General features: G+C 44.5%; 1 protein-coding gene and 1 long non-coding RNA gene across 2 annotated transcripts; both read right to left on the minus strand.

Annotated features, from left to right (window-relative positions):
• Nucleotides 1–17,363: 17,363 nt before the first annotated feature.
• LOC114693769 lies at nucleotides 17,364–36,566 on the minus strand. The gene is made up of 3 exons (XR_003734600.2): nucleotides 35,699–36,566; nucleotides 28,352–28,476; nucleotides 17,364–18,558 (listed from the first exon to the last, which is right to left on the minus strand). It is a non-coding gene; the product is annotated as an uncharacterized LOC114693769 (long non-coding RNA).
• Nucleotides 33,207–36,405, minus strand: Jun (Jun proto-oncogene, AP-1 transcription factor subunit). Its single transcript, XM_028870303.2, has one exon. It carries the CDS (start codon nucleotides 35,425–35,427, stop codon nucleotides 34,423–34,425), a length of 1,005 nt encoding a protein of 334 aa, XP_028726136.1. The 5' UTR covers nucleotides 35,428–36,405; the 3' UTR covers nucleotides 33,207–34,422.
• Nucleotides 36,567–72,089: the final 35,523 nt, after the last annotated feature.

Raw genomic sequence — 72,089 nt, forward strand, 5'->3', positions numbered from 1 at the left:
GATGACAATGGACTAAACCTCTCGATTGTAAGCAAACCCTAATTAAATGCTTTCCTTTATAAAAGTTGCCATGATCATGGTGTATCTTCCCAGAAATAAAACACTGACTGAGAAAAGTTGCTTCCTTCACACCTTCCTTGTATGGTCACCCTGGGCAGGCTAATAGGTCAGACCTACCACTATTCCTTTTGGGGTGACCTTCTGTCACACGACTGTCTCTCTCCCAACTCTAGTTCTCTTAACCAAGCCACTCCTTATTCTTTGGAACCTAGAAGTGGTAACAGCCCTAAATGCTGTTAGCCCTGGGTTAGCCCACACTCCTGATGAGTCTCTCTCACCAACATCCTTGTAGTTACCCGCGCCCCCCCCCTGCCTTCTTGTAAAGAAACCGTCTTTGAATGATTCAGTTTAGGTGTCTCATCTGCTTCCTATTACGGCTCATGTCCACTAAGATTCTGTAAGTAGAATCACATTTCTCACTGTTAGCATTAGAAAGCTACATCATCTTCAGTTCTAAATGATCTTTTGCTGGCTTTGGATTGTAACTCTAGCTAAAGGCTGGAGGCAAAAGATTTTTTATCCTGTTTATTGAGAGTTTAAAAAAGTCTTACTACAATTTTTTCCCACTAGGACTTGGGTCTTTTTGGAAGACCCCCAAAAGTGATATATGTGTCCCCATTAAACTATTCACACCTTGAGGCAAGAACTATTGCTTTGAAATTTATCCCTAAAGCCCAGCCTTGAGCCTAGAGTGCAGTAGACATACGGTAAATGTTTACTTTGTGAAAAGAGACCCACTTAGAAGTCTTTAAAAATAGCTGTGACATAAATGACTAGATGAATGGGGAAACACTGATGTTCTGACAGTCTTAACAGCTATCAATGAGGCCTCCTTTACTGTAGCCGAAGGGTGAATACTGGAGAAGGGAGGGACTGATGCAGATTTGGTAATACCCTGAAAGGAATCAGTATCTTTCACATCCAAAGCACCTTCAGACCACATCCTCAGGGGAAGGACACTGCCAGAGGAGGAACAGCAGCTCAGTTCCCACTCCGACGTGTCTCTGTCCCCCTTCTGAGGTCCCTTCGATCTGTCAGCTCTGTAGGAAACCAATTTTCTGTTAACTACAAGGGAGGTTTATTTACTCTGTTGAAATAATTGAAAAGCAGTCATTTTTTATTAGTGCCACAGCTGGTTCTTCCATCATGGAAGGAATACAATTATGTGTCTTCCTATGGCTGAATGCAGACAGCTACAACCTCATTATTTATTTGGGTAGCAAGTGAATCTTTATAATGAACAAGGGGAAAATGCATCCAAGCCTCATTTGTAAAAAGGACAAAACTAAGTTTTTGGAATGACATTCCCCTTGTCACCATGGGGGGCGGGAAATGCTTTCTTCTTGTGTTGTTACACAGTAGGGCATGGTAGCTTTAGAAACAGAACCAAAAATTCAGTCATTGTGACACAGTGAAGAGTATGGGCCTTGGCATCAAGCCAACTTGGGTTCAAATCCTAGCTCTGCTTCTAACTGCAGTGGATAGGAGCATCTCAGTTCTTCTGAGCTTTTGATTATTTGTTTGTTGCTTATTTATTTGTCTATTGATTGATTGACTTCCAGTGAGGTCTCACGAGGTTTTTCTGGTTGACTCCAAATGCCTAGGCCTCGAGAAATATTCCCACCTTGGCTCTTGAGTAGCTGGGGTCATGGGTACACATTTCTTCTATATGTTTTATAATACAAATTTTAATTCGCTGTGGTCACCCTGCCGTTCCTCCTGTACCACTCTAACTCACTACTCACCGGCTTACTTTCCTTATCCGTCTCTACCTCCTAGTTTCCCTACCTCTGGTAACCACTACTTCATTTTCTTCTTTTTTTCAGATTCCATGTGTTGAGTCACATGGCATTTGTCTCTCTCTGACTGGCTTATTTCACTTGATATGATGCCTGTTCCCCTGTTTCAGCCCTGCTGTTGAAAAGAGCAGGAATCCATCCTTTCTTAAACTGAATAGGATTCCACTGTATGTTCACGGCCTACTCTTCATTCGCTTATCCTGTCATGGGCAACCAGTGAGCCCCTGTTGTGTAATGTGGAACTAATAATAGAACAGTTTCCAGGGTGACAGCAGGGTTGGAGACTATGTCCTTGTTGTGACATGGCCTAACCACTCTTGGGCCGTCTTCCACCCTTTAAAGCTGGCCAGCCTGAGCATTGAGAAGTCCTTCAAACTGGATCCACTTCTTTGCTCCCTCACTTTGTATACATTGGCCTCTCTGCCTGAATTGTATGCCCTCCCTGCTTCCCTTATTCATCAGGCATTTCTTAAAACTAATGAGTCCTCTGTAAAGCCTGTCCCCCAGCCCTTTCCTGGACAGTCTCTGGTACTCTTCTCTGTTTTCATCTCCCTCTGAACATACCCAGTATATGAAGGAAGTGGCCCCGAATCACAACAGTTTTCTGATTATGTGTATTTGCATGCAAGTGTCAGGCTATAAGCTTTCACATCTCTATGCCTTGTGTGGCCCAGTGCCAAGCAGAATGCCATGACCGTCAGTAACTGATTTACTTAATGGGATGGAAACTTAGGTGAAGCACCTATGGCCCTGAATGAATAGTTATTGATTAGTTAAGTCAAACCATTCTTAACTGAAATTCTTCTTGCAGCTGTTACACAGTTGGGGCCAGATATAAAGTCTATTAAGGGCATACCTAGACTTCTTTGACTTGCCTCAGACATCCTACCTGGGTTTTAGTACAGAGAAGTCAACTCAAAAGGCTGATGTGCCTTCAGACAGACTCATCCCTTGATACAATGTAGCTCACATTTAACCTTCACCATGTTGATTCCTCTAAGAGGAGGCTTGTCTCTTGGAGTCACACTCTTCTAGGATCAGGTACTGACTTTGTTTTGAAGTTATTGGACCTTGCAGGGTTTTTTGAAGTTATCCAGCCTTGCAAGGTTTTTTGTTTCTTGAACAGCACACTCAGTAGTACTAGTACCTGTCTCTTAGAGCTAATGATAATGGATATAAAGCTCTTAGAATACAGTCTGGTTCCTGGTTAGCGCTGTAGGAGTGTCAGCACTATTATTAAGACTAGTTGCATAACCAGAGCAATTTCAAATGAACTCTGGATTTTGTTGACACATCCATGAAACGAAAGTTAGAATGCTTATTTGGCAGGACTGGTTTGAGAATTCAAACTCAGAGAAGTAGGGTAACTGGAACAACTACAAATGTGCAGAGCATACATGGAAGACCACTGAATATGGACGTATTTGGACAGATGGGTCCTCATCCTCTGTCCTTATTTATTCTCCCCCTCTTGTTGTGACAGATAGAGGTCGCTCCTCTTGGGGAGGCTGTTTGCTCCCCTGAGCTCTAGACCCATCTTCTCTTGCCTTGTCAGGGACCTGAGGCTATTGAACCAGCTTGACTGATTTGATTTTTTCATTTTCACAGATATCTCCCCTGAAAGCATGTAAGTACTCTGGTCTCTTCTACCTTAGAACAAGCATCATGTCTCTGTTTTAAAAAGAAAGACTCTTGGATTCCATCTCTTATTTGGTCTTGTGCCCCCCCCCACCACCTTTCTCCGTTCACAAGCAAGCTTAACACAGATGTGTCTCTGAAACCTGTTTCTACTTCCTCACCTCCCACTCGATTCTCCTGATGTGACGGTAAAATCTTCTCAAAGTATACTGAAACTTGGAGTCTCGAAGAAGGAGCAAAGGGCAAGGTTAGTTTCTATCCTGGAAACTTGTCAGTGGAAAGTGTTAGTCCTCCCAATGGTGAGACTCTGGTCACTCAACATGGACCCTCCTTGATTCCTTTAAGCAGATGTAATTTAATATGTAATCCAAGTCTGTGCTATATTGTGCGAACTTCCCAGTTCTTCAGGCTCCTGACACTGGGGCATGCAGTCCTTTCCCAGATCACAAGCCCTTCACCTGGAAGCATCTGCCTTCCGATCAAACCTATTCTAGCTAGTGTCAGTCCTTCTGTATCCTTCTAATCAATATCTGTCCTTAGAATACAGAGAGGTCTGAGCCTTCAGCAAGGTCCAAAGTATACCTGGAATAAAAGAGGTTAAAAAGGTAAACAAACAAACAAATAAAAAACCCCCACAGATGTGATTTCCCCCTCCCCATGTTCTCTCTGTTCATTATGTTTCTTCATTCTCCTGTTTCAAATCTCTGTAATGAAGAGAGCCAGAGGCAGAAGAGGCTGTGACCTCATCCAGACATTGTTCACCTGGAAAAATCACCTGGGAACATCTGAAATGCCATACCTGACTATCTCAGATAATTAAAGGTAGTGTTTGTGGCAACAAAACAAAACAAAACCAAAAAAAAAAAAAAAAAAAAAAAAAAAACTCCACTACATCCAAGAACTTATTTGATTTTCTTAATAGTCATATAAAGCAAGGGCTATTATTACTCAGTCTATTGAAACGCAAAGACCGAATTTCATGGGATAGGGGTAGGGATAGTGATACAGGTTAGGGTAGGGGTCAGCAAGCAGCATCTGCTATGTGAGGAACTTATCACATGTCAGGGTGAGCACCATAAAGACATTATCTCATTTATCCTTCATAGCCACAGATGTAGAAGCAGGTGTTATTGCCTGTCATCTCTCTCTCTCTGTCTTTCTTTCTTTCTTTCTTTCTTTCTTTCTTTCTTTCTTTCTTTCTTTCTTTCTCCCTCTCTTAAAAAAATAAGATGTCACATTAGATAAGGCTGAATCTTGTTCTTAATGAGTAAATAGGCAACCTTCTGAAGATATCTTTGTTTCAGCTTGCTATGTATAATATGAAGGCTAGACTAAACAAGCTGAAAGGTCCATTGCAATTGACCTCTGTTTCACCTAGCGATTGCCAAACATCTCCTCATACCCTAGCCATTGCAGCCAGCATTCTGTATTGGAGCAAGAGAAAAAGAAGGCATTTCAGTTTCAGGAGTGGACCTAGAGTGGAGAAAGAGCTGGTGGCCTATAATTGCCATTTCGTTTTCTGCTCACTGTGTTGAGCTTAATAGGTCTTTGAGACTCTTTAGACTTTGAAAATTTCAATGTTGGAATCAAATGGGAAGCCTGGATGCAGACTTGTTTGCAACATTTGCTAGTTGAATCACCTTAAGAAGTTCATCAACACTCAGAGCCTCACTTTTCTCATCTGTAAAATAAGTACATGCCTAGAGGGTTGTGGGGAAGATGAAGCAGGAGAGGACCATGCAAACCTGCTTGACAAGGGCTGGTTAACCAATGATGCAATTAGTCTCTCTCTCTTTCTTAAAAAAACTGTTTTGCTTAATCTATTGCACAATGAAGTAACCCACAGAAGATTCTAGAAAATGGTTACAAGTCTCAGATTTGGCATTTGTGGGAATTACTATCTAGCCCTGCTTCCTGCACACTTGTACTCCTGTTAAAGTCCCCAGCTGTGCCGGAGGATGTGCAGTCTCCCGTGTGCCTTGCATAAGCAAGCTGGGTGTGTAGGAGGGAGGAGGTGTGTTTTCAGCAACAAGTGAACAGAGCTGAGCGGGTGGCTCTGAGCAAGAGGCCTGATGAGCGACAGCAGAGCAGGAGTGGCACTGACGTGATAATATTGGAGTACATAGGATAAGGTACAGCTGGCAGGTCACCCAGCCGACACAGCTTTCCAGCACTGGTTGCTAAGAGCCAGATGAGTTGGGGGTTTACTCATCCTGCTAATGGAAGTGAAGAGAAACTTGAGATTATTGGAAATGATTCAATGAACTCCTATGTTTACTTTTAGTCACTTTGAAGCCACTTCACATGTTAAATGAGTATGTTGAGTTTTTCCTCTGTGTGTGCCTGGCTCTAGGCCCTGGGAAGATGGCGGTGAATCAAGGTCTTGCCTTCATGGAGCTTATAGTGGATCTAACTGTCTCATTTAGGAGTTGAAGGAACTCACTGAGGATATGAGAGAGAAGTTAATAGTCTGCTGAAAGTGCCCCAAGGTAACTTCTTGGCAAAGCTGAACTGAGTCTGAGTCTTCTAAAACTAGACCAGGAGGGCTTCAGAGACCACTGCCTTGGTTCTTTATATACTGTCATAGCAGGGTGCCACTGACGAGGCTGTTTATAATAGTCAAAACTATCAGTTAACCATCCTGAAGGCTGGGAAGTCCAACATGGAGGAGGTGGTATCTGGCATGGACTTCTCTTTCACATTGTCTCATGGAGGAAAGCCAAAGAGAGGTTGACAGAAAACAAGATGAGGCCATACTGGTCATATAATGAATTCACCCCAAAATAAGGAACCCACTCCCAAGATAATGGCATTAATCCATCCCTAGAGACAACGACCCTATGGCCCAAACCCTTCCTGTTAGGCTCCATCTCCCAACATTGCCATATCAGAGACCAAGTGTTTAAAAAGGAATTTTGGAGAAAAATTTCAAACCATAGCAATGACATTTGTACATGAAAGAGCCATGTACAGCATATTTTAAGCATGGCTGAGATATCATTATACCAACTAGATAAATACAGTCCTCACTCTGAAAAATTCTGGATACAAGTTCAACCATGGGATTTCTTCTGTTTTTAGTGTCCCAGCATTCCTGCATATAGATATCCAGCTGAATGAGACTTTAGAGTATGCGTGGGTGTGATGGAAGAAAACTAGAAGGACAGCTGGGCATGGTGGTGCACACCTTTAATCATCAGTGCTCGGTAGGAAGAGGCAGGCAGATCTCTGTGATTTCGAGGCCAGCCTGGTCTACAAAGAGTTCCAGGCCAGGGCTGTTACACAGAGAAACCCTATCTTGAGGTGGGGGGAAGTAGAAGGAAGAACAGGTTAGCTTGCAACTATTGGCAGTTAACAAGGCACAGAGGTGCAGAGGTACGGTCAAGAAAATTTCGACTCCCTCCTCATCTCTCCAGGCCCTCAGTTTCCACCAAAGAATGAGGGGTTGGAATTAGGATGGTCTCAGAGGTCTCATTTCTGTGATAAATTACCCAAATACCCTAAGGGGCCAAATTCCAGAAAGCTCCTGTGGCTTCCCCATGAAAAGTAAAGGTTGAAGTTCCCTTTCCTCGCTTGCCTGGTTCTGAAGCAGGTGCTGCCCTGTTGTGCTTAATGAACAGCTAGTTCAATGTCTATACCTCCTCAATATCTCTGCTCCAGGAAGTCGAGGACTGTGTGCCATCCTGCCAGGTGACATTTTGGAGATTTTCTTTCTTCTCCATCAGAATACAGCTACTCTGATATGGGGGACTGACTTATTTATCCCTCTGTCTCAATGCTTGTCAGTGAAGCATCAGTCAGTACAGATGTTTCAGGGTGATGAAATTAGTGAATGATGACTGAATACTGTACTTTAACAGTTGATAACAGAAGGTGCAGAAGAACCTCCCTTAACAAGCGTCTAGAATTGAGCATTTATAGGTAGGGACGTTGATGCAGCTTGCTCATGGTTGTGTGTCCAGAGAATAACAAATCTAAGACTTCTTCCTTTTTTCTTTCATTCATTGTTCTCAAAGAGGACTGAACACAGGTAACTTTTGACAAAACTTATCAGAACAAAATGATTTTTTAAGAATCTAAGGAGTCTTTGGGCTTTGGAATCTAAAATGTGAGCCCAAATTCCTCTGGGCTTCCAATCATTGAGGTGATCTGTAGACACTTACCTTTGCTGAAACTCAGCTTCTGGTGTGCATGGTGGGAGAGAGTCTACCTCTTTTACTTCCCTGCCAGTCTGTTCCTACAGGGCAGGGCCATTTGAAGACCTAGGCCACGGGGCCTTTCTTTTTTGTTAACACTTTTGAAGTAGACTCTTGCTCAGTCTAGGTAACAGGTAGAAACAATGTGCATTACCCTGCCAGACTTTCTGCATATACTTCCTAGACTATTGAAGTTCATCAGTCTTGCTCCTGACACAAATGGCTTTATGTTGGCTTGTGATTTGTGCCCTTTCTAATGCCGTAGCCTAAGCTAAGGCCTAGTCCTAGTGGGTCTCAAACATGAAATTGCTACCTGCTACCACCACTGACCTTTCTCCTCACAGACACTGATTTCAGCAAACACAGTCTGGCACAAAGATGGATGCATTCCTGGAGGAGGTTTACTGAACAGGCTTGGGGTAAGCTGTGACAGCCACAGAAGCACTGGTCAGAAAGCTAGAGAGCCATTAGCAACTCTAGTTGTTTGGCAGCCTGGAGAAGAGTCTGAGTTTGGGGGCCCATGTATCAGCACCTCTACTTTTTGAAAGGGCAATTGCAGTGCCACAGACCTTGGCATATACACAGTGGCTGCAGCCAGATCTGAATACCCTTCTCCTTACTCACAGAGTTTAGAACACTCCACACAGGAAGATGACTCGCTCCTCCAATGAGTTGCAGAAAGCCCTTCTATGGAAATAATTTGAAATATTCAATTATCCTGTTTCTTAGTCTGCTTCTCCTCTGTCAAATCCCTCGGCTTGAGTAGAGACCTTTATCCCAAAGGTAACCTGGTTGTACTACTCGTGGAGTGCCTTAGTGGGTTTTCATTTGTACTTATACCAGGTGTAGTACATCATCTACCACTCAACTCCCTTTATGCTTCTGCCATGAAAAAGACGGATTTGTCATAGCAGTGGGAGAAAACATAATGAGCATGCTGCTTTTACAATGCACGAATATAATTAGAAGTGATGTCACACATTTGCCATGGATCAGGCGTGGAGAAAAGGCATTGTGCATCTCTATTATGCCAGAGTCAAGAGATGGGTGAAAGCAGGAGAAGTGGTGAGCCACCTCTTAGCCTCATGCAAATCATCCTAGGAGCACGGCAGCCTAGCAACATTGCAACCAAAGGGATGTGTTAGCCAGACTCTCACACTAAAATACAAATAGGAATAACTCTCGTCAGTCTCTGGAATCAAGGAGGGGTCTCTTATCTTCGGAGAGGCTCTCTCCAGCTACAGCAGGTGTTCTACCAGCAAGGACAGGCTTTGGAACCTCAGTAAAGGTGATTCTCACCAAGCCTGATGACAGGAGTTCAATCCCTAGGATTCACATGGTAGAAGAAGGGAACCAATGCCTGCAAATTGTCCTATGATCTTCACATGTGCACCATGGCGTGTGTATGTCCACATGTGTCTCTCTGTATAATATGTAGATACATGCAATAAAAGGAACATTTAAGGAAATTAATTTATTTTTACAATTTTAAATGAATCTAAGAGCTGTTTTTCAGGTAGACAAGGCTGACAGACCCTTGGCCCAATTATACAAAAGAAAGAGAGGGCCAAAATTAACAAAATCAGAAATGAACAGGGAAACATTACAACATACACCAGAGAAATTCAGAATATTGTAAGGAAATACTTTAAAAACCTGTACTCCATTAAGCTAGAAAGCCTAAAAGAAATGGATGGATTTCTATATTCATCCAAACCACCAAAATTAAACCAAGAATTCAACAACCTAACAGACCCAAAACAAATGGGAAAATTGAAATAGTAATAAAAAGCCTTCTAACTTAAAAAAAAAAAGTCCAGGACCAGATACATTCACAGCAAAATTCTCAGACTTTCAAAGATATTCAGCCAATTCTGCTTAATTTTTTAAAAACAAAACAAAAATAAACAAAAAAGAACCCAGAGGGTGCACCCCCAGACTCTTAAGAAGCCACCATCAAATATGGAAGCCAGGTAAAGACACAACAAAAGGAGAGAACTATAGGCCAAATCCCTAATGAACATAGGCTCAGAAATGCTCAGTAAGATACTTCAAACAACATGCAGGCATATAGCAGAAAGGTTATATACCATGAACAAGGTGACTTTATCTCTGAAATACAGGAATGCTCTGACATACACAAGTCAATAAATGCCATAAACCACATAAATGGAGTTACAGACAAAAGTGATATGATCATCTCAATGGAGGCAGAAAAAGCCTTTGACAAAATCCAACATTCCTTCAGGATGAAAGTCCTAGAGAATACAGGGCTAAACGGAACGTACTTCAACACAATAGAAGCTATATGTAGGAAACCCACACCAAATACTCTCCCAAACAGAGAAAAGCTTGAAGCAATTCCACTGAAGTCAGGAACAAGTCAGGGTTGTCCACTGCCCCAACTCCTTTTCAATATGTACTCAAAGTAGTAGCTGGAGCAAAAGGGCAAGAGAAGGAAATTAAAGAGATACAAATAGGGAGAGATGTCAAAGAGTCCTTATTTGCAGATGACATGATAATATACATTAGAGAGCCCAAAAATTCTACCAGAAAACTTCTAAAAATTATAAACAAATTCAGCAATGTGGCAGAGCACAAAAGTCAATAGTTTTCTATATACCAACAACATTTCTAAAGCGATGAAGACCATAAACCTCCCGTTCACAATAATGTCAAAGAAAATAAAGTATCTAAAAATAAACTCAGCCAAGAAGATGAAGGTCTTCTACAATGAAAACTTTAAATCTTTTTTTTTTTTTTTTTTTTTTTTTTTTTTTGGTTTTTCGAGACAGGGTTTCTCTGTGTAGCTTTGTGCCTTTCCTGGAACTCACTTGGTAGCCCAGGCTGGCCTCGAACTTACAGAGATCCGCCTGCCTCTGCCTCCAGAGTGCTGGGATTAAAGGCGTGCGCCACCACCGCCCGGCGCGAAAACTTTAAAAATCTTAAAGAGATAAAGACACTAGAAAATGGAAGGACAGCTGATGCTCACAGATTGGATAAATATTATGAAATAAATATTGAGAAAATAACCACTTTGCCAAAAGTTATTTACAGATTCAGTGCCCTTCCAATCAAAATTCCCATCTCATTCTTAATAGAAATAGAAAAAAACTATCCTAAACTTCATTGGGAACCACAAAAGACCCCAGATATCCAAAACAATCCTGAGCAAAAAGAACATTAGAGGGATTACCATTCCAATTCTTAAGATAAATTACAGAGCCATAATAATAAAAACAGCATAATATTGGTACAAAACCAGACATGTAGGCCAATGGAACAGAAGAAGAAATCCAAACAGGTACAGGTAACTTCAGCCATTTAATATTTGACACTTGTGCCAAAAACAGAAGCTGGAGAAAAGAAAACACCTTTAACAAATAGTTGTCCAATAGACTCCCAAAACACTACAGGCTATTCCTACTGCCTGTGGTTGTCCCAGAGAGGTAGAAGGTAAGTCTCTTTTGCTGAAGACACCATGTACTTCAGACACGTACCCCAGAAGAGAATTTTGAGCTGGAACTGACTTTAATGCCGCCTCTCTGAGGACTAGCTGTCATCGTAAAGTAAGACACCATACAAGCTTGGTATGATGGTGCCGTGAAAGTACCCAAAGGAGGGAAGCAATCAACAGTACTACCTGGCTATAAAGCCTATGAACCATAACAATGATCAGCATGGTATGATAACCTTAAGGATTCAGCAGTAACACATGTAACCAACAGCTCTCTAATTGGACTTTAGACTTGCTGAACAAAATGGAAGTCATGCCTGCTATTGTAAATCTAACCAACTACCCAGAGCTAGTGATGTCATGGATCTTGGAGGAGAACCTACAACCACCACTCTACTAAGCTAGCACAAAATCTAATTACACTCTGAATATACCCATAGATCAGTGCAGTTCTTATACCCATAGGTAAGTGTAGTTCTTATACCCATAGGTAAGTGTAGTTCTTATACCCATAGGTAAGTGTAGTTCTTATACCCATAGATCAGTGTACTTATTATATCCACAGATGAGTGTAGTTCTTATACCCATAGATAAGTGTAGTTCTTATATCCGTAGATAAGTGTAGTTCTTTTTTTAATTTTTTTTAAAGATTTATTCATTTATTTATTTATTTATTTATTTATTTATTTATTTATTTATTATGTATACAGAAGAGGGTGCCAGATCTCATTACAGAGGGTTGTGGGCCACCATGTGGGTGCTGGGAATTGAACTCAGGACCTCTGGAAGAGCAGTCGGTGCTCTTAACCTCTGAACCATCTCTCCAGGACCAAGTGTAGTTCTTATACCCATAGATAAGTGTAGTTGTTATACCCATAGATCAATGTAGTTATTATATCCACAGATGAGTGCAGTTCTCATCCCTCATTCAGGAAACTTCTCTTTGCAACAGATGGAGACCATTATTAAAAACCACAATCAATTAAAATACAGAGCTGTGGAGCCCAGTCTCAAGAAAACAACTCCTCCACCTAAGTCTCAGGGAACTTTGTGGAAGATGGGGTAAAAAGATTGGAAAAGCCAGATGATCAGAAAGTTTGCTGTGAGACTGTGTTTCCCAGTAATCGCAGAAGTTATGTATGCTTCCAAAGTCTCACCAACAAGACTCCTGAAACCTGAACAAGGACAACAATCGACATGACAAAGCAGGAAGTGGAAAGGCCTCGAGGCCTCAACCCTACACAAAGAACTGAAGAATGCGGAGGGAGGGAAAGATAGTCTTCTCCAGGGAAGAGCACACCAATCGCTTATCCAACCAAATGGTCAGCCCTGAAAACATGCACACAAGTGACATTATACAGACTGAGCAGGTTAAACTAGGAATATATGTATGTTAAAACATATATATGCATGTCACAATAATTAATTTTAAGAGGGGGGACCATGAATTTGAAAGAGAGCAAGGCAGGGTACATCAGAGGGTTTGAGGGAGGAACGGGAAGGGGAAGTGTTATAATGATATTATAATCTCAAAAATGAAAGAAAGAAAAAAAAACAAAAAGGAACATTATACAAATGATGCTTCTTGATGGAGAATGAAGAGAAATAAGAGATGAGTATAAATGAAAGTTAAAGAAAATGAGCATTAGTAATCCTATTAAAATATTACTGACACCATATTTTGAGTACCTTATTTCAGTGTTTTTCCTGTATTTAGGCACACGCACGTGCATATGTACAGGTACATCTTTCTAATGGAAATCATATTGTACCGTTCTTGGAAATGTACTACATGAAAATGTCAGTATTAAGGTGTACTATGTTTTCTTTCCATGTTACTTCCTTGTCACAAGTTATTTCTAACTTCCCCTACTCAACTTTTTTGTGCTTTCTTTTCTCTGAGTATGAATGAATCCTTGAATACTCCTCCAGCAAGGTGTTTAACAGCTGGATTAAGACAGTGTTTTAAAAAATATATCATGAAGCCGGGCAGTGGTGGTGCACGCCTTTAATCCCAGCACTCGGGAGGCAGAGGCAGGCAGATCTCTGTGAGTTCAAGGCCAGCCTGGGCTACCAAGTGAGTTCCAGGAAAGGCGCAAAGCTACACAGAGAAACACTGTCTCAAAAAACCACCACAACCACCACCAACAACAACAAAAATATCATGTATTTTTGAATGAAATATAACCATATCATTTCCTTCCTCCTCTTTCCTCCCTCTACCCCCTCTCATGTACCCCTTTCCCCCCAACCCTCCACCCCACTCTCACTCCCATTTAAATTCATAGCCTCTTTTTCTTTGTTACTGTTATGTGTGTACTTAAATTCATAAATATATAAACCCAGCCCGCTGAGTCCATTTAATGTTGCTTGTATGTATATACTTTCTGTGTGACCACTTGGAATTGGATAACTAATCAGGGGTCTTATCCCTGGGGGCGACCAATTCCTCCCCGTGGTGGTTTGAATGGGCGTGGCTCCATAGGCTGCACAGACTCTTAGGTTCCAGTGGTAGAACTGTTTGGGAAGGATTAGGAGACATGGCCTTTTGGAGGGTGTGTGTCATTGGGGTCAAGCTTTGAGGTTTTTCCAAGGTGCTATCTCTGCCTTCTACTTGTGGATCAAGACGTGAGCTCTCAGCTGTCCATGTGCCATGCTCTTGTGTCACCATCCTGAACACCAACCCTCAGAAACCTTATGCCCAATTAAATACTTGTTTTTTTATAATTTGCCTTGGCTATAGCATTTCATTAGAGCAATAGAAAAGTCACTAATACACCATTTCTCAGCAATTGCCTGTTGTTGCTTGTCTAGGCTTGAGGTCCCATGAGATTTCTCCCTTCCATGAGAGAATGCCTGTTGGTTCCAGCAGCCATACAGTTGATGTACCATGGGTATAGCTTCCCTATCACTTCTAGGACATAGTTTCCTAGCAGACGTCCTGGTACTCTGGCTCTTACACTTTTTCCACTCCCTCTTCTGTGATGTGGGTGCAGGAGTTGTGCTGTAGATGTATTCCTCAGGGCTGAGCACCCCACGGTAAGTTATCCTCTGCATTTTGACCAGTGGCAGTTTCCGCAATGATCTCTGTCTGCTGTAAAGAGCAGCTTCTCTGATGAAAGGTGAGAGCTATGCTGTGGGTATAAGGTAAGTATTTAGGGTACAGTTAGGCATTAATCAGGCTTAGTAAGTGGTGAGAGAAGGTTCTCCTCTAAGATCTATGACTTCACTAGTCCCATGTAGTTGGCCACGTCTCTGGTAGAAAGCATGTTTTCCCTTCTGTTGAATGGGCCCTAACTGACTAAATTGTTCTTTTGTGGGACTAGAACTCAGATTGCTGGGCCTGTGAAATGAGTACCTCTATTCCATAAGCTATCTCAACAATGAGATATTCTTTAGCACCTTTCCGTTGAGTTTGTGAAAATCACATCTGCTGTGGGATGGTCTGTATGTCAAATTACTCTGATTGGTCAATAAATAAAACACTGATTGGCCAGTGGCTAAGCAGGAAGTATAGGCAGGACTAACAGAGAGGAGAAAAAAAAAGAACAGGAAATTGGAAGGAGTCACTGCCAGCCACCACCATGACAAGCAGCATGTAAAGATGCCGGTAAGCCATGAGCCACGTGGCAAGGTATAGATTTATGGAAATGGATTAATTTAAGCTATAAGAACAGTTAGCAAGAAGCCTGCCAGGGCCATACAGTTTGTAAGCAATATAAGTCTCTATGTTTACTTGGTTGGGTCTGAGTGGCTGTGGGACTGGCGGGTGACAGATTTGTCCTGACTGTGGGCCAGGCAGGAAAACTCTAGCTACACACATCAGCTTAGCAATGCATGTTCAAAGACTGCTTCCACTTATAGACTCACTCTAGGTAGAAGAGAGACTGATTCATTATAGAGCAAGTGTCATTGTGGTTAGATTATGAAACTTTGAGTTAAACAGACCTATGAATTTGGCTGAAACTCTGATTCTATTTCTATGTCTCTAAAATATGGACAGCAAGAGCTACTCAGCTGGTTATGGTAGGGAGTGAATATAGTTAAACACATAAAGTTCTTGGTATTCTGCCAGCACATATGCTCAGTAAATATGTAAATAAACACTGTGGCCCTTCCCACTCTCCAACCACGGCTGCCCTCTCTTACTCTCACAGACTACTGCTTGGTAATCTGGGAGTAGAGAAGATGAAAGCAGTCAGGCTTCAGGATGCTGTGCCCCACAAAGTATGGTCCCTGGCCAGAGGCATTTGTCTCTGAAGTGGTGAAAGGTGCCCCATCTGCAGCCCTCGGCAGAGCAGGGCTTAAGTGCTAGCTTTGGAAGCTGTGAGACTGTGTTCAGGAGGCCCCAGAGTAACTACTTCAACTTTCTGATCCCAGCTTCTTCACCTGTAAAAGGGGATGTTACATTTTTCTTAAACTACTACTCAAGTGGAGCAATGATACGGCAGGGAGGCTGTTTGGCACTTTGTAGAAGCAAATTGCTCAAATTCCAAGATCTGAGTTTGAATCTTTGAGCTCTAAAACACTCTTGGCCAGTTGCTTCAATTCCTTTACCTAACTATAAAGTGGGGATTTTAATCAAATAACTTCTGAGGTTTCTCCTCCCTTTAAAACTTGGTATCTTTAATGATGATTTCATTTCACATGTTCAAATCTGTATGGTCACTCCTGGGTAGAAAACATTTAGATGGCATCTACCTGCTAAACTACCTGAACTTCCTCTCAACTCAGAAACATGAAAATATGGGTGGATTTTCTACGTACAAGAAATATTTTCAATCTGGTAAAAACAAGAGATTCAAGGGAGGTGTGGATCGTTATTAGGTTTACACATAATAAGGGCCTATAGTTAGGTGATATACAGTAGGTACTTGTGTATGGTGGGTGCTTAGACCTCCAAGGCTAGGGCCTTGTTAGTTTGCTTGTTTTAATACAGTTCTGAGGATTGAATCCAGGGTCTCGAGCATGCTAGCCAAGCCCTTTATTGTGAAGTTACATGATGTTTGAACTTCTGGAGGATTTGGGCACACTTCTTATATTAGAAGTTCTCTGATTTGCATCAGAAAATCCTAGAGATCATAAGAACTTTATAGGGCAAAGGGTAACAAAGCCATGGCTTCTCACAACTAATAATAGATAATTGGAAATATCCAAACTCCCCCCCCACAACCTTTGTGGAAGGAATATAAACACAGGAGATATACTCCAAGTAACCATCGGAATCCATGAGATTAAAGATAATAATTAAGATACAATTTCTCATCCATTTGTGCATTTATCTACTTACCAAGTCTTAAAGGAGTACCCAGTATGAGATACACTATGTTAGGTGTATGGGGAAGGAGGGTCAGAGCATAAATAAAGATAAATTAGACAATTACAGTATACTCTAACAAGGTGAGACATATATCTAAACAGGTTTAATCAAGGTCAAAGAGGTGTGTAAATCATGAACTATATAGGAACATTTGGCTAAAAAGCAAAAGCAGAGCTGAAGAATTGGCCTGTTCTCTTCCTCACAAGTCATGTATCCCAGTATGAGTCCATTTCTATCCATGTTGGAAGAGCACCCTCTAACACTGCGCAAAAGGAGTTATCTGTGAGGCTAGACAGCAACCAGTATTTCAGGCATTGGGTGCCTTACAGGCTAGGGGAGGTGGGAGACTAATGATGTTAAGGCCGGGATCAGAGCACCTGGGCAGCAGAATCATGTTGTGCGATTGGGTGCAATGAATACCCATCTCAGTTTGTTTACCTTGTAGTACTGTCTACAGCCTTTCCTGGACTCCCAACCCCAGGAAGGAGCCTGCCAGTGGCTCACCCTTCCTGTTATTTGATTCTTTTGTTGGATGCCTTTGGTAGAAGTAGATGTGGAAACCCAAACTGTCAGAGAGAAGAACTGCCCTCGGAATAATTTAAATCTACCTGCTCATACCTTGGGTAAGAACATGGGGGCCCAGGGCAATGGAATGTGTGTCTCTGGTCTCCACCCTGGAGCTAGATGCTTGGTTCCCTCACTCCTTGCCCACCCTGAACAAGAAATTGTTTGCACTTTCCCGGGTAGCAGAGCACACCCCAAAGGCTCAGGAACAAGCTTGTTAATCTGGGTTTGGATTTCTTCTTGCCTTTCTTTGGTGTGGGATCTTGGGAAAGTACTTAATATCTCTGAACTTCACTGCACCCACCTCTATATCCAAACATTGGCCTTGAAGTGGGACTGTGAAGATTCCTATGAAGATACTACTCAGCATCTAGTTTCAGACCCCATTTTCCTCTTAGGTTACTTTCTGCAGGCACTGGTCTCCCTATCCTTTCTCTGTTCCCGAGAGTTTGAAAGGGATCAACAGAAAATTTAATTTGGAAGTTTTTCATAAGCACAGCATAAATTCACCATATCAAATAAACCTAATCTTGAGAAAGAACTACATTTCTCCTAACTTTTCTTTGGGATTCTAATTCCTAAAATGCAAATGGCAGTTAAACTCTGGCCCCCAAGTCAGTCTTCCATTTCTCCAGACTCCTTCTACAAAAAGGAAATACATCTCTATCTCCTTATGACTATTGCTGTTTGGCTCTCACATTTTTATGCAGAGTAATCTGATCCTAATTGACTCAATTCTTCTCCCATGTGGTGACAGTTGGTGTTCACTGAATAGTTGTCCATCCTTCCACACCTCCCAGTCTTCCTTGCAGGTGGATTGGGCCCAAGCAATGGGCTCTAAATAAAAATCACACTTTTGAGTTGAGGCCAGGGGCTTCTTCCTGCCCTGTCTTCTCTGCCATAGTACCAGTGGAAGTCAAATGATGAGATGGGATGTCACACAGTAGAAACAATGGGATGCCTAAGACAGTGAATGTAGAAAGAACAGGATGCCTAAGACAGTGAATGTAGAGAGAATGGGATGTCTAAGACAGTGAATGTAGAGAGAAAGGGATGTCTAAGACAGTGAATGTAGAGAGAATGGGATGCCTAAGACAGTGAATGTAGAGAGAAAGGCATGTCTAAGACAGTGAATGTAGAGAGAATGGGATGTCTAAGACAGTGAATGTAGAGAGAAAGGGATGTCTAAGACAGTGAATGTAGAAACTTCCTTTGACCCGACTTTCTTTGACACTTTGAATGAACAAAAAATTAATTTTTTAAGTCCTGAAATCTCAGTCCGTTAGCTCAGCCAATTACATCTTGACTAATAGGCCCCATTTTAAAGATGGATAGAGCAGGTCAATCAGTAATTACATAATATGCCAATCAAAGGGCTAAGGAATGAACAAACCTTTCTAATTCCTTGTAGCCATGCTCCACGGTCTATGTCTTCCTTAGTATTGAACATCACTTGGCACATCTTGCTTTGGCAGCTCTGTTTGCTTCAACATTGGTTCTTCCAACTTTTCCTCTCTTCTCTTTCTTTGGCATTAATAGAGAAAAAATATGAGAGGCCCACACCTTAAACGACGACATAAAAAATCATAGAATTCCTCCTAATTTTGTAATTCTTTCTTAGAATTTGAGTCTTAAGCAAGGGGCCACTGCTGGAAATGGCTATTCAGCATCTGGCTTCTATTTAGTCTGTGGCTAAAACAACAATAACAAAACACCCTCAAATTTTGTTTTCACCAGTGGATTTGTAGTATTTACTTTTTACTTGTTGAACACAGCAGGGAAAAGGTGAGATATGGCCATTATACTGTAACTGAATCATTTAGTTTTTTGGTTTGGAGTAGTTTGTTCACAAGAAAAACTCACATATTCAATAGTTGTTATCAATGATTGGGACAGTGAGAGACCTAGAAAATGTGAAAAGAACTTGATGTCACAGTCCTTTAAAGAAATATCTGATACACACACACACACACACACACACACACACTACAAGATAAGCACAAGAGGAATCAGTATCCTCTGTGCGTGTGTGTATGTGTGTGTGTGCACACACATACATATGTATATCACAAATGAGAAAGCTATTTTGCTAACTTGGTTCTGATTCCCAATGGGTCTTAGCAATCTGATTGGAAATGTTGCAGGATACTGAGTATTGGAGTCTTTTCCGTGCTTTAACCCCTCTTCCCTCCATTACAACTGTTTCATCTGTGCAGTGGATGACTAACTTATTATTCAGCAAATGGAAGAGACGTGCCCAGAGCCTCATATCTAGAATCCAGATTCAGTTCTTCCAGCTCTAGAACTTCAAATCCTCCCCAGCATGATGCGGCAGTACCCCTAGCCATCAGCCTAACAAGGCCAGTTTCCTTTATCTCGTTGAAGATGAATGTGATGAGCCCAGTCTGCTCCTGGGCTCTCTGAATTCCTTGTTCTCAAGGCCTCTTTACCTGCTGAGTCTCAGTCTTCATTCCTGAAATAGGAACTGTCCTATAGAGTCCAGTTCAGCTTCCTGGCCTCTGTCTGGCTGGTGGAAAGGGGCATTTCCGATGCATGCTCTTTACCAGTCTGTTCAAAAATAATATGTGTATATACTTGGTCCTCTAAGGCTGACAGCACCTATACTTATGACCCACTGGAATTTGTTTCTTTAATTGGGGGTTAGTGGGTGGGAGGACCAGAGAAGTCTGCACTCTGGCACCATCTACTGGCATTGATTCAAATCCAAGGATCCTGTGGAGGAGAGTTGTGATGTATTTACTTAATACATTGGATAATTCCTACTGCTTCATTTGATTTATGCTTTTAATCCATGGACTAGCCAAATGGAAAGAGAGCATATAGCAAATCTAATTATTTTGCTTTAAAGACACTTTGTACTACTACTTTTCCCAGTCCAACAATTGTGACTTTCCTTTTTCAGTTCTCTCAAAGTCTAAAAATATGTATTTTTGCTTTTATATAGACATCAGGGAACAGGGCATACGACAGCACACCTGAGCAAACAGGGGCTTTGGCTGACTAGGGGAGTAAGAAAATGCACTACGTTTTGAGTCTGTTACTGTGATTTGACAGTGAACACGAAACCCCCATTAAAACTCTGGACATCTTCAAAGGTGTGCTTCTCCTTTGTCCTGGTGCTTGGGAGCGAGATGCTTCTAAGAGTCTTTTGGCAGAAAAAAAAATCACATTTGGATACCCAGACCTGTCAGGTCAAAAGCAAGTCTTGAAGCCAGAACTCAAGACCCTAGAACAAGTTGAAACGAGTTTGTCAAACCCGTCCCCCCCCCCATGTCAAAATATGGCCTTTTCTCCTTACAGAATGCAGCCAAGCTGCTCTGTGGGGGTGCTAACTGCAATGTTTGGTATATTGGAGGATCTAACTCCTTCTAGGTTTCTATCAGATCTGTTTGAAATTCAGTGGCTTAGCAAACAGTGGTTTATTGTTGATGTTTTCTTCTGAAATGGAATCCCAAACAAATAGGGCAAAAAGCCCAGAGAAAGAATAGAAAAATGTGGCCTCTGGACTTTCCTAGTGTCTATCTATGCCAAGGAAAAAGACTGATATTCATTGTAAGCCCACCATGCCTCTCATGCTACTCAGGAGTATACAGTTGCTGAGACATTGGAATCTTATACCATTTCTAATGCTCTTGATCCTTATTACAGTTTGAATATGACATGTCTTCCACCATCTCATTGTCAACAAGTAGTGCTGTTAGGGGAGGTTCTAGGACCTTTGGGGCAGGAAGCCTACCAGCAGAAGTAGATCCATGGGCATCCTATTTTTCTTTCTACTGCCATGATTAAAAATACTCTGATAAAAAGGCAACTTCAGGGAGGAAAGATTTATTAGGCTTTTCCATCATTGAGGGAGGCAGGGTTAAGGCAGGAACTCAAGCAACTCGCCACATCACATCCACAGTCAAGATAGAGGGAAACGAACACTTTCATGCTTGGTTTCTCTCACCTAGCTTTTTCTTATACACTTCAGGACCCTGTGCAGAGAAAAATTGTGCTGCCCATAGTGGGGTGAGCCTTCCTACGTCAATTAACAGTCAATGCCCATAGGCCAACCTGATCTAGATAATTCCTCAGTTAACATTCTCTTCCCCAGTGAATCTAGTTGTTTTGTGGACATTTAAAACTAACTATCACACTGTGGTGGGGGCTTCAGAAGCTGAGGTTCTCTGCTTCTTGATCTTATAAGATGTGAATGTTGCAGTCATGTTGGGCAGAGCTGACCCAGGTGCCATGATGGACTTGGGAACCAAAGAAAACATCTCTCTTAAGTTATTGCCATCGGGTATTGGTCACCCCAACAAGAAAAGCATGACAACCTCTTCTGCAGAAGTAGCTGGATGTAGTGACAGAGAGCTTTATCTTCAAGCCATATCCTGTTCCTGTCCCTTAGAGTCCTAGGACTTTTCTATAATCATACTGCCTTGGTTTCCTCATCTGGGACAGAATCTATAAGGCTTATATAAGGAAATGCAAACATCCCTTGGCATAAGAGCTACAGAAGCAGCAATGGTGTCTCAGCGCCAGGGACCCATGCTTATACATTAGTATGAGGATGTGTGACCTTCAAGAAAAGAGTGTGCCTTGTTAATTTCCATATAACTTCTGGGGTTGTTGAAGACTTGACAGTTTTGACACTAAATTTGGTCATGGAGTCTTAGGTTAAATTCTTGGAATCCCTGCACTGTTTGTGGATCCTTCCCCTGAGGGAACTCTAAGTCCTAACCATACAGGTCTACTTGCTGCTTCTAACACTTACCTTGGCTGAAGACAGGTCTCCACCCTGACATGACTAATTCCTTCAGATCTCAGCTGAAAGGTCACTTCCTGGGGCAGCCTTTTGTAGTGACTAAGCTGAATGGGTCCCCTCAATGCCCCTCCTGAAAACTCTGGTAGTGCTTTTACTATATCTGTGGTGACAGTGCTTTCTCTGTCCTGACAGTCCTTTGCAAATTGCCAAGCTCCACAGAACCAGTGAGTCACAGCTATTTATTAGCTCCTGTTCTTATCTGGCAATAAATAAATTCAGCTTCCTCCACTAGGTCTGAAAACAGTTGAGGTTTGACTGACAGGCACTCTGAATCATATGTACCTTAATCCCTCATGTTGCCTCCAACTAAAACACCATCACCTCATTTAATGTCCAGCTTTTACTCATTTTTTTAAGATACAAGCCCAAGTAACCTCTACAGCAAGGGAAACATGCCTAATACTGCTAGTTTTTTATTTTTTAATTTTTTTCCTTTTATTTTATTTTACAATACCATTCAGTTCTACATCTCAGCCACAGGCCCCCCTGTTCTCCCCCTCCCACTTCCTCCCCTTCCCCCCAGCCCACTCCCCATTCCCACCTCCTCCAGGGCAAAGCCTCCCCCAAGGACTGCGACCAACCTGGTAGACTCACTCCAGGCAGGTCCAGTCCTTCTCCTCCCAGACTGAGCCAAGCATCCCTGCATAAGCTCCAGGTTTCAAACAACCAACTCATGCAATGAGCACAGGACTCGGTCCCATTGCCTAGTTGCCTCCCAAACAGATCAAGCCAATCAACTATCTCACCTATTCAGAGAGCCTGAGCCAGCTGGGGGCCCCTCAGCCTTTGGTTCATAGTTCATGTGTTTCCATTCATTTGGCTATTTTTTTTCAATAATTGAGTAAAACCAAAATTTATTATAAGCCGCAGTCGTCCTAGGGACCTCCATGCTATATATATAGCCTCCATGGTTCTATGGGTTGTGGTCTGATTGTTCTTTATTTTATATCTAGAACCCACTTATGAGTGAGTACATACCATGACTGTCTTTCTGAGTTTGGGTTACCTCGCTCAGGATGATTTTTTTCTAGTTCCATCCATTTGCCTGCAAAATTCATGCTTTCATTGTTTTTCTCTGCTGAGTAGTACTCCATTGTGTATATGTGCCACATTTTTTTCATCCATTCTTCCATTGAGGGGGCACCTAGGTTGTTTCCAGGTTCTGGCTATTACAAATAGTGCTGCTATGAACATAGCTGAGCATGTATCTTTATGGTATGAATCAGCATTCCTTGGGTATATGCCCAAGAGTGGGATGGCTGGGTCTTGAGGTAGTTCGATTCCTAATTTTCTGAGAAACCGCCATACTGATTTCCACAGTGGTTATACAAGTTTACATTCCCACCAACAGTGGAGGAGTGTTCCCTTTGCTCCACATCCTCTCCAACACAGACTGTCATTGGTGTTTTTGATCGTAGCCATTCTGACAGGTGTAAGGTGCACCGCTAGTTTTTGATGTCTACATTGCTTCTCTCCTCCAGGGCTTACTTCTTGCTTATAGGAGAGGAGGAAGGAATTCAATAAACAGAGGTTGAAGCAGAATTAACAGTATCTTTTGCAAGCATGATGAGAAATCAGTCCCATATTAATGTCTACTTTACTTTTCTCATTGCTATGGCCAAATACTTGACAAGAAAGAACATAAAGGCATAATGGTTTATTTTGGCTTATAGTCTGAGGGGATATGGTTTATTATGGGGATGGGTAGGCATGTTGGCAGAAGTGTGAGTTGCTTGGTCACATTGTGTCCACAGTTGGGCAACAAAGGGGTGTTGTCATGTGGCTTCGTCCTTTTCCTCATCACCTTGGGACTTCAGCCCATGGGATGATGCAGCTAACTAACATTCAGAGTGGAGCTTTCCTCCCCTTCACTGAAATCTCTTTCGAAACACCTCCAGAAGACATACCTCTGGGTATGTCTTTTAGGTGTTTTCAAATGTAGTCAAGTTTACAATGAAGATGACCTATCACAGCATCCTAATGGAAAGACTATAAGGCTATTTTTTTTTGCCACAAATTACCCCATTTTAGCCTAGAATGGTCTCAAGACATCCAATAGAGATCAAGACTGTAAGTCTATTTTTTTTTGCCACAAATTACCCCATTTTAGCCTAGAATGGTCTCAAGACATCCAATAGAGATCAATCCGCTATGGTGTTTTCATAGATGCAACAATTGACCTACCATTCACATATGCTTAAAGTCAATTTTTATTACTAGGAATTTCCTGTACTTCTCCCATATCCTAGATTCTGGGTGTCATGAGCTTTGATTCATCCTGAAGAGGGGGAAATTAATGTATTTCAGTATCTCCTAATAATTCAGTCCTGATAATAGTTTGTCTCATTCTCTCTGCTTCTTTTACTGCTTTAGTCATCGGGTTGTGGAAATACTGATGGAGACATTGATAGTGATGTGATGACATGAGATAAGCAGGCAAACAGAGGAAAACACAAAGCCAGAGTGGGTTCTCAAAAATATTGTCTAAAGAACATTCAACTCTTTGCCTTAATTTGTCTAAATTAATGTATTTTAATAGTAAACACCATAATAGCAACTCTCTTAATTTTATTCCCACTGCTGTGATAAAATATGCTGACAAAAGCAACTTAAGAGAAAATTCCAATTCCATGTCTATCAAAAATTCCATTCAATGCCAAGGCAGCAGGAACTTGAAGCAGCTAATCACACTGTATTGATAAGCAGAAAGTGAGGAATTAATGCATGAACATAAATGTTCAGCTCACTTTCTCAACTCATACAATTCAGAACCCCCTTCCTAGGGAATGGTGTCACCCACAGTAGGCAAGTCTTCCCACTCAATGAACATAATCAAGATAATGTCCCATAGACAAGTCCACAGTCCAACCTGATCTAGACAATCCCCCATTGAGACACCCTTCCCAGGTGATTCTCAATTGTGCTACACTGACAATTAAAAGTAACCATCACAACAACCAAGTTCAACTCTTTTTACTATATTTTATGCATCATATATCATATAATACAACCCTCCTGGGTATTTCCCATCAGAGAAGAATGAACCACTAACTAATTAAAAGAGACCAAAGAGTAGATAGTGAATTCTGACCCAGCATTAGTTGTGTATAGTTATTTCTCTGTCCTCTATGCACATCTTGCTAAGGACAAGTACAACAACCACTGAATAGATAAGGTATAAGACATTTTCTGTTTGACCCTCCAGATCAATTCCCTCCTAGATCTTGATTTTCTTTGAAGATTTCCTCCAATCTCCCTATCTGGCTGTAGAGCTTTCAGAGGCTCTATATCTTGGTTTCGGAGGTAGGTGGTTAACCTTTATTTAAAACAATTGATATACCTCCCACCCCAGAGGGATATGAGACCTAATGAGACCAATGAAACACAACCCTGGGAGCATGTGAGGCAATGTTGCACCTATCTCATTTAGGTAGACTGCTGGGCATTGCTACCAGGAGATGAGGATGAGGTCGATCTTCCCTATAGCAGGTGGAGACACAGACACATACCAAAGCCTGGTAATGCCATTTGGGTCCTGTATATAGCCAGGTGTACTGTTACCTCCATCAATGGCTTTTCAGAAAATTCCTCTGCTGAAACAGAATTTTCTGTCACTTGCAGTCAAAAAGTTCTAATGGTTACATCTATGCTTTGCCAGTGTTAGGCTTGGCCCCTTTCCACATATTAGTTTACTTAATCCTTACAACAATCCAAGAGGCATAGGTATTACTAACTTCATTTTATAACGAAAGCAGCTGAAGCTCAGAAAAGCTAAATATTTTTCCACTCCCAGCTAATTTTTTTTGTATTAGAATGCAGCTCTAACTTCTGCACTGTTCTCAAGGCATGGGTGGTTGTTAGAGTGTAACAGCATCTTGTCAGTTTTCAGAATTCCATGTCTTAACTCTTTTCTCTCCCCTCTCAACACTCCTAATCCATTGTCTCCCTCCTCTCTGCTCCTACACTTTGACTTCAGGAATACAAGGAGTAGACATTATTTGCTCAGAGTTAGTCATTCTTCTTCTGGAGGAAGAAGGCTGGCTATGATGATCACTGTGTACTCCTGGGCAACATACTGGGTGCTGGCAATTCTTTCTTTCTTTTCAGGTACTCAGTCATTCTTCGGGGCTTCTCTGACAACATCCGGATGGCAGGGGGTGGGAAACTTAGACTGATAGGCACCCTGCTTGGGCTTGGCATTTCATTGCTTGGGCATTTGTATGCAGCCAGTTGTGTTTGAAACCCTGCCTCTTTCTGACTTCACTTCCTAAATGTGCTGACATGCCTGTGAGCCAAACCAAACAGGTTCACAATACTATGCCTGGAGAATAGTCCCCTTTGAGTACAGCTGGCAAAACAAAACTTTCTCCAACCTGCAGAGAGGAGCTGCCAGCCCTTGTATGACCAAGACATGGGTCCTTGGAGACCTCATTGGACTTTAATAGGAAACGGTTTCAACTCAGCTATCATGGTGTGTGTGTGTGTGTGTGTGTGTGTGTGTGTGTGTGTGTGTGTGTGTTTATGGTCATTTCTTCCTGAGTTAACAAACCCACAGTGAAAAATGTCTAATGGTCACTAGCCTGCTATAGCCAGGTGTTTTCGGTAAATGATCCTCCCAACAGCCTTTTGTGAAAGCTATGGTTGGTTTCCTTTTTACAAAAGGAAAAATTGGGGCTTGGCAAGATTAAAGAACTTACTCCATGCTCCCCACCCACAAGCAGCAGAGGTCAGATCTAATCCAGCAGGGCTTAACTCCCAAACCTGCCACGGCTAGACCTACCTCCATTCTCCCCTCTACATCATTTTGCTTCCGTTCTTTGTGTATCCAGCAGAGTAGTAAGGAGCCATGGGAGGGACAGGGTTCTAATATCTTTCTAGCTCTGTGAAGTTCAGCAGGCTTGTTTTCTTCTCTGAATCTTATTTTTTTTTAATATATACAAAATGAAATGACAAAGTATCTGTGTGGCAGAGAAGTAATGAGGTCAACAGAAGTAGACATTTACATGGCAAGAGTACTCCAGGGCAAGGTCATATGTGGACAAAGCCAGTTCTTTGGAGTTCTTTGGAGTCAACTTAGATTCATCTCTAGTTTCTACCTGTTACTTATTTCATAAACTTGAGCAAGTTATAAATCTTTATTTCCTCATACATTAAAAAAACAACCTAGTGTCTTCCTAGTAAGTCCTAGTATTTGCTGCTAAGTTGAAACTTATAAAATGGTATCTACTATGAATAGTATATGGATGTCAATTTCTAGTATAAAAAAAACTGTGGCAGACACTTTGTGTTCCTGCTGGAGGTTACTGCTCCAGAAGGTTGGTTCTCAATGAAGTTAAAATAGGCCTAATAATGCTACTGTACATGCAGCCCTCTAATCTCAGTATTCAAATCCAACAAGTTCTATTTTCGTGTTTGTTCAATTAATAAATATTTGCCATAAGAACATTCAAGGGGATGAGGGGGGGACTCTGATCAGTATCAATTTTATTTAGGGATCTATGTTGATGGATACCCCATTTCTGTGCTTTCACAGCTGCTAAAACATTGGAAGAAAGAATGCGTTGACTCTCATATTCACTGTTAACGGCACTACTTGGATAACATGTACATCACCATGGCTTGAATTGTATGGCTAAGGAAATTCAGGTTTTCCACATTGTTCGAGGAGATAGAATAGGGAAGGGGAATGGTGGGCTTATTCTCTTGTCTGAGGTGAGTCGGTAGACACATGATTTTTTCCTGGCCAATGGGACCTGAGAAGAAATCTATTGGGGTAGAAAAGGGCTACAGAGAATAGAAAGATGAAAGTAAAGACTATGTGTTGTTGGATTTACTTGTAAAGCTAGGAACTGCCACAAGTAAACTGACTCCATGGAAGAAACTTCCCTGGTACACTAAGAACAGTAAAATAAAGCGATCAAAGATATTTGGACCATGACATTGCCAAGTTGGTATTTTTGCCATCCTCAGACCTGTTTCCTATTTGGATATCTAATTTAAATTTTATCTTCTGTTCTGGCCCCTGTAAGCAGCCTAACTAGTATAAAGATCAATTATATCACAACTCAGCTGCCTGCCCACCTTCTTGCAAGATTTGAGATAAGGTCAGTCAAAGTTCTTCCCAAAATGAATTAATACATTCTGGAGGAGATTAGCCATCAGTAGGAGCTGATAGACAGATGGTTCTGAGATTTGAGAAACATCCAAATTCTATCCAGGTGGCTCACAAGAACCCACAGCCTATGAAGGCAGTAACTCAATCAATGATCTGATAACCCAATTTTCTGAAGCAACAATGAGTCAGCTCTCAGGCAAAGGCTTTACCGTGCATGCATGAAGAAAGTTTACATAGCAAGAAACCACCAGGGCTTCACAGCGCTGAATATTTGGTTCCCTCCAGGAAGGGAGGGTTTGCAGCAGGGCACATAAAGTTCATTAGACACTGCTGAGACATGGACAGAATCTCTCAGGAGACTATCTGGTTACCTTTGCTCTGATGCTGTGCACATCAAAGAACCTGCTGGTGACTTATTCAGCTCCCTGGGGTCCCACATGTAGAAGTAAGTGTGTGTACTCGGAGAAAGATTCAAAGTCACCAGGGCATCTTATGCCTGTAACAAAACAGGGAAGGAAAATTCTGTTGTTGATGCCTCACAACAGAATCTGCTCCACTTGTGACTGGGCACGTGGCCTCAACGGCAGCACTCAATGTTCACTGGGAGCTTTGGTTTCTAGTCTCATGGAACAGAACCATGATTAGTACCCAGAAAATTGAGGAGAACATACTGAGATAGAAGTATTTGGGACTGCCTAGTATCAATAGCATTGTTCCCCATCATCCCCTTGGCTCACTTTACTCCAGTGACCTAGGCTCTGTCATAGTCCCACAGAGTGCCACAGTCTTTCCACAGGTTTCTCTCCAAGTCCCTCTCTTCGGACTTCCCTAAGTCTGCCTTCCTGTTCTCCATCTGCCCAGCTTAGTCATCTAAGAGTCCTTAGCATGAGTACCTCTCCCATGGAGGCCATCTTTGTTCCTCACCCAGTTCAGACTGTTGCTAGCACCTGGTGCCTCGCTGAATTGGTCTGTGTACAGCCATGTACTTACTCGCATGTTTTCCTTATTGTGATCTTTCTTACTAGATGATAAACTTCTTGAAGGGGGCTTCTTGTCAGTCATCCTCTCCACCGCGTTCTTGGTGCCTCACACAAGAACAGGCATGCGATATTACTTGTTGAGGAAAATGAGTCGTGTGAATGTTAGGCATTCAGTTCCCACCACATTAACAACATTGTTGGCCTCTTTGCTGATACTGCGAAGAGTATGTATAGTTTAGGTCAGTTCTGGGTGGCTAGACAAAGTCAGGCTGTTTTCCTGCTCCCTTGAGGTCCAACTCTTGCGTTATCACCCTAGTGGCCTGGCCTACACATTGCAACTCCATTTCTTTGATGTGTTTATGAGCATTTTGAAATTTGGCCTTTCTTCAAGAGGTCGAATTGACACTGGAGAGGAAAACAAGTGGGGAAAGCAGCAAGGATAAGGAGCCTCTTGACAGAACCCATTAGGTTTAATCTGTCAGGTGATTTAGGAACAAGAAAGGGGAAGTATGTAGCTTGCACCAAGACATCGTCTTTCCCGCTTTTTTCTCAACTCTAGGACCACTTTAGATAGCACAATCTTAGTTAAACCTATTTGTCATTATTCCCTTTACCTAGCCTCTTCCCCACTCATGTGTCATTGCAGTATACATAGTTCCAATATTGACCATGTCCCTGCTCATCTTCAAATCCCTCTACATTTCCCCACTATTCATAACAGTGTGGACCGGATGCTACTGCATAAGCTGACCCCTAGCTCACTTCCATTTCTTCCCCTTCTTTTCTTTGCACAATTTGCTTTCCAGCCTTTTCAAACAGATACCACCCCAGCCCCCCATCACATGATGCTTTCTCATGCTGCTTTCATGCTTTTAATGCACATTTCTCTGCCTGGATTGGTCCAAATGTCACTTCTGTGAAATCTTTCTTTATAATGGCTTCTTTACCCCTCACCTGTCATTTCTTTCTTATAGCATACATCCCATACCACTCATCTAGTCTCTGCTCTCTCTCCTGCACCCTCTCTCCAGAGTGGGTTTCTTGCAAATAAGGATGCTAGACTACTCGACATTACCCCATAGCTTGATAGAGCCTTAAAGAGACCAGGGCCCAAGTGTGTTCCTTATCTAGGATGTCTGAGAGTCCAAAACCAAAGAAATGAATCTGTTTTCCAAATGTAAAAAGGAGTACTTTCACTTCTGTGCCCTTCTTAGCCTCTTCTCCTCTTCTCTTCCAGTAGACTAATTGATTCAGGAAAAGTAGATAATGGAGGTAAAGGGCAGGCTAGATTGGAAAGCATTCTTTTTTCCTCTGCTCAGTTAGTCCAGTCCTTTTCTGAAGACAAAGGACACATGTGTTGGATGATCAGAATGATTTCTGTCTCAGCAACAAATACTGAATTTCTAGACCCCAGAAATGTGTCTAACTACAGAAAGTCCCCTTTGTCATTACCAATGAAGTAAGTTGCTTCTAGTAAAAGTCACACCTGGAACTACTTTCTGTGCTTGCTTGATCCTTCCCAACCTCCACTGCCAAGCCTAATTTTTCAGGTAGATTCGTTTTCTATAAGAAGATGGCCACTTACATTAGTGAAGGCAAGAAGGGATGATCTGTGTGGCTGTAGGTATGACTAAGCTAACAGCTTAATTCTTTAAGAACACTAATTGAGAAGTAGATCTTAGAACTTTGTTGTGGGCCAAGTTTAACTTTCTGGGGAGTATCTTTGTAGCTGAATGTTTTTCTGTGTCCCGCTTAGCCCGCTGTCAGGACAAATCTCTCTCACCCACAGGTCCTGCAGCTGCTTGGACCCAAATAAATACACAGAGGCTTATATTAATGACTAATTGTATGGCCTAATGGCTCAGGCTTTTCACTAGCTAGCTCTTACATCTTAAATTAACCCATTTTTATAAATTTGTATTTTGCCACATGGCTCATGGCTTACCAGTACCTTTACATCTTGCTTCTCCTGGCGTCAGCTGGTGGCATCTCCTCTGTTCTCCTTTCTTCTCTCCTATCTCTCCAGTTAAGAATGTTCCGCCTAACCTTATTCTGCCTCACCATTGGCCAAACAGCTTTATATACCAACCAATCAAATCAACACATATTCACAGCATACAGAACATCCCCATCATATCTTTGATCCACCTTGTATTATGCACCAGGGCATGGATGAAATATATTCCATTAGAATAAATTAAGATCTGGGATTAGGTTGAAGGAAGATTTTAAGTTCACTTGTTTACTCAGTTATCAAAATCTTATTTTATGATTACCCACTAGGTGCTAGGTATTATACTAGGAACCCAAATATCCTCAGTTTAATAGGATAGAGCTTTAGCCTTGACACACAGACATTCACAGATGCTCACATTTTCACATTTTTGCATGCTTCAAGGGGGATTATTCATTCCACAGGTACATGGAACCATCAAGGACCATTTTACAGAGAAAGTACCACTTAAACCAAGCGTTCAGGTTACTCTTCTATTGCTCAGACAAAACACTCTGGCCAGAAGCAATTTAGGGAGGGAAAGGATTTATTTTGGCTACATTTATAGGTTGTAATCCATTGTTTAAAGAAATCAAAGCATGAACTCATACCAGGACACCAAGTAAACAGGTGAGAGTCATCATTTGCACCAGAATGAACGTCTGGCCAGAAGAATAGAATAAAAAAACAGAAGCTTGGAAGTCTAAAATTGACTAGAGACCCAGCCTCACACAAACATCCTTCTGATGATGAACATGTGGCATCATGATTTGGGTCATTCTGTCACAGAGCTCTTGGAAGGTAAAATAAAAGACAATACTATTTCCATGTGGATATTCCTACTAATTGTACAAACTCTCTGTTACAATGGAGAGTTAATAGTCTATGAATTAATTATATATATACATATATTTATATACATAATTAAGAAAGGATTAATGATGTTATCATGCCATTGGCTTCTTCCTGTGTGCTCCCTAAAGTATAACACACTGAAAGTCCATAATAGAATTATGTCTACAGTTATTAGCTGATTTTCTGCTTTTAAAGTTTACAGGATTCCACTGTTGAATTTCCTCTATTGTCATTATTTTTTCAACCTCTTTTGGTTAGAATAGTCAGAATTTCAGGAATGTAATTCAAAATATTAGTTGAAAGGGACAAATGTGAAGATAAGCGTGAGGACTTTTTTTCTTTTTTCTCCTTTTTTAGTCAGCTGAAGAGTGCCGTGGCCTTTCTCCATTGCGCTGTTGTCTGGGCTTAGTCTAGCATTGCAGATTATCATTTCCCTGGCTAGTGTACTTTTCTACTTTGCACTTGTTTAACTTCCACAGAGCCCCACCCTAAAGTGCTTTATTGTCCCTGTGCTCCTCCTACATATGGTCAAAATCAACTCACCTTCCGGGTTGCTGACATCAGCAAATTCCCTGTTTGGCAAATGTGCCTTGGCTCCCAGTAACTCTTTGTTCAAGAAGTGTTACTGCAACGGAGTACTTCTGATACCCAACAAGTCCGTCTGATACCCAACAAGTCCGTCCAGGCCCCTGCAGACCTAGATGTACTCCCGAGAAACTGTGGATTTGAATTTACTGCTGCAAGCACTCCTAGCTAGACCTGTTGAGAACTGGAGTAGTGCTAATGAGCAAACAGCCAGGCTTCAATTAGTGGTCTGTGAAGTCTTTCTGGGTATCAAATTGCTTTTGCTGCTTGATAACCACAGCAGCTCACAGGGATGAGAGGGAACCAGGGAAAAACGACTCCCTTGTTAAATACAAACTTGTTGATAACCTGTTGTATCTGTAGACACAATTCAAGTTTTTAGTCTCCCCAGAGCTGAGGTTTAGATTACAGATGAATTATATAATCAGCGTTGGGTCCATTTCTCTTGTGAATTGGCCCCCCATAGTATTTATAATGGTATCTTCCTAGACTGGCTCTATAATTATTTAAGCCAGATTGATTATTTTGAAACAAATTGAGAAATAAATATGGACTTGCTACATCGGTCACCTCCTTGGTACTGGGGAGGGATGGGGATAGGGAACGTCAGAAGGGAAGAGGGAAGGAAGGAGCGCTTGGAGAATAGTTCACCCAGGCCCCAACTTCTAGTTTGACTCTTCCTAAATTCTTTGCTTCCAAATTCCTAAGTTTAGAATGCAGTAATGTTAACCCCAGAAACTCGGAAGACCTTTAGTATATGGTTTAGGAATAAAAGAGTAGCAAAGGGAAAGGAATTCAAGATTTTAAAAACCATTATTTGAATACATTTATTGCAACAAGAATGCTGTTATAAATATGCACAAGCAAAGGCCATCTTTCTCTAGGAATTGTCAGGTTCCAAGTTGGAAGGAGACATCTTTTGTAAAAACTTCCATGGGTTCCTGCTTTGAGAATAAGCATCTATTGCTAAATCTCTACTATGATTTTAAATGATCACAGCACATGCCACTTGATACAGCTCTAAACTGAAGTGTCTGCTTTCCCAGTGGGCTGTCCCTCTCCCCTTGCAATACCCCTTCTTCCAGCCTCAAGAAACACCATCCCATCTTCTGGTCAACAGTCTGGACTTAGGGGTTGCCGGGGGAGAGAGTATGACCCAATGATAGCATGCAGGGCATCTATTCTTACAATCAAACAGAGAATACAGCTTTTACTCTAGCGAACTTGACACTCAGCTGTTATTCCATCTAGCTATCATTATCTATGGATAATGCAGCAAAGAGGTTGGGGGCTACTTTTCAATAGTTTATTGTATTTTCTTAAATACCCTTTCTGGAAACTTTCAGAAACAAAACATAAAAAAATTATATACTTTATTACAAATGGTAAACTCAGAATGCTTCAAATCTCTTATTTACAAACAACACTGGGCAGGACACCCAAACAAACAAACATGGAATAACTTACAAAGGCAGGAAGCTGTTTATTGACAGTAATCAGCTTTCATCAAATTAAAAAAAATATATATGTACATACACAGTTGAGGGAGGCAGGCCAGGGGAGTTCATCTGCAGTCTAGCCTGGCCCTCACAAGCCTCCCTCCCCTCCCTAGCCCTCCCTGCTTTGTGTTCTTAAGGAGCACTACAGAAGCAATCTACAGTCTCTATTGCAGTTTGTAACCCACCCCCGCCCCCCTTTAATACTGAATGAGATCGAATGTTAGGTCCATGCAGTTCTTGGTCAATGTTAACGAAAAGTCCATCGTTCTGGCCGCGCGGGCACAGCCCGTTCGCAAAGCCTGGCAGCCAACAGGCCGCTGCTCTCTGGCTGCACGCCAAGGCAAGGCGCGCCACGTCCTTCCCACTCCAGCACACTGGGGGCGCCGTCAGGACGCAACCCAGTCCATCTTGTGTACCCTTGGCTTCGGTACTCCGGCACTTTTTTTTTTCTTTCGCAACCAGTCAAGTTCTCAAGTCTGTCTCTGATATTTTTTTTTCTTCCACTGCCCCTCAGCCCTGACAGTCTGTCCTCAAAACGTTTGCAACTGCTGCGTTAGCATGAGTTGGCACCCACTGTTAACGTGGTTCATGACTTTCTGTTTAAGCTGTGCCACCTGTTCCCTGAGCATGTTGGCCGTGGACGCCAGCTCCGAGTTTTGCGCTTTCAAGGTTTTCACTTTTTCCTCTAGCCGGGCGATCCTCTCCAGCTTCCTTTTCCGGCACTTGGAGGCAGCGATGCGGTTCCTCATGCGCTTCCTCTCCGCCTTGATCCGCTCCTGAGACTCCATGTCGATGGGGGACAGGGGCGGGGTCTCTCCCGGCATCTCGGGCACGGTCTGCGGCTCTTCCTTCAGGGCTTGCAGCCGCGGGTGCTGCACCGGGATCTGTTGGGGCAAGTGGTGCGGCGGCTGAGGCGGCTGCTGCTGCTGCTGGGGCTGCGATGGAAAGGCCAGCCCGGCCGCGCCGTAGGAGGGCGCCCCGCCGCCGCTGCTCAGCGCGCCCGGGTTGAAGTTGCTGAGGTTGGCGTAGACCGGAGGCTCACTGTGCAGGCTGGCGCTGTAGCCGCCGCCGCCGCCAGCGCCTGCTACCGAAGCCACCGCGGGAGCCACCATGCCCGCCCCGCTGACCGGTTGTGCCGCGGACGTGACGCTGGGCAGCGTGTTCTGGCTATGCAGTTCGGCCAGGGCGCGCACGAAGCCCTCGGCGAAGCCCTCCTGCTCATCGGTCACGTTCTTGGGGCACAAGAACTGGGTGGGGGTCGGCGTGGTGGTGATGTGCCCATTGCTGGACTGGATGATCAGGCGCTCCAGCTCGGGCGACGCCAGCTTGAGCAGCCCAACGTCGGGCGACGTGAGGAGGTCCGAGTTCTTGGCGCGGAGGTGCGGCTTCAGGCTGCCCACCGGGTCGGCCAGGTTCAAGGTCATGCTCTGCTTCAGGATCTTAGGGTTACTGTAGCCGTAGGCGCCGCTCTCGGACTGGAGGAACGAGGCGTTGAGGGCATCGTCGTAGAAGGTCGTTTCCATCTTTGCAGTCATAGAACGGTCGGTCAGTTCACGCGCGGTTGGCCTGGGCTGTGCGCTGAAGTTTCGGGGCCGCAACAGCGCGCTGGGGAGCGGGGGACACCCGCGCGTCCCTGCTTCGGCGACAAGTAAAGTTTGTCTAAGCGCGCGCGCTCCGGCCGGCAGTGCTACCCCCTGCGCCCTCCTCCCCAGCTCGCTGCAGGGAGCGCAGGGTTAAGACACCGCCTGCACTCGCGTTGGTCGACTCCCGCGCGCTGCCGGACTTTGAAAAGTCGCGGTCACTCACCGAGCGCTCTCGGGTAGTAAGTGGTCCCTCGGACACGGCGGGCCAGATCCAGAGACAGCGGCTCTCCGGCGGCGCTGATCCCAGTCGCCACGGAATTCTCGGTGGAAGCCCGCGATCGGGCTCCGCCGCCCGGACTCCGACAACTGTCCCCTCCTCCGCTGTGAGGGGGGAGGGGGACGCTCGGCGGCGGCGGCGGCCGCGGCTAGCGCTCGCCCAACTTCAGCCGCCTATGCGAGCCGGGCTGAGTGTAGTAGGTTCCTCTTCTCCCTTTTCTTTACGGTCTCGGGGGCAGCCGGAGGCGCAGAAGAGGTTTGCAAAAGTTCGCTCCGGGCCACTTGTTCCCCTGCCCGGTCTTCTGGGTCAGGAAAGTTGCTGGCCGGCGTAGCCGCACGCCTATTTCCTCGCGCGGGCAGGCGCCGCTCCCGATGCTGTCAGCAGTGCCGGGGCTGGGGAGCTGCTTCTCCGGGGAAGGCGGGAGATGGGACTCTCCAAGTGCTCCCCAAAACGCCGGTGCTGGAGCCGCGGGCGCTGGATCCAGGTAGTTGGTGAGGAAATGAGGACAAACCGAGGAGCAGCCCGGAGTCCGCGGCCGTCCAGGTTGGCCGAGTCCGCGTCCGTCTCTCTGTCTGCCTTCCTGCCTGAGCGCGTTCCTGCCCGGACGTCTCTGCCACACTCAGTGCAACTCTGAGTCCTTATCCAGCCTGAGCTCAACACTTATCTGCTACCAGTCAACCCCTAAAAATAGCCCATGATGTCACCCCAAGGCCTTCCCATTGGCTTGCGTCGCTCTCAGGGGGGCGGACCTGCCTGTCGCCATGGAGACCTCACCCTAGAAGATTCTTCTCTGGGCCCGCGAAGGCTCACGGGATGAGGTAATGCTCCGCTGCGCTCCTACAGTTGGGCCCTTCTTTCTCCTCCTCCCTCCCCCTCCCGCGCGGCGCTCCGGCTTGTGTTCCCGGGTTCCCTCCCCGGCGCGTCTTTCCCGGCCCGCCCGGTGCATTGTGGGCTGACGTCTTGGTTTGGCTGTCTAGTGACGGAGGCTGCCGGGTCGGCTGGACCCTTGCGGCGTCTGTCGGGGGCGGGCTCAAGTTCAGGGTTGGGGACCCGGACCGAGGCGCGGGGATCCCGAAAGCTGGGGAGGCGCGCTAGTGGCCCGGGGCGGAAGGCCTGGGTGGGGAATGGAGGTGGCGCACGCACGCACACGCACACACACACACACACACACACACACACACACACACACACACACACACGCACACTCGCGAAAGGACCGAGCGACCCGAGCTCCAGCAGGCTCCGCACTCCCGCACTTCCGGGAGGCAGCGGCGCGGGTTAAGATGGGTGCGTGCGCTCCGGGTGCGGGAGCGCCAGAGTGGGTTGAAGCTGAACGGGCTCGAGAGGGTCCCTCCCACGCTGAGCACGCGTGGAAGTTTGTCTCTTGGTTAAGTTCCGGAGGAGGATCTGCGCCGCTGTTTGCTGTACCTGGAAGCCAGAGATGTGCGGTTCTAGGAACCAGCTCATCAGGGTCCTCGGCAACAACAGTTCACCCTCTGGGGACATGCGGGGAGGGGCTCGCTTTGCCTCAGAGGGACGCGCTTTCTAGAGGTGAAATAAAGCTGCGACCCCAGCGTCCACGGGGGTGGGGGTCGAAACCAACATTTAAGGGTTCAAAACTCGGGAACCCCCTGCGATCGCCTGTGGTCGCGCGCGCACAGCTTGCCCCCGCCCTTTCTTCCCTTCCTGATTTGCTTCTGGGAAAACAAGTCTTGAGAGCCGCCGACTCGCCTGAAAGTCACGCTGCCTAAGCGGGAGTCCCTGGTAGAAGCAGGCTAAACCCTCCCCTCCCCGCCCGCTGGTGGATCCATATCCTGTGCGGCCTCTAGGAAGCGCTAGACACATGTGAGTGGTTTCTTTCCTAGGGTTCTGCTAACCGACCTCCATCCTCCACCCCTTAGGACTAAAGAGGTGGCAAACCCCGTTCTCTCATGGAATAAGTACAAATCTCGGGACTTCTCTGAGCTTTATTGGCCTCATCTACAAGTAGAGGGGATGAGGTCCATCGTACTGGGATGCCAGACATTAGTGTTATCTGCCTTGACTACAGGACTAGAAGGTGTTTAACTGGTTGTCCCCTTCCCTGCCGGCTTCGGCGTACCCCTAGGGCCTTCTCCGAGTACCAGGCTACAGGGGTGATTTGGCAGGAGCCGGTGAGCAAGGTAGCTGTGAGCCAGCTCTTCCCCAAGCCCTTTTCAGCCCAGGACTTGAGGTTTGAAGTTGGACCTTAAGTTACGAGGTTCTAATTTGGACTTGGCTGCCTCAGAACTCAGCCCAGGGTTTTTATCCTGTAGCCTTAAGCTATTTTGCCTTTGAGCATTCAGAACCCAATAGCAGCTGGTATCGGTGGGAAACGGGCCAACTCTTTTTTACTCCGTGTGCTCACTTCACTTTCACTCAGGCTGCAGAGGCTAACTAACTGGCTGCTGCCAGCCAAGGGTTGACCTTTGTGGGGGCAGGGTAGAGCAGGATTTCTGTGAAGTCCAGATCCATTTACTTCCCCCAAAGAGAGAACGAGTTCTCCTGATCGTTTTTGTCAAGGAGCTCATATTCTACATGATTTATGATAACAGTAATAAAAGTAAGTTTTGTCCATTAAACACCCACTACCTGCCAGTTAGTTCAAGCAGTTTAAATTTGCTGTTTTCTTCCCACAACCATCTTGAGAAGCATACATTTTTACCTAGACTTCACACAGGAGGAAATAATCCCAGAAAGTCTCCGTGTCTTGCTTGGGGCACACAGACAGCTGGAAAGTGACCTTAAGTCTGTGTTACATTCCTTTGTGTTTTCTGCACTCTGGCAAACTTTCCCTCAAAGCCTTGGTTATCTGCTTGGGAAGTGGCGCTGTTGGCGTGGACGTTGTTCTCTTGTTTCTGTATTCAGAAACTCCCAGACTTAGGACTTTGGGTAAATATGTCTCTTTTGCCCAAGGGTCCTGTGTATCTTCTGCCTCCTGGCTTAGGAGGCTAATTTTTCTACTTAGGTTAATAAATAGCACGTAAAGATCTGTTCTTGTTACAGCCTCTGCTTGCAATCCATCCTCAACGTCTCTTTGCCTAAGAGAAGGGATGTTTCACAGTTCAGACACAGCCTCAGCATTCTGGAAGCTCAGTTGGGAAGGGCTGGGTTATGCTACCTAAACCCATCATCCCAGAGGCTGTAGTCAGTGAAAGATTGTTACTTGCTCCTTCCTACTACTTGCCCACTGTGGCTGTACAGGGAACTCTGTCCGCTGTCCTGCTTCTCACTAGTTGTGACTGAAGGGGGAACTCAGCTAAGCTCTGACTGGCTCTCAATGTATCCACCTGAAAATGGCACCTTTCTTGCTCATATGCCTCTGGCCAAAACCCAGTCACGAGGCCATGCCTGAGATGAGGGTCTGAAAGGGGTCCTTCCTGCCTTCTTTCCTTCTTCAGTGGATACAGCCCCAACAACCCTTCAATTACAGCATGAAGTTCACATCCAGGCTTGGAGAGGTAGTGTATAGAGACATCAGGTCGAGGTGTGTGTCTCCTCTGAAGGAGAGCTAGCTACCCTGCACCCCATTCAGATTGTATGATGAGGCAGAAACTGAGGTTCTGCTTTGGAAGGGAAAGAACCGAGGTCACAGTGGATACCAGCCCCTGAGGGTTTTCAAGACCCCTCTCTATCCATTCCTGCAATTAGGGCCTGGTTCTGCTTGTATGGCCACTTTCTTTGATCCTGGGTTTGCCTTCAGTTTTCCAAAGACTTAATGAAGGCCCTGGGCTTTAAAAAATATATATATAAGAGATCCATTCTTTAAGTCTTGAAGATGGTCTTTTGTAATGCCGGTTGGTTGTAATTCCCATACAAGTAGGATACCAGGTATACCATATGCCAGTGGCCACAGCAACTGTTCTTTTCTGGTCCCATTCCAGTGGTTTGCCCTGTTTCTCTGCTTTCTTACTCTTCTGCCTCCTGTTCTACTCATCTCTTTCTTCTTGCTTTTGGCTTGGTTTTGGGTATGTTAAGCTTAGAAGATGGGAAAGTTGTACCTTTCTTTTCCTCTCCAGTGCTGAATGAACATATTAGGTACTATCATAGTGTATACAGAGGGGTTGGTTCAAGACAGGATCTTGTTACAGCCCAGGCTGGCCTTGAAGGCCACCATCCTGCTCTAACTCCCAAACACTGAGATCACAGTCTTCACCATCATGTTCTGTGTATCTTGAGAATTTTAACAATAGGATCTTACCCCTTGAACAGATCCTTGCTTCAAGGCTGACTTCTCCAGGCCCTTTCCTAATTTATTTTATTTTGTTGGGATTGCCTCTGTTCAACCTGCAAACCCCCAAATTATGGGATTTTTCTATTCCCTTTTGTTCCCACCTACGATGTGGCCACATCTACCTTGAGCGCATTTCGGTAGCCACCTGCAAATGCTCCTGACCTGATGTTCCAACCTCTTGCTTTCTCTCCTTAGGTTCTGTTGGAAGGCACTGTCCATAAGATCAGTTGTACCTACTTGAGAAAGATCATCACAGTTGGGTGTGTGGACTGTTGCCATCCCCTACCTCAAAGGAGGGATAGACAGTGTCATGACCTCACCAGAGTATCCAGTCAATCATTCCTGCCACCTATGCACCTACTTGGATTTGGCCATAGGGTCTCAGGGTGTGGATAGATTATATAGGTTGGGGAAGATGTGGGGAAAGAGTCTCCATCTGCACAGCCCCAGGGGAGCTATCATCTATGCTGGTGCAGACCTTGCAGCTCAGCTGCTTCAGAGTCTCCCACAATCCTGCCTGTAGCATTCCATCATGTTCTATGAAGAAGCCTAATGAACTCATTGGTTCCCCTGGTGAAATTTGGTAAAATCAAACTTTGTTGGTGGCCCCTTAGAAGTCAGAGATAGGTGCTACTTAGTCCCTCCCACCTCCACTACCTCATCACCCACCCAGGGGGAAAATTCTGGTGACAGGTTCATGATCTGTCTCTTAATTTATGACAGGTGAGGTTTGCCAAAAAGATCACTATCCTTTCAGCCTGTGTTCTTAGCTGTTGTCCAGTCTAGATGAATGTCTGGCTTTTATGTTTATTGGTTTTATTGTGTTACCCCATGCTGTGTTTTAAATGAGTCAGGTCAAGTGCAGTTATACTGCTAAAACAAATAACCCTAAAAAATCTTAGTAGCTTATAAAGAAATTGACTTCTTTCTCATTGTGTATGACCAGGTTCAGAAGGGCTGTGCTTAATGTGTTTACCTAATCTGTAGAAGGATTCATCTTGAATCGTGCTTCCAGAATCATCATCATTCTCTTGGTGGGGAAAGAATGCATGAATCCATGCCAACTTTAAGAGCTTTTTCCAAGTGTGATGCGCATTATTGAATTCATAGACTAGAAGCTGATAGGAGTCACATGACTCATGCCTTAAAGGGTACAGGGACATGTATCCCACTGTATGCCTGAAAGTCAGGAGCTTGACGTGCCCACTTCTGTCTAGGCTAGATTATTGTTGGGGAAGCCATCCACAAGTCTTCCTGGATTATAGCCACAGGGTTATTTCCCACTCATGCTACGTGTCTACAGAAGTCATCTCTGTCTGTACTTGTACACATATGTGGGTTCTGGGACCCTGGCCAACAGCATCTTCATTCTAAATATTGCTGAGAGCAAAGATTACACAAATCTTAAAGCTTCTTCTGAAAGCAATTCACGTGGTCAAGCCTGACGTCACAGGGGAAGGGAAGCAAGTATTTGTAAATAGAGATGCAATCCACCACACCCTACAATCCACATTCCGTCCATTCCTCAGAGTCTCAGCCACTCCACTTAATATCCCTCCTTCTATATATTTTTATTCTTAATCAAAATGTGAACTGGCTTAAGACATGGCTCAGTGACTTAGGGCACTTGCTACCAAGCCTGGCAACTTGAGTGCCATCATTAAGACCCAAATGGTAGAAGGAGAGAATGGACTCCTTCAAGTTATCATCTGACCTACACACACAATAAAGTAAATGCGCACACACACACACACACACACACACACACACACTAAAGTAAATACACACACACAAATAAAATAAATGTAATTTTATATGAACTATTCATTTTTCAAGAGTCAGATAAAATAATCATTCCCCTGAAAGCTTTCCCTACCAATCTCCCAACCACAGTGGGTACGTACCTGAAAGAGAGAATGTCTTCTTCAATCACTGACTCAAAACCCAGAAACAGTGTTGTTCTTATTTTGTATCTCTATCTGTGCTTACTAAGTACCTGGCACATGGAAGGATAAAGGATGCGTGGTAAAAGCTTATTGATGGATTTTTTTTTTTTAAAAAAAGCCTTTGCACGTGGAATTATGGAATATTGCTGTGGGATGGTCTGTATGTCAAATTGCTCTGATTGGTCAATAAATAAAACACTGATTGGCCAGTGGCCAGGCAGGAAGTAGGTGGGACAAGGAGAGAAGAGAATTCTGGGAAACGGAAGACTGAGGCAGAGAGACACTGCCAGCCGCCGCCATGACAAGCAGCATGTGAAGACTCTGGTAAGCCGCAAGCCACATGGCAAGGTATAGATTTATAGAAATGGATTAATTTAAGATATAAGAACAGTTAGCAAGAAGCCTGCCACAGCCATACAGTTTGTAAGCAGTATAAGTCTCTGTGTTTACTTGGTTGGGTCTGAGCGGCTGTGGGACTGGCGGGTGACAAAGATTTGTCCTGACTGTGGGCAAAGCAGGAAAACTCTAGCTACAGAATATTTCAACAGTGAAGTAGAAATATTACCTGGACTTAATTCGTCATATTGGATCATGGCAAATTCCCTACTGGATGGGTTAGCCTGGGCTTCTCTTCCTGCACCTCTCTGTCTTTGCCAACTTAACCCCCCCCCCCCCCCGCTTCCTTCTTTCCTTTGTCTCTCTAGGCTGGTACACCCTCCCCCTCCCTGCAGCCTTTCTCCTCATACCTTCCTTCTGCATCTGGTCTTCTCCAGCCACACCATCCACTGCTGAATCAGTTGCACTACAACTAAGAATCAGTTTCTAAACTTGAGTGACTTGTAACAAAAGGTTTTTTTACTCTTGCTTCATGTCTGTCAAGGTTGGCAGGGTCTCTAATAATATCACCTTCCTCTGGGACCCAAGCTGGTGGAATCTAAACACTCTCTTGATAGAGGGAAAGAGAGATTTGAAGACTCGTGTCAGAACAATTATATGCCTTTGCTTTAAAATGTTACATGTCACTTCTCACAGTTTCATTGGCTAAAACTAGTCTCGTGGCCCACTCAGCCATCAGGAAAGCAGGAAAAACAAAGAGCTGGTAGTATTTGGTGACCAGTCATAATGATTCCCACTCTAGTCTTGGGTTCCCCAAAAGTGACAAGCTATTTGTTCCCCTAAGACTCTTTATATGATACCGCCACCCCAGCTTCCCTGGTCCTCAACTGATTTCTTTTTTATTTTGGATCTTTGTTTAGATGATGAAGCATTCTGTAGCTTCCCTAATGTGCTCACCTCCCACCTAAATTATCATCAGCTGCGCCCCTCCCCCCCCATTTACACACTCTTCAAAAGTTCCTATAATTTCCCCTCCTTTCTTTGCTTTTTGAGTATAGATCCAGATGAAAGTGAGACCTAGGAATCAGATGGACAGGCCAAGAGATAGATTCCTAGCTGAAGGACAGGTCAGGTACAAAGCCACATCAGGCCTCTTGGTGCTTTTACTGCTGACTTGTTGGGCCTGGGTGAGTAGATACGAAGTGATCCCTAAGGGACTGGATAGCCTTGCTTAAATTGTCTTGGAAGTGAGAATAAACTGCTGAGGTAAGTATGCTTGGATCCTTCTGCACTTGGCCATTTGCTAGCTCACTTTCCTGTCCATGAAGAGTGAGAAGGCTTTGAGACGTGACAAAAAGGATCTCTACCACGTGTCCTCTAGTGGAAAGCTGAGGCCAGGATGATGGTGATTTCCTTTTAGCAATGAAATTTGTTATTCTGCATTTCTTTGTATAATTGTGTATTTCTAATTTTTCTCCTGAGATCTCTTTAACCTAACCCAGCAGAGGCCAAGCATTGAGAATGCAGCAGGAAATAGTGACTTTGGTGTCTGTAGTATGCTGAGCAGCTAGCATGGTGTTGGGCACAGAGAGTGTTAAGTAGATATTGGTGATTCATCAGGGCTCCTGTGTTGTTGGTTTAGGGCAAGAAGGTCTGTGTGACTGGCAGTCACTATTGCCCTTGTAGTGATGGCAATTCACACAAAATATCCATAAAACCCCATGCCCACTAAATAGCCCAAGTCTCAGACATCATCTTCCAAGTTCTGACCTCCCAGTGTAAGCAGCATCCTTCTGCTTAAGTGCTTCTAGTCTTGAAGTGTAGGGCATGATGCTGGGAGCAGGGATGTACTAAACAAGAACTGCTGAGCAGAAGCCGTGGGTGAAAAAGTTAGAAGCCATTATGGCTGACCAATGGACCTCTTAAGGAAAGATGGGCATATGGTGACGGGCCTGAAACTATGTTCCATGGAGAAGAGTAGAAGAAACTGGCTTTATTTAGCTGGGAGGAAGGTAGGAAAGATTGAGTCCTTTGAAGAGCTTTCAGATAATGGGGCAATGGCCATGTGGGAGAATTGACTTACTCTAGATTTTTGAGATCAAAGCTGGGGTAATGGTTAGAAGTTAGTGAAAAGCCTTTGCTGTGTTCAAGCAAGAACTTCTGGAGTAGTTTCTCAGTAGAAGAGTTGCTGTACACATAGAAGTGAAATTCTGCCACCAGATGCCTTTTGCTGCCTCTGTCCAAGATGCTCTCTGCCAGACTCCTTTATGATCTTCTCTGTGAGCCCATACTAACCACAGCAACCGCTACCCACTGTCATGTTCGCAGAAGCCATCTCCCATAGTCTTGTTTAAAATCTGTCCAGCACTGTTCACCAACATTTGTGGTCTAGGTCTGACCCCTTTTTAATACAAAGTTTATAAATCTGGGATGATGTTTTCATGTTGAATGAACATTCTATCAAAGCAACTACTTTCAGTATCCATAAATCAAAATTCCATGTATTTACAATCACTGAAGAAGACTGGATATGGCCACCTGCCTCAGGAAAGCTTCTTAGCATGCACTGGGCCTTCTCCTTTCTCACCTGTCCATACAGCTAGTCTGTGTTTGTGGGCTCCTTTGTGAACAGGCATGTCTGAGTTTTAGCCAGTACAAATAGGATGAATGTGCTGTGCATGTATTTACAAGCTTGTTTCAGAAAGTCTTCTCCTCATGTTCTTTGGTAATACAAAGGACTTCAAGAACATACAGAAGAACAGAGCCACAGATAGAAGGAAGCTTGATCTCTGAATGGCCCCATGGAAGGATGTTCACTGACTAGAAGTAGTCCTGCTGGATTCTGAATGAGCAATCAACTTCATTGTGCTGGTTCACTGGAATTTTGGAGTGAAGGTAATAATGTCTTTTTATTCCAGTTGGTACTATTAGGACACCCTGCCTGAGCTGAATTGAAATTGGGGCCTTTGTCTTGGCTGTCCCAGCTTGAAAAGAAAGACGATCGTATTACTATATACTGTTAGTTCCCATTGAGTGTGTAAACTTCATGAGACATGTCTTCATTTTTTTTTTTTTTGTATTTAATCTTTGAGTGGGAATTTATTGAAATGCCAGGTTCTTTGGGGGGATTTCACAATACAAGTATCCCATATTGTTAAATATTTTATTCATTTCAGTATTTTTGAGTGTTTATTGTCTATTAGCCACTGGCACTCGTTGCTAAACAACAGTTTCCGGGCATGCCCACTGGTTGAGGTATAGCAAGGGAAATGCATAAGAGGGAAGATAAGATGAGCCCAGCATGATAATGCTCTGAGTTACAGGAGTCCTGAGTGGAGGGGCCTCTGTCAAGGATAGAAGTTGAAGAAAGTGGAGAAATTAGTTAATAAGAATCTTCCAAAGTAAGTGGAAATAGCCAGGAGAAGAGGAGGCAGCAAAGAGAAGAGGAAGAGGGGATGAAGATATTCATGAAGGCTTAGTTGTTAGGGACCAAGGCATATTTGGAGCTGGAAAGAGGGATGGAAAAGAGGGACTTGGGATGTGTGTGTGTGTGTGTGTGTGTGTGTGTGTGTGTGTGTGTGTGTGTGTGTGCATGCTTAAATGCCTTGGTCAGCTTTGCAATGTGGTCACTTGTCATATGTAAAATGTTTGTTTTCCTAGGAGCAGATGTGTCATAGCCATCAAGATGTTGACATTTGTGATATTTGTGTAGTTTCTACTTTCTTCATTATGCTACCTTCTTCATTTTTCTACAGTGAACATGTATTACCCTTGCAATACAAATAAAAACATTTTTTTCATCTGATTAGATGTGACTCTGTCTTCGATCTTTTGAAGGGTCTTTAAAGTTAAGTCCTCTGAGAGAGCTAGGGTCCAGAGCTAATTCATAGTGAAGGTAGCTTTAAACTTTGGGTGACCCCTTTCATTCTCTTCACCTCTCCATTGCATTTCCTTCCTTGGATGGGGCTTCTAAAAAATGACGGTGGTTTTGCTAATCACAGACAGTGCCTTGTGTGTTTGTGTGCACGGAGTGTGCAACGTGGAGAAATCAAGACAAAGATTCCCTGATGCTTCCCTACTTAAGGACCTTCTCTACACAAAAGATGATTCTCAGTCCACTGGGCTGCAGGGACTTTTCTGTGACACTGCTACAATCATTCCTGCTGATTTGGCAATAAGGGGGAAGCAACTGATAATGTTGTAAAGTGTCAGGAACCACTGTTCCCAGTAGTTCTTTCAGCCCACATCTTCCTCCAGCATCCTGGCACATGGCTCAATGATGATGATGATGATGTTTCTGATGAACATCCAAATATTTGGAAGTCTGGAAGCACTGGATCAGCATTTTCTGTCTCTTGTTGGAACAGTGATCAACAATCTCAGAGACTTGAGTTTGTTTTCTGTGCTTGCCTATTTCCAACTTCATCCAGGCCCAAATGTATACCATTGGCACCCTGGCTGGAAGAACCCTGCCTGAGATACTTCTGGCGTGTGCCACAGAAGAGATCCAAGTTATACCACTGAGTGACACCTAAAGCTTTGCCCAGAGGTCCCTGCTATTCATTTCTGTAGGCTAAAGCATGTCACAAAGGTGAGCCTGACACAGAGGAAGAATCTGGAGTGTGGTAGGGAGGTCAGCTGATATTTAGCAATACGAATCTTAGATTCTTTATCTAGAAAATGAAAATAGGTAAAACAAACCAATTATATAATTTAAACCATGGAATACCATGTTGAAAGATGGAATGCCACTTTGAAAGATGGATTGTCTTAAAAATATGAGCTGATCTGGAGGAGCCCATTGATGGCTTTAAGTGAGCAAAGCAAGCTAAGACCATAAATGAGACCATGCAAACATGGTTTTATTTTTGGATAAATCAAAAAAGCCATAAGCCATGTATGGTGATACATATCTGTAATTCCATCACCTGGGAGGCTGAGACAGAGGATTGCTACAAGTTTGAGGCCTGCCTGGTCTACACAGTGAATTTGAAAGTGTCTCAACAAAGCAAAACAAAACCAGAAACCAAACCAAACCACCCTGAAAGTGTATGAGTATACTAGTACGAGATTATTAATAAAAATGCCTCATGAGCACTTACTTCTTGTGGACAGTATTATATTAAGTGTTTTGTGGGTTTGTTTTTTACCATATATTTGCTTATTTAATCCTGGAATTAGAATAGAGAGAAGGAAATAGCTTGTACCAGATGGTTATTAGCCACTTTAATTGGAGGGGAGGAGAGTTTGCACCTGCAACCACCTTGAATGTGCCCAATCTTGTCTGATCTCAGAAGCTAAGCAGGGCTGAGCCTGGTTAGTACTTGGATGGGAAAGGGGATTGTTCTTTAAAACTGAGATGATTTCTTTTAAGTTTGTGTTGTGCAAAATGGGTCAACTTACCAGCAATTATCAGGAAACAAACCACCACAAAAATCTAAGCTTCATCCAGCCCTGAGCACTTAATTTTCTGCTCATTGGCCTGTAGTCAGTTGAGGTGGCTTAGTCTTCCTCAGGCCTCCATTCAGTCTTTTCTGCTGTCCACCATGCCTTCCAACCACCCCTGTGGTTTTCTAAGTCATGGTGGCTTTTCCTGGAATTGCTGCCTTGATGCAGTATTGCATGCATATATAATATGCAAGCTGGAGAAGTTGGACTTTGGGTCAAACTCAGGGCTTCCTAATGGGTCTCATTCTGGATCTCTGCTAGAGAGGCATCCTCTATGGGGGATACACTTTCAGGGCACAGAACATAAGGTGGGAACACACCAAGCATTTCAAGGCCTAGGCTTAGTTCTGGTGTGTTGTCATTGTCTGAAGCATGTCATGTGGCCAAGTTTCATGTCAATGGAGCTGGGAAGTCATATATAAGGAAGGAGGGAGTATTTTCCGAATAGTAATGTGCCACTGTAAACATAACACCAAAACAATAGAGCAAGGAGAAAGAGTATTTACCAAGGAGTTTGTGTTCAGCATCATCTGAAGTACTATGCATTTTGGAAAACTACACACTCTATTATTATAGTGGACACAGTGATGCAAATATGGACATTCAACCAGAGTACTTACTGCCTGGCACGACAGGTAAAAGTTTAAACCAGCTTGGCTTATGCAGCTTCTGGTGTGACACTAATAATAAGCAAAAACCAGAGGCCATCGGCTTATACTGTTGCTACTTGTCATAAAGTCCCACCTTCCAGAATTGGAAGGCTCAGGTGCCTATGATAAACAGGTGCCTCCCAACTTACAGAGAAGTTGCTTTTGCCAAAATGGTCATTCCGGGCAGGATTCGTCTACACTGCTAGAAAATGATTTGTCACTGAAATCCCCCCACTGTGAATTAACTGAGTGACACAATAACTTGGTGGCCAAAAATAGAATGGAAAGTCAGGTATGATGGGTGGACCCAGAGTCTTTGATTGTTGCTTTGCAGAACCCAGCCAGCAAATATTTAGGTCAGTTGGGAATCTTCACTAGGTTCTGAGAAGCTCTTTAAAAACTGCAATGTCATCTTCTATTGCTTCCTCAAGCCAAAAAGAACCAAGTGCTTCTTAGAGCAGCCACAGGGGAGCCCTAAATCAGCACACCCAGTGATCCAGAACATTAAAGAGCTGGAGAGGTGACTCAGCAGTTAAGAGTACCTGCTGCTCTTGCAAAGGACCCAGATTTGGTCCCCAGCACCAACATAGCAGTTCACATCCATCTGTAATTTCAGTTTTGGGGGTTCTGACATCTTCTTCTGGCTTCTACAGACACCAGGTATACATGTAGGCATAATCTGAGAGGGGTGGTGGTGAGGGGGGAGGGAGAGAGGAGAGAGATTAATTTTCTTAAAATGTTAGCCAGGAAACCATGCGTGTTCTAATTTCTCTTCCAAGTAGTTTAGAAAGTATGGCTAATATGAGAATCAATCAAACACTCCCCCACACAAATGTCTTAGGCAGTAGTTTGTCAGGGTCAGACTTCTCAAATTTCAGTCACTCACCCATCAGCTTTTCCATTTTATGTGTTCCCTTACATATCTAAAATCTATTTAATTCTTCTCTTTATATGTCTTACTTGTCCAATAAAATGCATAGATGTTATTGGATTGTGTTGGGAACTATAATTCATTGACAACAAGTAATTGGTTGCTCAAACCTTTAGGCAAGTGTAAATATAAATGCAAAATCATTAAGTAGATTTGTTCATGTATGATTGAACATTGTCTCTTATTGTAAAAGTGTTAGAGATCCTCTGTTGATAGGGTAGAAAATTATGAACTTTGGAATCAGGGTGACTTAGGTTCAAACTAAACTCTGGTCTTAAGTGGTCAGCTCTAAACACATGTACATACATACAAACAACAGTAAGTGGACTCTGGTGTGTGTGTGTGTGTGTGTGTGTGTGTGTAAACAATAATTGAAGAGAGATCATGAATTTGAGAGAGATTGGAGAGGGTGAGATGGGAGCAGCTTGGTTGGAAGAGAGGAGGAGGAAATGATGTAAATATAACACTCCTGTATGAAATTCTAATGGTAATAATAATAATAAAGTTATAAATGCATTCCCCCGCCCCGGTAATTTATTTAACTTTGATAATTTTCTTCAGTGGCTGAGCACCAATTTTGCATATATAAAACTACATAATAAAAGCTATCTCACACCTATGGGTGTTCAAAAAATCAGTGCATTCTAAGCTAGTAGTGGGAACTTAAAAACAGCTTAATTTTCTTCTTTCCCTCGATGTTTATGAACTGTATCACTAGATAGATGATAGGGATAGTATTGATTTTTTTTCTAGAATAGTTTATCATTCCATTGCTGACCATGTACTAGAACTGTACCAAGTGTTGAGAATGAAATAAAGACTGAGTAGACGGAGTTGAAAACATGGGCTCAAGGCCTGGTTTATCACCATCAGATAAGTCACTTAACAACTCTAAGCCTGTTTCCTCATGTGAAGAATGATTGTGGTGATTGTTGGTTACCTCAGACAATTTCAGTGGGAATGTCACAATACCTGATAGAAAAGTCATTGCTGAACTGATAACATTTTATATATATATGCATATATGCTTTGTAGCGTATATTTGTTTAAACCATTGTTTTGCAGAGTTGAACATTAAAAAAACAAAACAAAACTGATCTTTTGCAAAGCCCAGTTTGAGGCAGACCATACAACCTTTTAGAAAACCATGGCCACAATGCTAAGATAGAACTGAAAGCATTACAAAGGCTTGTTAAATTAGAATGAGGAAATTCATCCACACTTACATGCTACAGCTCATAGAGGACATTACTTTGGAGCTGGCAAAGCTTGCTTGACAGAAGGCTGAGAAAGGATGAGACTGCTGAGTGAAGCCAGAGAAGATGCTCAAAGACAAAGGGGGCACCATACAATAAGCTTTCCAAGGTTTATCATCTTGCAGGGGGGGGGCGAGGAACAGGGGGGCAGAAACAACTCTTATACTACTGTTATCCTAGGTCGTCTGCCTTGCAGTAATTTGGGTTACAGTACTATGCATCAGAGCAGTTTGGGTCACATAGGCAACTGCCTTGTTTCAGGCCTCCACAAACTTCTGGACTTCAATATCAGAATAAGCAATCAGTCCCAGAGATAGTATTCAGTAAGAGATGTATTGGTGCCTCTGTCCTTCATTCCCTTCTCAGACTGATCAGGTTCTGTCCTCCCCTCTCCTTGGCTTTAGTAAGGTTCCTCTTCTTTACTAGCTTTGAGCTCCTTGAGAAAGGTGCCTGATGTTCATCTTTGTGCTCTGAGGGCTCAGCATTGGGTCCCTGGACAAAACTGTTGCGTTGCAGTTGAACTTCTTCTAGTAGCCAAGGCAAACCTCTGAACCCTTTGAGGTAGCACAAGGGTTCATCAGCAGGCAACACAAGCCTAGGATTGGAAGCTCTCTCAGGGACAGTGTATGACTCCACTCCATCTCTAGGAATGTACCTGTTGCTCCCAAGAAGGATCAATGGGTCTCCATCCTTCTTCATCCAGGAGTGCCAAATGCATATCTGCCTCCCCAGCCTTCTTCCTTCCTCCATCCCTTCATTCCTCTATACCTTTCTCTTTACCTCCCAACAACTGTCCACTGAGCACTGTTCCATGACAGGCTTTGACAAGGTTCCAAGGATGGAGTAGTATACAGTAGGCACAAAGCTTCCATGTTTCCTGTGGTTTATGTGCTTAGCTTCTGTCTCCAGGTTCCTGGGAATAAATTTCTGCCTGTATCCTTGACTCGGTGTACAGATTTGATCAAGTGCCTCTCTGTATCTCAACCTCTTATCTATAAAATGAGGCTAATGATAGAATCTATTTCAGACTGTGAATGTTTAATGAGTTTCTATGCCCATACCATAGTACCTGACATAGTAAATACCTAATAAATATGAAGTGTAATTGCTAGTGTTATAGTTTCTATATATAAATAAGAAATCAACCAATTAACATAAACCACAATAGTAAATAAATGCTATGGGTAGAAATAATGGTGGGAACTGCCTCTGACCTCTGACCTGAAAGTACTTATGATGTGATTATGTTGAATATGTAAACAGTGTCTGATGGGAGTTGGGAGTAATTGCACCTGTGGGTCTGGAAGATTTCTAAATACCCATCTGGTCCTGAAGATGAACAATGAGGACCATCTTAAGGGGAAGCATCAAAGGAAGCTTACAATACAATGAATAAAACAGACAGACAAGAAGTAGTGTGAGCCAGAGGTGAGATAGTGACAATCCCAGGCAAGAAAAAAGGCCCCATCAGTGATCAGATGTTGAGCACTTTCCCCTATGGAGTCTGTACTTGGCCAATACTGTTAAAGAAACTTTGTTCCTCAATACCTGTTCCAGTGTTACTGAGACCCTGTTAAGTTTTTTGGCCATTACTGTATGGGCTCCTTCCATATCTGGAGGACTCAGAACTCCACACAAGACATTTTTAGGGCTCCTTCGGCCATGCCTGCTAAACTCTGTGCCACTAAATCCACTGAGCTATTAGATTTCTTGGTGTTGGTGGTAGTGGTGTTGGAGGTTTATTTGTTGTGTTTATTGCATCTGAGCCTATCCTAGAAATCTAACAAACAATGATTTCTAGGTACCGTGGTCCCTATCCTTATGTCTAAATAAGCATCTGGTGGTGTCAGAGACTAAAGTGTGGGTAACCTTGGGTACTTCCTCTCATTTGCCATTTGCTTTGTAGACAGTCATACCAATTGAGCAAGGGGTATGTGCTAGAGTGAAAGGTTATAAGGTCACTTTGGATCTTAGCTTCTTCATCATGGAGCCTTGGCCAGATCACTGGTCTTCACCAGCGATGTGGACTTCTAAACTCTGTTTTTAAACAAACTAAAGCAGGTTCCAGTTTCAGCTTCACTCTATGATATAAGAGAGAAGGGTAAAGGGACAGCTATCAGCTGGGGATTTTATTACAATTTTCCCTGCATAGTCACAGTCCCCCAGGATCTCACTGTCTTGAGTCTTTGTGAGAGGGAATCCCAAATTCAAAAACACTCTTCTCTGGTCCTTTCTAGATCTGAAGTTCTCAGGATCCCAAGACAGTTTTTCTTGTCTCTTGTAATTTACCAGTGGCCAGTGTACATGCTTCCTAGAGTCTATGTTCCCTAGACTCTGGTCAGACTGAGGGTTAACGCTTTCGAGTTGCTGGGTAGAATGCTGGTCCTCCTCCTATTCCTCTCCTCTTACAGACAGACCTTCTCAGGGCTTTCATTTCAATGGCCTTCCTCCCTTGTTTACTTGGCTGTGTGGATCTGAAAACAGACATTGTTTTCTATGTTATCACCTGTATCCACACTGACTTTGGATAATCTGATGCCATTTGTGAGACTCTCCATTTTCAACATGGTTTTACTAGATTAGGTTCTAAGCAGGTCTCACATTCTTACCAACCCCCAACTGCTATGGTGCGTGGGTTTGGGTCAGTAGGAATACCCAGGGCAATTATTTATAACATTGACTTACTCAGATCAATGAGTACTTCTCAATAGTTTCTGAATGTAGAACTCCAGGAATTTTCTTAAAGCCGCTTATATTAGCACCTTCTCTTCACTAAGCCAAAGAAAAAAGAGACTGGGCTGCCACCAGCTCTTAGCTCTTTGTAGTTCAACATCAGCCTGGTTTAGGCTTGGATAAGGATGATGATGGTAGAGGTGGTGGTGATGATGGTATTGATGATAAAGATAACAATAATAGTCCTATGAGAATATTATTATCCCCATTTTACAGATAAGGAAACTTAAGGCTCAGAGCGTTGACACAGCTCTCCTTCTGCCATACAGGTAGCACTTAGCAAAGGCAGGATTTACATCTGGTTCCACGTGACTCAAGGCAGGTCTCTTTCTACTCAACTGCACTCCACCACTCCCTAGGTGGATGCTTAGGGTCAAGAGCCTTGTGAGAACAACAGGTCTGTCAAGTTCTGCAGGGCTGAGCTGTTTATCATTGTGGAGGACACTCATCACTGTGCTAATTACATTAATTGCTGCCCACTCTGAGCCGAGGTGGGTGGCTTAACAACACCTAGCAACATGGTAATGATGCCTGGGCCTGCCTTTATGCTGAAAACATCTGACTTTTTTTTTTTCCAACTCCTTCCTGTGATGGCCAAAGACAGTAATTACAGGTTGGATTGGTTGGAAGCTAGTTGCTCTCTACCATGTAGGGGAAAGGTCAAGTCTATGAACTTTGCTCTTCATAAGAGCCTTTACTGGAAGCAGGAAGGGAGGATGAAGGTTTCTGAAGGGTCTGTTGTAATCTCGAGATTGCATGGAAGCAGGTACTCTCTTACTCCCTGTTCCCCTTCTGTTTGAGAGAACCTTGTCAGCTGCTTAGGGTCAGAGAGATAGGGAGAGAGGAGACAGGCCTAGAACCAGGAACTATCAGGGGACACACTTAATGCCAATGCCATAACACCCCTTACCAGGACACTGATCTTTCTGACACATAAGTGGAACTGAGTGTGTAGTTGCAGGGTCTCACAAGGCACCAGGAAGCATGTTTTGTGGCATTCTCCATCCCTAAAAGATGCGTGCTTGAGATCTCAACTACTCTACCTTCTCTCCCGAGCTTCCAAGGGAAGTTACACTTAAGTATATTGAACGCAAATTAAGTTAGATATAAGTTGCAATGTTTTCTAGTACATATGTTAAGTAATTTGAAGACTTCTGTCTACATGTTGAGAAGAGGCAGGTGGCTTTGGTAATTCATAACTGAGTAAGTGACTTAACTTCCACAGACAGCAGAGGATAATTTGGGAAGTCATTGGCTGTGGAATGTCATGCACTTGTGTACTTTATGGGTGTGCCCATATCATATGTGTGGGTATATATGTCAATAAGTTTATTCTGTATGTGTGTGTTCTTCCAGAGTCTCAGAGTAGTGGTGGGTAAATGACCTGGCTGCTATCATAACTCCTGCCAGAGACTGGATTTGAATGTTCCCTGTAAGCCATGTGCTAAAGTCTTGGAAGGTGCATCTGGAATCTCCTTTAATAGGTGGAGTATTGTGGGGCATGCTCTTGAAGGGGATCGTAGGACACTGGTCCATTTCTCTTTTTGTCCCGTCCATGAGGTGAATGGGCCTCTTTTGGTACACACTCTTGACATGGTGTTCTATGTTAACACAGACTCAAGGCAAGGAAGCCAATCAGTCCCAGACAGAAACCTCTACAACTGTGAGCCCTCCTTCACACTGACTCATCACAACTCTTCTTACAACAGAAAGCTGACTAACAAACTTGCCATCTTTCTGTGAATGAGGTTTAAGGCACGTTCTACTAAATCTTAGAACAAGTACATTATATAATGCAATAGGGAGGTAAAGGTGGTTAGAGGTAGACCAGAGTTCGAATCTGGGCTCCACCTTTTATTGACTGCTATGCCTTGGACAAGTCATTTAATCTCACCGGGCATTGGTTTTTCTCATTTCTAAAAATAGGGATAATAACAGTTCTGATCTGATGGTATTCCTACAGGATAGGAGGTTTCTGGGCAGAAACTGTGTTTACATACTGCTTTGTCCTCAGCCAGAGTGAGGTTTGAGCTGAGCAGCTTGTAGACTTAAGAGAATACTTCCATTTTTAATCTAATATTCCACAATTGGCTGTGCAACCTTAGAGAAATTAATATTTCTGAGCCTCAGATTTTGCACCTATAAACTAGAGGTTTGTTATCCTTCTTGGAATAATTGCTGTGTGAGAAGGTGGGATATACAAAGGTTTGTATACATAGGAGGCAGCTGGCAAAGCTTGCTTCTCCCAATGTCAAGTCTCCGTCCTAGAGTGTTACATTCAACAATACGTGGTTGAATTTCCACTTGGTCTGTCAAACACATGCTTTGCTCTCGCCTGGCATTTCCCCCTTTTCCCATTCCTTTCTTTCTTGTCCTTTGCTTCCCTGTTTCCTCTCTTGGTCAGGTCTGCTGTGACTGGCTTCCTCTCTCTGGACCAACACCTGTCCCCAGATGCTCAGCAGCTTCCTCATGAGCCTTGCTTCTCTCAATCCCTCCTTCCACAACCCTGGGCAGATCTTGTCACCCTGGACTGCTTCCAGCATAGGCAACTGCTTCAACACTGGCCTGTTGGTTATATGAAGCGTTCTGTGGAAAACTCTCTAACATTACCATAGGAGAATAGTAGAGACTGAAAAGGCACCATCAAAATGAACATATGAAAGAAGCTGGTTAGCTGAAACAGACTGAACAACTTTCTCTACTTGGGCTTCATACAACAAATGGAGCAGGCTCAAGAAAGATGTTTTACGTGGGCCCAGTATACAGACATGGCCAAGGTAGGTGCTGCTCAAGGCCCGGCTCACTAGCCAGCTCCTCTCCTTTTCGTAATAGACTATTCCTATGTCTATTTCTAATCATGCTGTCCCATGTCTAATTCCTTACCATAGGGCAGAAGAACCTGGATGCAGATTCAAATCTGCGTCTCTAACACCATCGCCAGCTCTGGGCTCACTCTGGATGCCCCAGACACCAAGGCTGTGACTGGACGTTCCCAGCCCATTCTTGGTATGGGGCTTTGCACCTGCACTTCTTTCCTCCTTCTGAGTCTGTTGACTGGCACTCTTAACTTCCTGGAGCCTCAGCTCAGGGGCTGCCTCCTCGGAAAGCTCTCCTCCATGGCTTACATAAAACAACACCACGGTCCCTCCTAATCCCTCCATGCTGTTTTCTTTCTTCTCACCTCTAAGTGATACAGTACGTATTTATTCATTTTTTCTTTTCCTTTTTTTTTTTTCAGTGGTGGGAATTGAAGCCAGAGACTCATACATGCTAAGCCAGGGTGATTTTTTTAATTAATATTCTCTTCTCTCTCTCTCTCTCTCTCTCTCTCTCTCTCTCTCTCTCTCTGGTAGCATGTGAATTTACAAAAATAGGTTGTGTGTGCCTTCTGTAGACCATGGCACATAGTAGGTGCTCAGTAAATACATACTGTGGTTTGAATGTGTGCGACCACTTACGAAATGATAGGGAGGAGCCTACAGGATGCTATAGGCAATTCTAGGCCATACATGGCCCACCCAACGAGCAGATGGCTACTGGCTAGGCCATACTGAATCAACTCCTCACCAAGACTTCTATGGAGGTCCCACTGTTATGCAAAATAGGTTCAGGGGCAGGATGGTGGCATCAAGACAATGAAAAACAGCAGTTTGTGCTGGCCTTTGTGCCCTGTGGCTCCTATAACAAATGATTATAAGCTTGGTAGCTTAAATAGTAAAAATGTATTTTCTCACCATTTTAGATGCCAGAACATCTGAAACTATGGTGTTAGCAGGCCCACATTCCTTTGGGGGCCTCCCCTTTTTTGGGTGTGTTGGGTGGGATTGCTTGACTTGCATCAGTGTAACTCCAAACTGTCTTCACTGTGTCTCTCTGCATTCCAAATCTTCCTTTCCTTCCTCTGATGAGAACATTTCAGTGAATAGAAAGTTCACCTTGAACCCCAAAATGATCTCACCTTGAAAGTGTTAATTACTTCTCTCTGAAAGGATCCTGCTTCCAAATTAGGTCCCCTTTATGAGGACTGGAGCTTAGGATCTGGTCATATTGTTTAGGGACACAATGTAACTTATCACAGTGTCTTCCAGGAAATTTTAAATCAGAGGATGTGACAGACACAGCTTGGCAATCAGTGTTCCAAGCAAGGGTGAAACAATTCCTATGGCCCTGGGTAGAAGCATTATTCGCTGTTTTGGTCAGGATACATCCATAGAGTTCCTGCTGGGAAGCAGAAATGACAAAATACAGTCCCTGTCCTAAAAAAATTCATGGAGGAGGCAAAGGCAGGAAGATCTCTGTGAGTTTGAAGCCATCCTGGTCTACAAAGCGAGTTCCAAGACAGTTAGGACTATTACACAGAGAAACTTTGTCTTGAAAATTAAAAAAAAAAAAAAAAAATTCATGGGGCCATGAGAGGAACAGAAAAATAGATCTACCAGTGTAACACAGAAGGACCATGGTGGAGGTGGGTCCTGAAGTTCCTGGGAGAGGAACAGGTGGGGCTGCAACCTTGGAAGAGAAGTAATGAGAGCGGGTTGTAGGGGAGGTGGTCAGAGAGCTTCTCGGAGGAGGTGTTGTCTCACCTGAGGCTTCAAGACTGAGAGACTAGGAACCAACTAGGTCAAAAGGCAGAAGAGTCCTATGAAGGATGAAGGAACAGAGGACAGTGAGCCTGTGGGTCCCAAACATCTAGATGGAAAGGGTGTCTGCTGAAAGAGGAGGCCGTGCACCATCCCGGTTGCACCAGAGAGCTAGAGAAGGACCTAGGGAAGTGATATCACTGGACCTGCACAGTAAAAGAAAAAGTAGAAAAAGCCTGTTGAGAAAAGTGGGTTTTCTAGGATGTTTTAAAATCCTACTTGTGATTGCTTTTTAAAAAGTCTAACCTCCGTACAGAAAAGTGCTCAAGACACAGAGTATATGAGCTTGTGTGCACTGCAAGGTCAGCCGTGAGCATGTGAGCAGTGTGTGTGTGTGTGTGTGTGTGTGTGTGTGTGTGTGTGTGTGTGTGTGTGTGTTGGGGGGAGGACAGGGAGTAAATCCTAAAAGCTCTGTGGCACAAATCTACCTATAAGTCCTTCTCTTAAGTCTGTAAAAGGAGAGTGTGGGGGCTGGGACTGGACTGGAGCCTGAGGTGGAGAAATTGGGGATCTGTGTGACCATGGCAGGTCACTCCACTCTGTTTCTCTCAGCCTCTTTCTCTTCAGTCACCTGACAACAGAGTTACTGCCCTCCTCCTTTCTTGTGCTCAGAGCCCAGGTGGCTGTTGTGGGAATTCTATGAAAATGTGTTTATAGTTTAGGGACAGGGCCCAACTCAGGACAACCTGTAGACGAAAGCAGTGGCCAGGAGCTGACTCCAGACTCTCTTGGGGCTGGATCTCCCTCCATATAAAAGGAGGGGGAGTTAGAGAAGAGAGGTCTTTTCTTTCTTCCTTCCTTCTCTTTCTTTTCTGTTTTTCCTTCTTTTTCCTTCCTGGATTCTCTCTTTTGACTCTTAAAACCATGATTATTTTGTCTAATTAGAGGACCTAAAGCAATCTGTAGGAAATGAATGGTTTATTTGATATTTAGGTATCCAGCATCAGACACATGTCCTAGTTTCTGTAATAAACACTGTGACCAAAAGCAACAGAGAGGATGTTCTCAACCTGTGGGTCGTGACTCCTCGGTTTGAACGACCCTTTCACAGGGGTCTCCTAAGACCATTGGGAAATGCAGATATTTACATTGTAATTCACAACAGCAAAATACAGCTATGAAGTAGCAACAAAAATAATTTTATGGTTGGAGGTCACCACAACATGAGGAACTGTATTAAAGGTTCTCAGCATTAGGAAGGATGAGAACCACTGACTTAGTGGTTACAGACCATTATCAAGGGAAGTCAGGGCTGCAACTCAAGGCAGGAACTGAAGCAAAGACCATGGAGGAGTGCTCCTCACTGGCTTGCTTCCTCTGGTTGCTCAGTTACATTTTTTTATATAGCCCTGGCCCACCTGCTCAGGGATAGTACTACCCACAATGGGTTGGGTCTACCCATATTAACCAAAAATTAAGAAAATGTCCCCACAGACATGCCCACAGACCAGTCTGATGAAGGCTACTCCTCAACCGAGGTTTCCTCTTCCCAAGTGACTCTAGTGTCAAGTTGACAAAAACTAACCAACATAGCATATCCCTGCCCAGCAATTACGGTGTGGTGGTGCCTGTCCCTGTGGGACTTCTAGGTTAGTATAACTTTGTTCCAGGGACTCTCATCATCTCAGGTGCCTGCAGAAGTTCCAAGGCTCCAGAGAGAGCATCAGTAGCTCCGAGCACAATGACAAGCATGCCATGGGGGCTAAAATACTGGCTAGGTAAATAAGTCAATGCAGGACCTTTAGGCAGTTCTGTGGTGACGCCAGAGTGGGCAGCAGTTCCGTGGAGTCCAGGAAGATTGCAGCGAACTTCGGCAAAGCGTATGTGTAATTGCCAAACTGTTTTGTTTGTTGAGACATCTGTGGATGACAGGATCTGTCCCTACATGCCTGGTTCTCAAGAGGGTCACTCACTGGAACAGGGATGGCCTCACACGCCGTGTTCTTTCCCAGGCTGGATCAGGTGCAGATAGATGCTGGGTCTCAAGGGGAGAAGAGTGGCCAGGGGGAAAATGCCAGTGTGGGTTGGTGTCTGGTCAAGCCCAGAGGACCCTTGGATGTTGTGGAGTGCTCTTTCATCTCATCAGAGGGGCTCTGGGTATCTTGGGGAGCGTATAGCCAGGAGCATTGGCCTCAGAGCTGTGGTCAGATAACTCTGTGGCAGAAGCTGGGCTCCTAAGATGGAAATTGACTTGGATTTGAGAGACCTGGATTTGAGAGAGAATATTGGACAAAGCATTACATTTCTCTGAACCAGTTTTTCACCTGTTAACAACATCCCAGTGTTATAGATGCTATACTGGATATGATGTGTCATAGACATCTACGCTGGTTTTAGGCACTGTAAACCTTCTAACTCAAATTTGGGGGGTCTGGGTGTGTCTGTGTACATCACGTCCTTTCAAAATGGCTTGGAACCTGTCGGGCTCTTTAGGATGGGACTTTTGAGGGCAAGGATATGTGTTGGTCAAGCTGGTATCCCTGGTGCCTACAGCTGTGTCACAAATACTCGGAAATAAAAGCATCCCACTACTTGCTTGGGTTTTCTTCAGGCCAAGCCCACTGAAACAAATGAGCTGCGGCTTCCAGCAAAGTCTGCTTTGGGGTAGCTGGCTAGGACTTGTGATGGTGGTCCAGTAACAGGTTGGCTTGGCAAGCCAATATTGGCTTCCGGCATGCTTCACACCCTGGTGGATCTCATTGATCCTGGTGGCCCCTTACATCTAGCACACTTTCTTCGTAGGATTTGAAGTTGAGCACAGAGCATGGAAGTCACCTGAGGACCCTCAAAGATTTGCTGGGTGGTCCTAGGAGCTGTAGCCCTAGTATCTGACATGGCTTCATCAGGGTCCAGCTGGCTGATTGGCTGGTGGCTAGTTCTCTTGGGAACCAGAACAATCCTCGGGTACATTGAGTAATCAGCTTCCTTTTCCCGCCTGGGGCAAGAGTCGGCACAGGGAAAGTGAAGAAACCTGTTTGGGGCAGCAGTGGGGTGGGTGGGCGTGGGCAGGGCTCTACCCGGAACTCTGTGGCAGGACCAGTTTCCATTGCTTCCGGACCGGATGCAGGGCTGCGATCCGGGCGGAGACCAGAGAACTGCGCCCGGGGGGTGCACCTGTCAGTCCTGAAGGGTAGGACAGGACCAGCGTCTCTGGGTCAGCAGTCACTGGGCACGCAACTTCCGGTTGCTAAATCGGCCGAGCGGGTGGGGCTAGTAAGGTGTGGACCAGTAGACCGGCAGGTGAATGACCCTGCCGCTGGGTGTGTGTGTGTGTGTGTGTGTGTGTGTGTGTGTGTGTGTGTGTGTGTGTGTGTGTGTGTGTTGGGGGGCGGGGAGCAGTGGTGCCCAGGGACACTGTCACCGCGAACATCGGCCCTGGTACCTCTCTGGGCATCGCCTTTGGGTGGGGAAAGGTGGAGACAGCGTTAAATTTGTATCCAAGCTACTCCATCCACCTGGCTTTTGTATTCTTGGGCAAGTGACTTAGCCTGTCTGGCACTGAGCTTTCCCAGATGAAAAACCGGAATGAATCAATGAGATAACATCATAGTAGCTGAAACAGTACTACTAGTAAGTGCTCAGTAAAGCGAGGTTCCCTTCTAACAGGCTTGCACCCCCCCCATTCCCCCCCCCCCCCCCCCGGCCCTACAGTCGCGCCCACAGGCAGAGCTGGGAAGGAAGGTTACAGGAGGCAGGTGGCCTGGCCTGGAGACAATTCAAGAGCCATTTTAGCCTCGGGTTGCTTGTCTAGCCAGCAGGATGGGGCATGCAGGCGGGTCCCTAAGGTCGAATTTCGGTCGGGTTTCTGTGATCCTGGGAGGGAGTTTCAGCGCATTCTTTCACGTACTTACTCGCAGATTCTTATCAGGCTGTTTCTCTTTGCCTCCCCCAGTGGCCCTCCAGCGTTTCATCCATACAAGGCCAGTTTCCACCCTTAGCTCCGTATGTAAACAAAGCCCAGGCTTTCAGCGGCAGGTCCCCACAGGTCTAGGCCTCTGTGCCAGCCACACAGGAGGTAGAGCCAGAGTCTGGCTCTGTGACTCCGGCTCCCGCACTGCTACCAAGTTCCTGCCGGCTCCCCAAATGCCAGAGTGAGAAATTCTGGCTGAACGTGTACGGTTAGAGCTCAAGCCGTTCTTCCAGCGTGCGTAATATCAACGACATTGCAAAAGTACTAACTAACCTGTGGTGGGGGGTGGGGGTAGAAATTGGCCCATGTTGATTAAGAGATGGACTGGAGCCAGAATGGCCCCTCTGGTGGGTATGTCAAATGAGGATTGAACCACACTGTAAGCCACAGACAGGCTGAGCCTCCTGGGTGACAGACTAGTTCTCAAGTTACAAATATACATTCTTATTAAAATAGTAATGAAGAAGTCTGTAAAACTCAAAATGATTTTAGCTGAAAATAGGAAATACAAAGAAAATCCTGGCAGTTTCTATACTTTCCTCCACTCTGTAAATATGCTTGATGTCCTGTGCACAGTTGCCCAAACCCAGGCCCAGCCACATCAGCTGAGAGGAAGAGCAGAATGAGCCAAGTGGAGATTTCCAACTCTCTTCTCAGGGACTTTGGGGGGCCAGAGAGACTGACTCTGAGCAACCAGAGCAGCTGAGGCTAAGGGTTATGGGTTTAGCTGGTGGGCAACAGTCCCTCTCCAGAAAGTTCTCTGTGGGAACCTGTCTGCTTCCTCCCTCCTCTAAGTTCCCTCGGTGTAGTGTGTGTGTGTGTGTGTGTGTGTGTGTGTGTGTGTGTGTGTGTGTGTGTGTGTGTCAGGGTACAGGTCACTGCTCCAGGCTGGCTAAATACAGCATAGCCCAGAGTCAGAGTCTTATGGCCAATCCCAGGGGGTGAGGTAGGGCCTGCCTATACTTCAACCCCTGAAGGACGATCACCAACTCTATGGTCTTGAGAACATGACTGGATCTCCCTCAGTTTCTACATCTTGAAATTGGGGGTTGGCAATACTTACCTCATATAATCGTTTTGAAAACTGAATATATACATGTCTATAAAGCCTAGGACATTTAAAAAACAATTAATGAAGTGTTCTGTTTCACTTGTTATTGTTAGGCAGGTCTAAGTAGGACTCTCAGGCCAATTAAGAACCGGATGACCCTGCCAGGTGCACTTTCTTCAGACACTGGGTGAGGATAAGGTGAGCTCCAGCATCTGGCAGGTTCGCAAGCTGTGTGCACAGGATGGAAACCATTGGCCAGCACTGTCTTAACTCTTTCCACTAACCAACTCACTTAATTCTACAGTTACAGTACGAGAGAGGTCTTATTAACATTCTATTTCACTAGGGGACATGGAGGCATGGAAAGGTTAAGTGACTAGTGTAAGGGCATGTAGCTACAAAGTATGATATTCTGGCGCCCACAGGCTGTGAGGCACTAAGTAAGGAGATGGGGGTACAGCCAGTAGTGCATAATTTGGGGTCACCTCCTTAGCAAACACGGGGCTTCTTATATAGGTTTCAGTGAGCCTCATACTATAACACTGTCTATATAAGGCACCTTGCACACAGTAGGTGCTCCATGGTGCTAGTCTCCCTGCCTGGATCTTTTGCTTGCTTGGAGAATGGTGATGTCCCTGGATGGTGTATTTGGTCTAGTGGAGTTGTCCAAACCTGAGCTCTTTACTGCTGTGCCTAGTGAACTAAGAAATAGGCTGAACTGGCTCATGCTCAGGTTCAGGCCTTTCATACTAACTCCTTCTAAGACTACCCTCACTGTGGGTCCCAGAACTAAGGGCAATTCACTGTATTTATCACACAATTATTTCCCAAGCAGCCTATGTTGAAATGGATGGGTCAGAGTTCTCCCTTTCCTTTCCTCCCTCTTTAGACTCCTGGTCTAATTCTTGTGGCCAGAGCTCGGAAATGGAGACTGGAGAATGTCTGGCAGTGCAAACAGAAGCACTCCTCAATATTCGCTGCTTAACTCTTCTGATCATTTCAATCTTGGCTTTTACATTTGAAAATTCCAGTTAGATGCAGAAAATCAGGGTTGGGAAAGCAGAATGGATGGACATCAAAACACAGTGGATAAGATTTTCAGGATAATTAAAAAAAAAAAAACTTTAATTTTTAAAAGATATTTAACCCTGGAGTGGTTCCAAGCACATACCCTAAGTTCCCATAATCCACTGAAGCTGTATTCTGAGGCTCAAACCTACCTTTTACCTCCTCATAAAAAAGACCCGATGGTGTGTGTGTGGGGGGGGGCAGCCCATGGGAAGCATTCAGGAGGACCCTTTTATGACCACAGAAGGATACTGAGGGAAGCCTTGGCCAGTTTTGTGTACAGTTTTGTACTTGGCTGGGAGCTGTTATGTGCCTGGTGTCTGCTTATTTGAAATAAGCCCAAAAGCCTGTTATACCATTGTGTTATGAAGGAAGCAGTGGACACTCCAGACGTCCTAGGTCTTTGCCTTACACAGGGACTAAATGGCAAAGTCTGAGCTGGAGCTGGGGACCAACAGCAACTTCCAAGTCTCACAGCATCTCCCTCCTCTTCCTGTGTTGTAGATCTCAGCCACACTGAAGGTTCAGAAGGGGTTTCAAGATCACCTCAGCCAAGCTTTCTCGGTCTCTTGATAACCCAAGTTGCCCTAGATAAACACCTCACGGTCACTTTTAATGAGTTTCAAATTCCAAATAAATATTGTGGTTCAAGCAAGCTGAAGCAAAGATACAGCAGTTTCAGTGTTTCCTCCTTAAGCACAGGCCTCCCCAGAGCTAGGTGCCATGCTCCATCTTTGCTCCTCGAGGGCGAGGGTACTTCTTTCCATCTCCCTCCCAGCCATTTGCTTCTTAGGGGGTGAAGCCAGAGAGGATGGAGGATGGAATTGGTGACACAGTCCAATACCACCTGAGGTAGCCTTTACAACATCTGTTCACCTCTCACCTGGTCACTATTATGCCCTACTAGCTGGGGACCACACAAGAATCTGAGTCTGTCACCTCTATGTCCCAGGATTTGTCGTCATTCCATGGCTTTGCTCCCCGGTTTGAAATACCTTCTCTTCCTCCTCCACAGGTTTCTTGGTCAGCTGGGTTCACCAGAAAACTCTATCTCAGGCTATATCCAAATGAAGGGCCCTGATCCTCTTGCTTATGTCAGGCCGTCTCTCAAGCTTGCTAACCCTCTAAATGTTGTTTACAAATCTCTCTTAATTGCCTATGACACCTGTAGGAATCCCACCATGCACAAGTATTATCTCCCTTCGACTCTCCCGACTCCACACCCCATCACACCTTCCCCTACTACACATAACTCCATACCCTCCACATCCCACACTCCCCAAGAACATACACTCACACATCCCTACACACCACATGCCACACATACCACATACCAGACACACACCATGACACATATAACACACACTCCCACACACCTCATACCATATGTGGCACACATTGCCATGCTTCCACATACTGCCCCTAACATATTATTTAATTTTACTTTTTTTCATGTGTTGTTTTGTGGAGATCGGGTCTTGCCATGTAGTTCTGGCCAGCCTAGAACTTGCTACGTAGCTCATGGTGCCCTCAAAAGTTTACTCCCTTTGGCTTCAGCCTCCAGAGTGGGCCACTGCACACAGCCAGGTTATTTATTTTAATGGCTTGAGTCTTCACCCAGGCATTATCTTCTTAAGGGCAGTAGAGAATTATGCCTGGCTTCTGAGGTTGAGCATTCTTCAGTAACTGCAGGTCTCCCTGGCTCCAAGCATTTGTCCTTATAATCCCATCCCTAGAAAGGTTTGATTTCATAAATAAGAGGCAGAAGAAGGTAAGTTTTCTTCCTCTCGTCAACAGAAGTAGACACAGTCCCTGCAGACACTCCTACCATGGACTTGGCAGGGAAGCAGACAGAACAAGTAGCTTCTTTAGTGGACTTGACTTTCTTCTGGAGGAGAAGCCCGGTAGATGAGTAAGCACCAAATACAGCAGCTCACACAGTGATACGTATCACCAGAAGGACTACGGCAAGATGATTGGCAGGTAGATTGGCCTCGAACTCAATTTAATAGCAAAGGATGACCTTGAACTCTTGACTTCCTGCCTATGTCTTCCACATTTCACCTCAACTTATCATCACTTCAACTGTTAAAAGTTTCTGCACCCTGACAAGCCTCTCCGCCAGCGCAGCAATCCAAATTAGACCAAATCAGACCGAATTAGAAAAAGCCCTGGCTTAATGGGTAAAGCATTCCCAGGTGATTCTCCACCCACCCCCCAGAGGGGAGATGGAAGAGAGACGGAAAAACCACGTGTCTGGTCTTTTATCGGGGTGGTGGTGGGGAGCAGTTTAAATACCCTGTGGGAGTGGGTCTTGAGCATCTGGGGGAGGAGCCCTGTTTGTTGGAACTTTCTGAGGGGCAGGGTCTGGGCAGAGAGGTAGGGCTTCTACCACAACATTCCAGACTCTTTGGGTATATGGGGCTCCAGTTCAAGTCTGGCTACTTCCTGCAGGCATGGGCCAATGTGGGGAAGGGCAGAGTTGGGAATTGGTGGGCTTACATTCAGCAGGAGGTGTGAGTGGAGGAGCATCAGGGCATCCTGTGGATTGGTCTCGGCACGAGTCTGGCAGGAGGGGTGGACCTGTGCGGGAACTTGTAAATGTGTAAAACTGGAACAGATTGATATCTTGATGTCATGGCAAAAGGCTATCCTGTATGGAGTCTGTGAATGAGGCCTTAGGGGCTGGGGGAGGGCTGTAAACCTGGCAAGTCTATTAATACCCGGTAATCAAACACCATCAGATCTGACAAGGATAGGTAAATGAGCAGAGGTGAGACAGCTTTTCAGCTGGCAGTCCCAGGTCTCTCTGTGGTTGTTGGGGAACAGAAGCCACGCCCAGAAAGTCTGATAGGTTTTTTTTGTTTGTTTGTTTTTATGGAGTAGGAATTTGGAGAGATTGGCCCACCTTGACTTTGCAGCATGGGCTCCATTTATTCACAGCCTGGACGGGTCTCAGCAGCAGTCTAAGGCAGCCTTTTGCTGCATGGCTGGCCTTGTCACACCTGAAGCAGGTGTGACACCACTCCAGGTGGAAGTTCTTCTGCGGCTATCCGTCTTCTTGGAGGAGATACAGGATGCTGCCAGGAGCTGACATGTCTCTCTATCATAAAAAGCTTTATATTAAATGCCATATTCTCAGATCTCTCAAGGTGTTTGAGGACTGGATTGGGGGGGGGGATGACAAAATCTGTTAGGTGTATCATCAGATTCCGCAAAGCCCACAGGTGGATCCTGAGCCTGGGCAGCTAGTTGTAATAATCAGCTGAGCTATAAGCAAGACACAATAGGAGATGCAAATCCAGACATGCCAAGACAAGTTAAAGCAAGCATGAGTGGCCACACATTTATACATTTCCACTCGTACACAGAAAGAAGACAGAATTTTTAACAAAAATAAAAACTTTTAACAGGAAGACTACAAACTTTTGGGAAACCGTGCCAGATGACCAACTTAAAATCCTTAAATAAGAGTTTACAGTATAAAGTGGCACAGGAATAAAATACGCTTGCTGGCCATGATGCAGCTCCCATCAGGTTGGGGCAGCCCACTGTGCAGAGAAGGCGCTGCGGAGGGAAAGTGAGTCGGAACAGCAAGGTGAAAATTTTGGGAAAAGCAGTTTTTCGGAGAGGGGAAGATGTGGCAGGGCATATTGAAGGAGAACATATTTAAGGGAGGAGCGGGCAGTCACAGAAGGGTCACAGAAAAAGGGTCCCATGGCAAATATGACTACCAGGCCTTAAGTACCCTGGAGGCGTGGTCTTGAGCAGCCCCAGGGAGGGGCTGGCTTTTGGTGGGCTTTGAGGGGGCGGGGCCTGGAATGGGAGGGCAGCTGTAGGGGAGGGGCTGCTGTTTGGCCCGCTTTGAGGGGGTGGGTTTGGGCAGAGAGGTGGGGCTTCTACCAGAACACACTGGTTAATCAGTCTTTGGTCCTGTGTCCCTCCCCATTTCACTTGCTTCTCCTCTTCCTCTCTTTTCCCTCGCCCTTCCTTCCCTCTCTCCTCCCTCCCTTCCTTCTTCCTGTGTATCACATTATGTAGCCCAGGCTGGCCTCAAACTTGAGCTGCTCCTGCCGCTGTCTCTTAAGTGCGGGGATTTCAGCATGCAGCACCACAGCAAGCGAGAAATAAGTTTTAATACGAGGATTTGGTGGTGGCACTAACGGGGAATCAGAGCTACTGGAGGGGGTTGACTTTGATGAGCAGGACACGTCTAAGTGTTTGTCCGCCCGGCTTAAGTTTGCTGCTGAAAGAATCCGTGAATGATTCCCCATCCCCCTCTACCAGAGAGGGTGCTGTGTGCTCCTTTTGAGGCCCGAGTTCCGTCCCTCTCTTTCTTGTGTCCACCTTGTCCTCTCCTAATTCTGATTCTTTATCTGTGAGACAGAGGTCCACACGTGCCCAACCTCCTCCCCCGGGTTGTGTTCCAGTCAGTAGGACGCTGGGCACTCACAGCTGTTTGTTATGTGAGCCACATGAGTGCAGGTGACAAGGCCACACCAGGCCACAGCTGACCGGTGTGACTTCAGGAAATGGTGTCACTTCACTAAAGCTTCTACTTTTCATCTGGAAGTGGAGATAACCTTGCACTTCCAAACAAGAAGTCATTGGAGAGCGGGGATGAGAGCCGTCTTATAAAGTACCAAGAGAAGGGTACGGCAGTACTGTTTTCTTCTCCCTTGTCTCTTGGTCATTAGTCTGTATCTTCTCCCCTAGGAGACCACTGGGGTTCTTATGGGTGCCACACATGCTGTTTCTCATGAATGCTCCTGTTCTTCCTGGCAGCCATTAGGCCCACACATCTGTGTCCTCATTGGAAATGCCTTAGAACAAAGAAGTACTAGGGAAACTGAGGCCCAGGCCTGCGTGAGCCGTCTCACAGCCCGTGTCAGCTTTTGCGCGCTTCCCAGAACAGCATGTCCACTCAGAACCTGGGGTTGGCACAGCAACACATCCTTTTCAGGAGAGCACAGCCTCGAGGCAGGAGGAACTCAGGGTGACTCAGCTTCACATGTGACAAACAGCCTGTGAAGTAAAACAGACCAGCGCTCCGGCACGGCTGCCTTCAGATCCCAGGGAGGAAGGGGTGGCACGAGAAGAAATGGACAGCGTTGAACTCACGCCTCATGTCAGTAATGCATACCAAATGCTTGCTCTGCTGCTGAGACCTTACCCCAAACACCCGAGTCTGCAGTGGTCAGAGAGGTTAGGCATTTCACGCAGGGTTCCACAGGAGATAGGAGCCAGCAGAGCAGGGATCTGAGCAGAGGCCTCTACTTAGAAGCCCTTATTCTTTCCTAACCACGTGTCAGGAAAAAAAAAAATATCCTTTCCCCGACCCCTACTTCCGAACTGGTAGTGCACAGTTCCCTGTGCAGGATTCAAACAAAACCAAACCCGACCCATTGAATTTTGTTTTACTTTTTAAAGTTTGGAACGGATAATACCCCTAGATCCTTTTACCATCTGCACCCAGGTGGACAGTTCCTCTCCTCCCACCCTTGGTTTGGGACTGGCTCGTGGACAGGAGATCTGTAGGGGTGTGGGGGGTGGGGGGGGGGGGGGTGGGGGGGTGGGGGAGGTGCTGGGACATGAGAGTAGACAGTACTGCCTGCTGCTAGCAGATTCACTTCCATGGCTCTGTCCAGCACCGAAGTCAAAGCCACAACCCACCCTGGTTTGGGGGTCAAGGGTTGGGAACACCACTCTTAGGGAACACTCAGAGGAGATGTGGCCTGGCAGGAAGCACAGGGCCATGCCAAACAGGAAAGCGGAGGGCGGGCCTGTGAGGCATGGAGACGTCACCAGGATGCATGCCAAAGCTAGGCGGGCTTAAATACTGGGGCAGAGCTGCTGGGCACATGACTCTGTTGAAAATCTCCCAGGGAATGACTTCTAATCCCTGCCTTATTGAAGGGGTTGAGGACGGCTCCAGCCTGCCGACTGCTGGTCTGGGCTGTGGGGGGAATCCTGGGCTGGCACATCGCCACAAGGACATTTCTCAGGGAAAGCCTTTGGCCCAATAAGTCTGTTTTCTCTTTTCTTTGGAAACTAGGATTTGGAATCTATTCAGGAAAAATGTAACCTACAAACAAATAGCCTTGGCCATCTGTGCCTCCCTTGGAGCGAGGTCAAAGCTGGGGAGAGCTCAGCCTCTCTGGGCTTCAACTACAGGCCATCCCTTTGGAGTCAGTTTCTGGCTGTCCTAAAATAATGTCTCCTCTCCATGCCTGTCCCTCAGTGCTGCTCATGCCCCAAGTCTTTGCCAGTGATCCTGTGATATTAGAATAATATTCCACCCCCGTCCAAGGCTGTGTATACTTGTCTGTCATCATCTCTCCCTCAGAGCTCATTTCTCAAGAGATCAGTTGCTTCTCCTCAACATTATTCAAGGCAAAATTCAATATAAAGTATCCTTTCCTTTTTTCTGTGGGTGAGAACCCCTGATTTTATTTTTTAAGAATATAGTCAAGGTATCTGCCAATGCTTAAACTCTGGCTGTGAGCTAAGTGGTGTGGTGTATCATGCTACTCATTGCATAGCAACGCGTTTAGGACAGAACCTGGTGCATAGTAAATGCTCAACAAATGTTGCTTAATATCCTTATTAATTACCTCAATTTTGTCATAACACTCACAGCAGATATGATTTGTCTCATGTGTTACGGTTATGGCGTGACAAATCTGTGGGCTTCTTGAGGGCAGGGATTGTGTGTTTATTCTCTAGTGTCTCCAAAGGGAATTCCACGGGTGTCAATCTGGTCATTCAAGTTGGCAATGAAGTGCAGAGACTTATGTCTAGAGTTCCTAAATCAATTTAGAGTCACTGTAGCCTAAAGACTAGAGAAGGAGAACAAGACACAGAAGATCTTGGCTGGCTTCTACTTCAACTGTCTGCTAGTTTTATGACCTTGGAAAGACTAATCTTTTTTGAATCCTACACACCTATTTTCCAAATGCAGATAATGGTCTTGCTTGTCTTCTTTACAGATCTTCTATGGGCATCTGTGAGCATGCACAGAGGGTAGGCTGAGCCATGTCTTACCCATGTGCTGATTATTCTTTGACTCCTCTCAGAGTCCCTTGCCATCACCACTGCTGTGATTTAAAGAGAAAAAGGTCCCTTACTAGCGCCTGTGTTGGAGCAATTGGTCCCCAGCTGGTGGAGCTATTTGGAAAGGTCATGGAACCTTGAGGAGGCGGTCTTGTTGGAGTAGTAGTCACAGGGGTGAGCCTTAAGGGTGGGTAGCCTGGCCCACTTCCTGTCTGTTCTCTGAATCCTGACTGTAGATTGGTATGACTATCTGCCTCATGGTCTTGCTGCCTGGCCTTCCCTGCTGTGATGGACTGAGTCCCTTTTTCTACTGGGAACCAGAAGAAACTATTCCTTCCTTACATTGCTGTTGCCACAGCAACTGGAAAAGTAAACCATACAATGACTACACTTGTCAGAACATGAGGTGTGTGTGTGTGTGTGTGTGTGTGTGTGTGTGTGTGTGCGTGTGTGCTGTGGTGGGTAGACATGTCAGCCTAACATTTGTTACTGCTTCCTGTGGTCCAAATGTGTATTTCCTAAATTTGAGGATATTCAAATTATGCATCTCAGGTGTTGACTTTAACCTTTGAAAGTTTATTTTGACTGTGCCACTGTCCAGCTTTAAACCAGAGACCTAATATTTTGGAGTACACTTCCATAAGTATCCTGTAAAATGTGGTATCAAACACTCACGGCGCTTAATGTTGGTTGTTATGTGATTAAAGAAGGGAGAATCGAGGGTTATCTGACGGTGTAGAAAGAAGTATGCGACATGATCTTAACTCTGAAGTAGTTTATAGTATGGTTTGTTAGCCAGAGCCGAATTCTAGACTAGTAGACAAAGCACATGATACAGAAAGGGTGGTTTGTGAAGACTTTACAGAGAAATGGGCTTTGTATAAAACCTTACAAAAGACTGATGCTTACTCTGGAATCCTGGGAACATAATTCGAAAGCCAAGGTCAATGCCGTTGGGCAGTGCTGGTAACAAAGATATGGGTAGAATTGTCATATTTTTTTTTAACTTCTGAGTATAACACAGTAATGTAACCATTTTAAAAAATATCTGAATCTCAAAAGC

This window comes from Peromyscus leucopus, chromosome 2 (assembly GCF_004664715.2).
Source record: "Peromyscus leucopus breed LL Stock chromosome 2, UCI_PerLeu_2.1, whole genome shotgun sequence".
NCBI lineage: Eukaryota > Metazoa > Chordata > Mammalia > Rodentia > Cricetidae > Peromyscus > Peromyscus leucopus.

Bases quoted from the DNA above. Each gene is read 5' to 3' on its own strand.
- Jun (XM_028870303.2), bottom strand. From the start codon at position 35,427: ATGACTGCAAAGATGGAAACGACCTTCTACGACGATGCCCTCAACGCC.